At 44.0% G+C, this 72,089-nt stretch overlaps 1 protein-coding gene across 2 annotated transcripts; it reads left to right on the top strand.

The window, feature by feature from the left end:
- Positions 1 to 30,398: 30,398 nt before the first annotated feature.
- On the top strand, positions 30,399 to 50,073 carry CNR1 (cannabinoid receptor 1). Of its 2 annotated transcripts, none has more exons than XM_075087260.1 (2): positions 30,399 to 30,691; positions 43,486 to 50,073. In XM_075087260.1, the coding sequence occupies exon 2, from the start codon at positions 43,547 to 43,549 to the stop codon at positions 44,966 to 44,968; it is 1,422 nt and encodes a 473-aa protein (XP_074943361.1). In that variant the 5' UTR covers positions 30,399 to 30,691; positions 43,486 to 43,546; the 3' UTR covers positions 44,969 to 50,073. The 2 variants fall into 2 exon arrangements, with proteins under 2 accessions (XP_074943361.1, XP_074943360.1); XM_075087259.1 differs by lacking the exon at positions 30,399 to 30,691 and adding an exon at positions 30,862 to 31,615.
- The last annotated feature ends 22,016 nt before the right edge of the window (positions 50,074 to 72,089 follow it).

The raw sequence follows: 72,089 nt of genomic DNA, 5'->3' as shown, positions 1-72,089 counted from the left end.
CATTTACCCCCACACACACTCGTACTCGCTGCAGCTTGTGTCCGGCAGCATCTTCTTAGGGAGGACTGTGCAAGGGCTAAAGCCTGGCTAGCCGCACACAGCAATAAAGTGATGAGCCCTGGTGCTTGTACTCCACTCTAATGCACCCTTTCTCATTCCTACTGCTTTCCTGAAGTTCAACTGGTCCCAACTTTGAGCTCACGGAGTCCCAGTGACTCCACTGAGCCATGGAAATATGCTTAAAGCTACAAATGTGTCCAAGTCCTTTTTAGACCATGGACAGGGTCCAAAGCCTATCTTGCAGGACCAACTCCCTAACAATCAATGTTCACAATCCCATGGGAATCACCTCCCGCCTTTGGATCAAGCCAAGTGTAATCAAGACCCATTTAATTGAGTCTGTTCTTGTTTACAGGTTTTGCAGTTTCAACTACAAGCTCAAACGAATGCTTTCATCAACTTTTTAGGTCACATCTGCAAAACAGGTGTCGGCTTCAGTGATGTCTGGGAATGCTCAGCTTCTACGCAGCAGCAAGACGTTGCAGGTAGAAATATTGTATGAGAATAACTGTGGGACATTTGTCTCTTCAGGCCTATCTGATGCTCAGGGCAAGGATTCTTTCAGCGTGACTGAGTTTGTGGCATACTTCTCAATTACTTGAGCTATTAACCTGTCTCCTGGAGCCTGTACACCATAAAAAAGAGGTGGGGTGGGGAATGAAGAGGTTTGATCCATTGGATCATCACAGTTCAAAGGCACTTGGAATATTGCAATTGAATATTATAATTATAACCAAATATTATAATTTACAATTTGAATATTGCAACTCAAAGACATGTTCAGGGTGTGCATCTAACTCCTGAAAACCGTCAGATACTTGCAACTTCCAGCAAAGAACATTTTAGACTGCAAGAAGCCAGTCCAAGGGCTTACTCTCCATTTTGGATGACATATGGAACTTAAAAGATGCCTTAACTCATCTCCCCCACTGCAGCTTTCTTAGAGCAGGCACTTGGGCTGGCACGCAGGCAAGGTGGTGCTGTCCTGCCTCCTCTCTCTAAAGTCCTTTTTCTTTTATCTCAGTTTTCTCTCAGCAGGGTTCTTCTTCCATTATCTGCCTAGTGCAAATCCTGTCTCCTGCTCTGCTTTCTTTTTTTGTGTGTGCTGAAAAGTGGCCTCCCTGAATTTGTATTATATTGATTATGTAAATCAGTGCTTCTCCTCTAGATTGCTTTTTCTTTGTGAACTGGGAGTATAATTTGCAGTCTTCTACCTGATAATTGTGAGGATAATTTGAGCTGTCTCTTTGTGGAGTCATCAGTGACTGTTTTCATTTCCATATGTGAACAGTGCTCTTTTTTTTAACTTTTCCCCTAATCCTGCCTCCTTCTGAACTACAGGATTGATTCTGCTGTTCATAATAGCATCACCTGAAGTGTATTTTGGAATTTCTGTTGCTAGTGAGATTGAAATTTATCTACAATGTGACAGGTTTTTCAACATTTCCAGAAAAGACATAATCCCGTAACTATCAGCCTGACAATAAAATTGTCTATCTCTCTAATGGAAAAGTGAGGACTCAAATATGGCCATTTTTTTTCACTGTGGAAATGTTTCAAAATGAAGTAAAACAATACCATTTTGTTGTGGATATTACATGTCTTTCATTGACTTGAAATGCCAGCTATATATATCAAAATTAAAATAATGAGAGGTTTGTGGCATACCGTTCTTTTATTCAGCACCGAATGCAACCCACTTACAAAGTGCCATGTAGCACGTTTAACAGCAAATGAGATTTAATAAATCTATTCACAGGGTTTCTAAAGGATAAAGGAAAAAACTCTAATAGACTCTTACTGGCAAGTGTCTCAGAAAAGACGACCATTACTTTATGATGCCATTTTAAAAAAAGCACAGCAAGAAGTTTCTTGTGGATATGATATCGGTGTTGGCTAAGCACTGACAATATGCTGAAGGTCCTATAAGTTACAGGTAGAGAGGAACTCTGAGCCAGTATGTTTAGGTGTGAGGCCCCAAGTTAGCTCCCTTTAGTGTCAGTAGTCCTCTGGAGAGAGCATCCAGAGGCTGTGCAGAGCGTAAAGCCAGGATGTCTCCACAAGGGCAGAACTAATGAAAACACAGCCATGGCTCTCTCTTCACCTGTCCATTTCAGATCAGACATTTCAAGCCTGCCCCCGTGGAAAATCCATGTAAGATGTGGTTGTGATTGAGTTAGTTTCTTTGGGACTGAGTTCCACTAGGAATTGCACCATTAAAAAAGAGAAAATCTCTTAACATGTAGCAAAATCTAAAAAAACTTCCCTCAAATTTCTGACCAAAACATTTCCCCACAAAAAAAAATATGTTGACTAATGAGTTTTATTTTTATAAACTCACAATATTTCATTCTGCTATTTTAATTAAGAAAAAATATATCAAATGCTACATAAACTTTTCTAAATGCAAATTAGTTTGGCAAAAAGTATCAGTATGTTTCATTTAAAAAATGTCCAAAATGGGTGGCATCTTGACCCAATCAATATGCTTTTTTTTTATTTCTGTCTGCAGGAGAAATGTCATCATTATTAGTACATTTCCATGAAATATTTCCCTTTGGACAAACTGGCATTTTTCTAACAGGAGAATATTCTGTTAGAAAATTTCAGATCAATGCTACTATTAACGCGCCACTCAGTTGCACCTGCAAATAAACTCACGCATCTGGGCTCTGTTGAAATCAGCTGTAATTCTGTCAGGGACTTCAAAGAGTCCAGAATTACAAATGTGTAGGTACGTGTGTATGAATATACGTATCTGTATCATTTATGTGTATCATCTATCTTTTACATATCTATACCTAGATAATTATAGCTCTTGCTATATACACACCAGGAAAATGACTGGTCTAACAGATGGGAGTCCTGCAGGAAACCCGAAGAAGAGCCAGGGTTGGGGGAGAAGTGAAGCAAAGGCATATGTTTTGTTGTAGCTTGAATTACCAGAGAGCTAATCCCCAGGAAGGAGGTACATTTGACCTTCTGCAGCATGGGGAAGGTTAACCTTTAATATTTCTCAATCAACACATTCCAAGGGAAACTTTCTGTTTCCTTGCAGTATTAAAAAAGCATCAAGATATTTGCATTTTTAGCAAGATGGAGATTCTAGAGGATTTTTTTTCTCAGCACTAGTCATGCAATTTGTCAACAATCTACTAGCTGAACAGTCAGTCAGATAAGACTCTCTCTTGATTCTTGAAATGTGGCCAGTTTCTCCAATTTAAACAATGTGGCCCAAGACGTTTATTTTCATTCTTGGTTAGCTGGTTAATGTTTTGAATGTTATATTAAGCATCATTATCAACTGGTGAAAGGTGAAATGATTGAAATGAATAAGAAATGCTACATTTCAAAATGTATGGGGCAGTATCGCTCCCATGAGAACTCCCTGATAGATTTAGGGACAGAAAGTCAGTCCTTTATCAACCTACCTTGCTCTTAAATATTCTGATCTATAACTGAACACTAAAGGATAACACTGGAATATTCCATGCTAGTAATAATTTAGTGATAGAAACTCATATCCTCATAGGAAAAATTTCAGAAGTAGGCTGACAAACACTTGCACAATAGTACTAGCAAATACAGATACAAATACTGTAAGCTATACAATACAGATATTTGTTCTCTGTTAGCAGCGGGTAAGCACATGTGTGTCTGTGTCTGTATGTGTGAGTGCATGTCTGCACTCACACGCATGGAGCTATGAAGCAAGGGCATTCCCTTCTCTTTGACATCTACATAGAAATAGCTTTCCCCACCAATTCTGCTTTTGAAAAGTCAGTAATATCCTTTGTCTTAAGCCCTGTACAAAAATCCTCTGAGATTCATCTTCCATTCTGACCTTAATTCTGTTAGTCACGTCTATATACTGTAGCAATCTTTAGGCTGAAGTATGATATATCACAGACATTCAGAGAACGGAAGCTTTAACTTCAAATTTCTCTGCTTTTGTGTATTTATGTCAGAGATCTAGCATTGCTCTTTAAGTGGGGAAAGAGGGAGATTATGGGCTTGTTATCTGGCAAGAAGTTTCTATACTTCAGAAAATATAGGTCTTGATAAGCTGTCTCCCCTAGCAAGGAAATGAATATCCCTGTCGGTTTTCTTAGGATTGTAGGTTCTGTATATGCCAAGTATCTACCTATCTCTCAGCTTCACTGTAAGAAATGTACACATGTATGTGTAAATATGTGTGTGTGCATAAGTGTGTAATTGCAATATTTGTAATTACATATAATGATAATTCAAGAGAATGTCTCTGTACATGGAGCTGAAATGATGTTTGTGCTGGTTGCGACATTCTACAGATTCATATGGGAAGCCCTTAGATTTACTTCATCAACATATCACACTGAATCAGCAAATAAGGCTTCAAAATGTTGAGTTAATTACAAAAGCAGAATCACAAAGGTTAAAAAATGTTAATGTGCATCATTGGGGCAGCACAACCTATTGAGCACCAACTGATGAGAATTTATTGTGGGAGTTAAGACAGGCATGTAACAAGAGTGTAAGAGGAATTAAAGTGCACCAGAGTGCTCTTTTACATCCAGTACTCCTGATAATGTTCTCACATGCTCACAATAATAACTCTACATTTGATTTTAATTGTTTAGCTGGCTGGACGGCGATGTCTATCTATCAAGCACTTACACTATTTAAACTCATCACTGAGGTATCTGGGAACTCACGGCGGGCATCCACTGATATCTCAGCAGTATGAGTTACAGCTTCTGAATGTTTACTGTAATATTTTTACTTTTCTGATCCCCAAGACTGTGCTCTGGGGTCACAGGCACGTGGTGGGGTCTCTGTTTAATCTGTACGGGGGGATGAAAGAGCAAACCTTGCTAATGCACCCACATTCTCTCTGTCTGGCTAAAGAAACGAGCACAATGTTTCTGTTATAAGACTTTGCTGCTTGCATTAGAGATGGCAGTGAAGTAGCCTGAGGGGTATGCTTGTGCGTTGTGCTAACAACATATGTTAGATCTATGCCAACATCCTCCTCACTCACTCTCCCAGGTGCCTTAACTGCAGCTGAGACACAAAGGCTGGTGGTACCTGCTCCAAGGGGAAAAGAGCCGGGACCAAAGAGGTAAATGCTAGAGACAGCTTTCAGGAATGAGTTATGTGTCATGCATTTGTTTGGTTTCAGAGCTAGTGGTAAATCCAGACCCCTGGTAGGACCTAATTGCCTCCCATCTGAACACTAACTCAGAAGCTAAATGCTGTCGAGGAGAGATGGGGACTCATTTCCAAGAACACAGGCACAAACACATTTTTATTGGCCATAGAGAATGGTACTATGTGTGCCAATATAGCATGGATGTCTGACTCAGAACATAAAGTGCAGGTGCCAGCAGCAAGAAGATGCTGCTAAGAAATACCAGCTCTCTGGGACTGCAAAGTATCAGCTGTCTGAGGAGACCAGAACTGGGAACAGAAAGAGCCGCTGATGACTGAAGACATGTTTTCTTTGCCATCTCATCAGCTCCCCTTGTGCTCCTCACCCTGGAGTCGGAATACAGAGCCGTGGCAGCGGGAGTGAAGGAGCTGCCCCTCCTGAGACTCATCCAAAAACTCTGACCCCCTCTTCCTCAGGGAAACTTGCAACCTCAGAGACTCTTCATCCACATGGGAGAGGAGTGAGAGGACAGCGTTACAGAAATGCAGGTGTTCCTCTCCTCCTCACAGGATGTTCCTGGCAGCGGATAAGACCTCGTGGCTTGCCCTCATCCCTGGAGTCTGCTCTAGGAGGTAATCTTCAGAGAAAAGAAAATCAACAGCATTACTATACTTTGTACAGTGCCTTGCACAGTGTATCCCTGATCTGACTGGGCCTTTGGGCACACCAGACCTACAGGTAATAACAAACAGTGACTGTCTCTGAGGATAAGAGTGGGAAATGAAATTGTCTTTGGATAAAAATAGTTCCTTTTGATTGTGTATTTTCTGCTGGCTCTTTGCCTTCAGGCAACGTACGACAACTTGAGAAGCAGGTTTTTTTTATCCCCTAGGCAATGTTTTATTGCTCTCTGCCTTAAAGTCAGTCAATATTTGTAATTATCTGTCCATCCCACAGGTAACTGCAGGACTTCTGGAAAAAAAAAAAAAAAGAATGAAGATGGCAGCAGAGTTTCTGACAAGATTTGGAGAATTAAGATGACAAAAAGCAGGCTGTTGGGCTTAAACTTCCTGCACTGATCTGACAGACTTTCTTGCTTTATACATCCTTCTGGTCTTTTATACTTTAATGTTATGCTTACTCTGCAAAACCCATGTAGGTGCAAGTGTATGATTTCTGTGTGTATGCACTCGCATATGACTGTATTTGCTTATTTGCATATGTGTACGAATACATGCAGCACGTGTGGGCAGTGAGAAGCTAAAGGAACGTTTTCAAGGTTCACAAGACCAAAATTTGATTCTCCTTCAACCAGCTGGGTTTTTCTAAGTGCGTGCTGAGGCAGCAGGAGAAAGAATCCCCTTTTGGGCTGAAGGATGCTGCGAGACCAAAGCTGCAGGAGGATAAAAAATTCCAGCTCATCAGCTTGGTGCTGAAGAGTTAACTCAGCACACTGGGTTTTCTGTCAGCATGGTTATGCTGCTGACAAGCCTCGATAGTACGCATGTCCTCTCGTCCCTGGTACCCAATGCGAGCCTCAGAAACTTGCTTGAAGATGAGTGTCTCAACCTCTGCACACAGTATCCTAATGGCCCGCATCCCTTTCCAGCTATCAGTGACAGAGCTGACATGGAGAGGCAAGAGAGGGCACAGCTGGCATGCAAAACCCTGCCATCAGCATGCCCACATCTGCTGAATCTGTTGTGAGCAGTTCACCCAGCTGGGATTTTAATGCAGCTACATCCCCCCTTTTGGAAAGTGGTATTTTTCCCCCTTAATAATAGAGATGTGAAAAACAGAACCAACACCAAATTACATGTTTTAAGGGTAGCACATGTGTGTGAAATTTTAGGCCTGTTGACCTTGGCAGGGTCCCCATAAAAATTAGTACAAAATTAGTGGCATTTGTTGTTCTGAAAGGCCGTCAGCCACAAAGGCAAAGGCAGGCAGAGGGAGAAGCAGCCTGCTGATGCAGGGCCTGATCCTGGGGATCCTGCCTGCAATCCCGCAGCGCTCCACAGGTCTGGGTGCAGGGTGCCTGATGGGTAGTGGTGAAACAAGGGGGTGGATGTGTGGCACAGTCAGTCCTACGCTTCACAGTTCCTCAATTGCAGCTGCCATCAGTGGGAGTTTATTGCACCAGGCACCCTACACCCAAACCCGCAAAGTGCTGCGGGAGCTCATGCGTGCTGACAGCTCCTGTCACCTCCTGGGAAGTGCTCAGACCCCCATAAGACTGGGCCACACACACCACTCCCACCTGGCATCTCACCTTTTGACTACTGACCCCAACTACAAACCCTAACAGACTTTTTTATTCCATGGATGGACAGACAGCTCCTGACCTGGCAGATTCCCTGCCTTTCTTCCACGGCCTTTATATTTTAGTGAAGTGCCTTAAATAGCATTTGTGTAATCATGCTTTTCTGCTGACCCATATTCTTAGCACAGGTTCAAACCCTGCCAGCAGCTGCTCCAGGTTCAGCTTGTTAAATCCTCCCTGGGTAGCTGGGGAAGCAGAATTATTTATCAGGGAGGAGCACCAGGTGCTAGGAGCAGGGAAGGGACATGTAAGAGAGAGCCAAGTTCCTGGAGGTGCTAGGGTTGAGCCCCATGGTCGGTTGCTCTTCTGCTGTGACTCCTGCAAGCCAAAGCCCCTCGCAAGCATGAACACAGGCACTGATTTAAAGGTTGCATTCTCTATAGATAGGGCAAGTATTTAGGGCTGGAGATGATTTGTGAATCCTGATGCTAGATTTTGAGGTGCCTTGTCCTTGCAGTGGAATGCACAGCCAGAGACAAGTGCTGAGTTCCCTGCACCTCTGAATAAAAGCCAGAAGAGGCAGTGGGCTGAGTAAACAGCTCAGTGTAGGTTGCCCCATATGAAATGCTGACACTGGCTGTATAACATAACAGCACCACTTCCACCCCCTTGTAGGATGTGGATGCATACACACTGCGACAAAGAGCTGATTTCCAACTGATGCTCACAGAGATGAATGCATTAGGGGTTCCCTTCTTCCTACCTCCTCCCTTTTACACAGGATCCTCATGACAAGGACTTGGGATGGCAGAGGTCCCCAGCCAAAATCCCTTTTCTCTGAACGCCACTCCTTCTTCTTAAAACTAGTCATTCTTCAGAACCAGATATGAAATTTGTTAAATTTTACTTTCTCCTAGCATGGGGACATGTGGGTGCCAGTCCTTGCTCCAAGAGGCTGTTTTTTTAGGCAAGATTCAAGAGCAGGTTCGTCCCCAGGAAGGTGGGAAAACGTGGATTTGAACTTTTGCAGGCAGAAAAGGAAACTGAACCTGTATTTACTGCAGGTAGTGTGAGTGCCTTCACCACTGATGAATGCCCCTGATTCCTCTATCCTCTCTATCCCCGCTTTGTGCTAAGAATCCATTTTCCAGTCTGGACCACCCAGAAAATACATAGTTTGTGGATGTCACTGGGCTTAAGCATGTGATAAGGGCTGAGTTGCTAAGCCATGATAAGGTACTCAGATATTTAAAGATCCTAGAGAATATAGCTGTCAGAAACGTAGCTAAAGATTTGAGGCATCCGCAGGAGCAAGCACAGGTTTATAGGCTCTCATTCCTGTACTGGGTTACCTTTTCCAGACTTGAGTGCTGCCCTATTCATAGCACAGTAATAGGGTTCCACCACCAATCAGTTTTATTAAGCCTCATGAAGTCGCTGAATTAAATTTTGCCTCTAAAGCTACTATGGTACAATGAATACTTACATTGTAAGCTGGTAAGCCCACAGTGTATGGTCCTTCCAAGAGCAAAATATCTTCTTTTCAGCCTGATAACTCATCTGGAAATCTGCAAATGATGAGGGAAATCCCATATTTCCCCAAACAAGAGATGAGCAAGGATTTTTTTTTTTTGGTTCTTCAATGAAAAAAGATGCTTAATTACAGACCTCAGAAAGAACTTAGGCAGCGTTATAGTTGCAAATAAGACAAAGATGATCAATCTGTCAGAGATGCAGTAACAATGAGTAGACTAGAACAGACCCATTAGCAGCATGAACCCATTACATGAGCCTAAATATTTCGAAAAGAACTGAGAGTGGAAGCAGACCAATAGGCACCAAAAAATCCTGTGGAATGACTGTGTTGAGCTGGCCAACTGTTCCGTAGTTCCCAAATCCACCTTTTCATAAACTGGAGAGGAAATAATAGAGCACTGCAAACACCTCTATTAATTGACCTTGCCCTGATATTGCAAAGGTAAAATATGATAATTCATCCCTCAATTTAAGGAGTCCAGGGAAAGTCCATTCTGGTTTAGCTCTGTTGAAGAGATATCGCATAGGGATACATTTTAATAAGTTTGAACCAGACAATTATTCTGTCTTTAATGATGAAGATATGGATAATATTGCAAGCTTGTTGCTCTAAGTTGTTGGTGTTGGATGAAAGTTACTATGGGAGCAAAAACTGATGGTATGTTTCTCCCTGGTCAAATGCTTACAGGAAAATCCTTTGCTGGTTCGCTGGCCACAAGCAGAACTTGTACAGGGAAAATCAAAGTTCTGCTGAACTTTAGGAGTCCCAGCATTTAGTTGTAAACTTCAGATTTTGTAGGAGGAAATGTGAAAAAAAGAGAACACTTGCATTTTTGGAAAGAGACAAAGATCACTTAAACCCTGTCTGGGAAAGAGATTAAGTACTTGTTGGGAAGCCAGAACTGCAGCAGCATTGATCATTCTCTTTTTTCTTTTTTGTGCCACACATTCACTCCTCATCCAAATAAATATTTCCTTTCTCAGATACTTTATTCTCAGGAGTTACTGAACATTGTGACACTTTGAGAGAAGGTGTCTGCTCTGCTTTCCCAATTTTTTTCCCTTTCCCACTTTTTTAACAGTGGTGCTACAGAGCTCCAGAAGTCTCTTACCCTCCCCTTGGAGCACTCCCCAAGTTCAAGCGCTGCAGAGACCACCAGAAGGTGCCTGAGCCAAGCACTGAAGGCCTCTGCTGAGATGCTGTGGGCATTCACGACAGGGCTGAGGCCACAGCAGAGCCTGGAGGAGATGCTGCATTGCCCCCCAGGAGTGCTAAAACACTGCCAACGACCTTAACGCTCTCCAGAGCAGCCAAGGACCCAGAGGGCACAAGCACAATCCATAACCATATTGGTCCCTTCCCTCCCACGCCACCCCCAAGCCTCCCACACAAACACACCCTGCTGTGATCTGTGCTCATGCAAAGTAACGTTACACTCAGGCACTTTTTAAATACCTGAATCCCTGAGCCAGCCAACCAGCCGGACTTCTCCGTAATTTCCTAAGCTCTCCCAAGGATGGTTATAATCGTCAGTTCTGGCATCTGCCAAGAAGCCCCCTGAGACTGGATCACCAATAGGCTTTTGCCAGGGCTTACGTTCTGTACTGAATGTCCCACTGGAGCAGCTCGGCTACGTAAAAAAACACTAGTCTGCAATATTTTGGATTTCTCAGAGAAGCCTCCAACACACTGACTGGCACCTAGGAGCTGTTATGTGGCCCAGCAAGTAAAATACATGTAATTATAAAGTAACTGCAAGGGTGAATAATGTATCACACATCATCATTTGAACATATGGACTCACAGATTCTATGTAATGAGCAATAGTCTGTGTATTGCTGGGATCTCATACAGCTTGGGGAGTAGGTTATATATTCATACAGTATGATGTGCCAGTCCTTCAGCTTATATGTCCCCGCAAAAATAGAGGAGCTGCTGCAGCCCTGCAGCAATGCTGGTGAATGTGAGATGGTCAGAAATGGACAACTGAAGGAAACCACCGGCTTGAGGTCTACATGCATGAAGTCCCTGAGCCCATTCTAAAAATGGCAGTGCTAAACCCCAGCTCCATGGGGTGCCTAACCAAAAACTGGCATAGATTATGTTTTCTCTAGAGAAATAGGCCCAGGGCACAGGCACAAGGAGTTGCATGATCTTCTCCACACTGTCAAATGGTTACTATGGGCCCTGGAAAGGTTTTGATGTGGATTGAATAGCGCTCTTCCAGAGAGCAGCCAGGGTCAGGGACTGCCGCAGGCCAGAGCACTCTCACGGCTGGGCACCGTGAGGGGAAAGGGTTTCATTATTCCAGTTTATGCACCTGGCATTCAATACAGTCACTGGACCAAAGCTGTGAGTATCAGCTCAGCTCAGCCCTGGAGCTCCTCCAACCCTTGCTGTGCCTCCCTGCTGAGCCCCACTGCCCCAGGCCAGGCTGCTCCACCAGCACAACTGAAGGCATTGCCTCACCTTGCTAACATCCTGGTGGCCACAAATTTCTCCTGGAACAGGAGATTTCTGGGCTCAAACACACACACATGAGCTAAATCTGGCCTAATCCCAGGTCTGCCCCCCTGTCTTGTACAGAAAAGCAGGGGCAGTGAGCAGCAGTGCCTTTCTCGGCTGTTTTTCTAGAAGGGGAAGTCTTTCTCAGTGGGTTGCTCATGCTGAGGACAAGACACACACCTTTGCGTCACGCACAGAGTGACAGGTGTGACAGCTGTGACCCAACTGCCCTGATCTCCCATGGAGCATGGGTAAGTAGCCCTGGTTCCTACACCAGGGATTCAGGGCTAGGAAGACCAAGGTCTGATGCCATAGCACCTAGGAGCAGGTGGGCTTTCCGATGGATCCGGAGTTTGCTGCTACAAATGGGAACCTCAAATTTCCATTCTATGGGGAATTCCAATATTTTTCATTCATCGTTGGCATAAAAAGCCCCCAGATTTAAACTCCCCATACTGCAGGTTTTTGTGAGGAAATATAATTGCCATCAGCTGAAAGGTTTTGCTTCTATTTTGATTTGGAGAGAGAGCTTTTTCAATTTTGTAATTTAATTTTTCTATATGAATAGAGAATAATAATTATTTTAATTATAAACAATATCAGATATGGAAATGCAATAATTCATTAGTATTCTAATTGGTAAGTGTTACTGTAACTGGTATTTGCTTCGGTAATTGGCATTTTAATTGGCAATTGCAGTTCCAAATGGCCATTGGGGTAATTCTTACTAGTGACTGGTAATTACAATGGAAATTGTTAATTGGTATTCTAATTGGTTTGGTAATTCATATTTGGTTTTCTCACTGGTAACAGAGCAAAGTGGTCATTTGTAATAGATAATTGGCTTGGTAATTGATTTAGCAATTGGTATTGTAGCAAGTACAAAATAAGTGATCAAAACACACTTACTAGTAATATAAAATACATAACATTTTGAAATGAAAGCTAGTTTAAAGAAATGACAATCAAATGTTTCCAAACAAAACAAAATCTTACTAAATTGTCTAATTTTAAGAAAAACTACTGATTTTAAGGACTTATTTTAAAAATCAAAATTTGTGGACATCAACAAGATCCTTTCAATGTTTCAATTTCAGCAAATAGTAATTTTCCATTATATAAGTATTCTCCTGGAGAATTTTCGACTGATTTAGCTTTACCATCAACAGCCAAACCTGCTACAGAGCTGGTCTGTCACCCACCTGCTACCCCTGCAGGATAACATAGCAGGGTGACGCACCTCTGCAGGTACACAGGCAGTTTTGTAGCCTCTTACATCGCTCCTGTCATCCCCATGGCATCAGCATAGCTGCCTCTGAAGGAAGTCCTAAATGTTACTGAACCAAGGGTGTTTACAGGCGCAACGGTGAGGGCTCTCCTCTCCTCTTATTAAGATGACTTGGCATGTGCAGGAACACATGGCAGGGATCAGGTCCACGGCTAAGCTGCTTCTGCTGGAACCCAGCCCTTGCAGTACCCACTTGTACACCTCCTGGTCATGATCCCCAGCAGAGCATTTCCTCATTATCCTGCTTTGAAACATCCCCTCCTGAACTATCATCTGAACATCACCTCTCCTTGCAGATAGGGCAGAATTTTCCCTGATATTGCTCTGCAACAGGTGTTTTTAATGCTGTATGAAGTCAGATATGGCAAAAGAAGCTGGTCCAGCCCATCAAACAGATTGTTCCTCATTCCCCATATACACATACTGATCATTTCCAATGCTGGGGGTTCTTTGTTTGACATTCTGCAATACAGGGAATTCATAGTGCAATCCACAGGATGGGAAACCATGTGACTTAAAAAAAAAAAAGACTTTGGAGTGGTGAAATATGCTAATGACATACATATAAAGACAGCAAGACTAAGATCTGAAGGGAAGAGTAACTAAAATTGCTCACTACAGCCTTTGATGCAAAAAATACTTGGTTGCTTATATAACTGATGGTACAAATTTTCACAGAGAAATATCCAGAACTGCCAGCACTATTTCTGTCCTATTATGGCCTTTGGAAAACTATTGATTTTCTTTCAGATACATCAAGTCGAGCATCCAGTGTACATTCTTCCTGGCCAAAATGGTTTGCCTGAAGATGTCTGAATATCTGGCTCATTAGACTCTGTGCTTCCATGATCAGCATAGAAATCCAAGATAGAAAAGACCCCTTCAGTCATCCAGCTCAACCCTCAGCACTGCAGAATTGTTCCCTCTTCCTCCTACACGTTTTTGACGGTTTTATCCAGCCCAGTTATAAATGCCTCAGATAATGGACTCCTCCTGGAAAACTGCTCAGCACCAGTGACCACTGTTATTATGAGCTGGGACTGGGATTACATCCAGTTACAAGAAGGGAGATTTCAATGTGATATGTACAAAAGGAGAACAGAGAAAGCAGCCAAAAGAAAGCTACGAACTGAATAGAAAGAGCCTGTGTTTCAAAGTAAAAGACCCACCACTTAACAAAAGAATATAATTTTTGAGACTGCATCTGTTTCAGACAATCAGAAGGTAATCTGGGCCTTTAACTACAAAACAGATATTCCTCAGAGTTGGGTGGGATTTTTCCATCAGCCAAACCTTCTTTAGCAGGTAGCAGGAGTTTTGATGAGACTTCAGTTGCCAAGACAGACATTTTGAGTGCCTGGTCCTCAAACTGTAAAGTTCTGCTTGTAATTTCACCTTCCTGAATCCCAAGAGAGATTTCACAGAATCAGAATCACAGAATGGTAGGGGTTGGAAGGGACCTCTGGAGGTCATCTTGTCCAACATCCCTGCTTGAGCACGTACACCTAGAGCAGGGTGCACAGGACCGCATCTAGGTGGGTTTTGAACGTCTCCAGGGAAAGAGACTCCCTCAAAGTAAAGAATTTTTTCCTCATATTGAGGTGGAACTTCCTGTGTTCCAACTAGTGCCCATTGCCCCTTGTCCTGTCATTGGGCACCACTGAAAAGAGTCCAGTCCCATCCTCTTGACACCTGGCCTTCAGATATTTTTAAGTATTGATGAGATCCCCCCTCAGTCTTCTCTTCTCCAGGCTGAAAAACCCAAGTGTCTCAGCCTTTCCTCATAAAGGAGATGCTCCAGTCCCCTGATCATCTTCGTAGCTCTCTGCTGGACTTGCTTAAGCAGATTTCCTTCTGTTTCCTCTACTTAAATAAGGATGGGGAATTATTTTTAAGAGGCTCCTTATAAGCTGAAATATGAGGGTGCATTTCTAACATCATTTTGAGACCACCTTTATCCTTCTCAAATTATTTTCAAGCTCTGTAAGGGTTTCAGCAAAACAATTCAAAATTCTTGTCTCCACTACCCAGTAATTCAAGGCTGATTTGTAAATCCTTACATAATGTTCTTGGATTTTGTAGTGTGCAATTACATTTTTCAAATGCTTCTCCTTTCTCTTATTCTTTCCCCAAGTCTTGTTTAATCTAACCAACCAAATATCCATTTATTTCTGATCTGAAAATCAGTTAATGCAAATAAAGCCCGGCTGACCTCAGGGAATTGGCTGATATAGGCATTAAGCCACTCTCCATGATATTTGAAAAGTCATGGCAGTCAGGTGAAGTCCCTGGGGTCTGGAAGAAGGGAAACATTGTGCCCATCTTTATAAAGGGTAGAAAGGAGGACTCGGGGAACTACTATCCTGTCAGCGTCACCTGTGTGCCAGGGAAGATCATGAAACACATCCTCCTAGAAGCTACGCTAAGGCACATGGAGGACAGGGAGGTGATCTGAGGCAGCCAGCACAGCTTCACCAAGGGCAAGTCCTGCCTGACCAACCTAGTGGTCTTCTATGATGGAGTGACTGCACTAGTCGGTGAGGGAAGAGCTATTAATGTCACCTGTCTGGACTTCTGTAAGGCCTTTGGCATGCTCCCCCACAGCATCCTTCTCTCTAAACTGGACAGATATGGATTCGATGGGTGGACTGTTTGGTGGAGAAGGAGCTGGCTGGCTGGTTGCATCCAGAGGGTAGTAGTAATGGCTCAATGTCCAGATGGAAGACCAGTGATGAATGGTGTCCCTCAGGGGTCCCTACTGGGACTATTCAATATCTTCATCAATGACATAGGCAGTGGGATTGAGTGCACCCTCTGCAAGTTTGCAGATGACACCAAGCTGAGCGGTGCAGTTGACACACCAGAAGGACGGGATGTCATCCAGAGAGACCTAGACAAGCTGAAGAGGTGGCCTGTGAGAATACCATGAGGTTCAACAAGGCCAAGTGCAAGATCACCTGGGTCAGGGCAACCCCCAGTATCAATACAGGCTGGGGGATAAAGAGATTGAGAGCAGCCCTGCAGAGAAGGACTTGGGGGTACTGGTGAACGAAAAGCTGGACATGAGCCAACAATGTGCATTTGCAGCCCAGAAGGCCAACTTTATCCTGGGCTGCATCAAAAGAAGTGTGGCCAGCAGGTCAAGGGAGGTGATTCTGCCCCTCTACTCTGCTCTGGTGAGACGCCACCTGGAGTCTTGTGTCCAGCTCTGGAGCCCTCAGCACAGGAAAGATGTGGACCTGTTGGAGCGGGTCCAGAGGAGAGACACAAAAATGATCTGAGGGCTGGAGCACCTCTCCTGTGAGGACAGGCTGAGAGAGTTGGGGTTGTTCGGCCTGGAGAAGAGAAGACTCCAGGAAGACCTTATTGTAGCCTTGCAGTACTTAAAGGGGGACTATAGGAAAGATGGGGCAACCTCTTTAGCAAGGCCTGTTGTGACAGGACAAGGAGCAATGGTTTTAAACTAAAGGAGGGTAGGTTTAGACTGGATATAAGGAAAAATTTTTATGATGAGGGTGGTAAAACACTGGAACAGGTTGCCCAGAGAAGTGGTAGATGCCCCATCCCTAAAAACATTGAAGGTCAGGTTGGACAGGGCTCTGACCAACTTGATCTAGTTGAAGTTGTCCCTGCTGATTGCAGAGGGCTTGGACTAGATGATCTCTAAAGATCCCTTCCAACCTAAATGATTCTATGATTCTATGACATTTGGAAATAATTTGCAAACGCCCTTATAGCCTGCAATCACTACTCTTTCCTCTTCAAAACCACATTTACGCATGCCTCTGTCTGACTGATTGTGTGTTGGGTATACACTTTCAGATACATCAAGAAAACATGATATATTGTTGCTGGTCAGTATGTGTGTCACATATTATTATTCACATGTAAGAGTTTTGGCCCTGTCTACATGGGAGCCCACAACAGAGATTCCTTCAAAATTAATAATGAAGATACCTGAAGAAGTTCTTCCTACACAGCAAAGACACTAGCCGGGGTCAAAAACACAAAGTAGCCATACTGTGCACCGTTGTGCCTAACAAAAGCCCATGTGTGCTGAGTTCTGGCTCCATGTTTTGATATATTCCATTGCTTCTGGAGCTGGTGCAAGTATTAGTATGGGCAGCCTCATACTGCACTCCTTTGCAGGGGTAGGCTTGTCCTTCCTTAATCTACAGGCAGTGTTGAAGGATTTGCTACCTTATTTCTGCCACAAGAAAAAGCAAGAGAACTGTAAGTCTGATTAAAAAGCACAACATTAATGACCTAGGTTTCTACCTTCCCCCAGCTCTTCAGTTCTGAACTAACCTCTCCCCTGGCATCGTCAAATGTTCATCTTCTCTCCTTTTGCACATATTTTTGAAGCTAGTTTAAGTTTGAAGCTAATCTTAAAGCTGGTACCAGCCTCTGGCTGGGGACACTTTCCATGCCAGCAGCAGTGCTGCTCAAGTGATTGCTAACATTACTGATTTGTCACTTTTCCTTTTTTTTCCCCTTCCTTCTCCCCAAGAGAAACTGCAGGAAAAATACAGAACATTTTGTTTTGAATCCTGACTTACGTGTTTGATAGTTTCAGTACCAGTTAAAAAACCACAAGGTTACATCACCAACTTAACCTTCACTTCTCCTGCAAAGTGCAGTAACCTCACAATCCAGCAGAAGGTGGTTCAACAGCCACATTGGCCTAAGGGCCAGAAATCTTCAAGTTCACTGCCATTGCAGGCAGCAATGCAGCATGAGGATATCAGACAGGATTAAACACATTAGCTCAGGTACTGGAAGCTGATTTACTGCGGTGGCACAGAGCTACATGTGCTAATTTAAGTTGCCTCTCAACTAACAGCTGTGTCCTTGCAGTAATTGCTATGACTTTTATCTGTTGTTTTCTAGAGTCTCACTACAAGAGAGGCCAAAGTGGAACCAACTCTAGATTAAGACACATACATTTTGGTATGTATGTGCAGGTGTTTAGGTGTTAACTACAGCTGTCCAAGCCCCAAGGTAAGTCATCAGAGAGGTAGTCAGTGCAGTCAGTGGAATTTGCAGAGTAATTACCTTAGCTCCAATTTATAAACTGAGAGATTGACTGGGTTTCCAAAACTAGGTGCATCTGAAGTGCCTGGATATCTGAGTTGTCTACCCTGGGGCAGCAGGTATGATCAGCACCTGCAGAAGATCCATGAACTTCTGAAAGGGTGGCTGTAGGCAAAATGGGATGCTCCAAAGAGGGCTAGATTGCACCTGAGGAGTGTCATTATGTATGTTCAGTAGTAGGTAACCTGCCATGATGTTTTGACTGTATTGACTGGGTCTTCACGGACCTCCATGGGAATTCAGACACCTCACGTGCAGACACCTACAAGTAGTCATGGTTAGGTGTCTTAATACGAACGTGGCCGCCACTCCCAGTGTGTCATTATGGAGTACATCTTACTGATGAGCAAGTTTGCTGCTGTGATGACCCTGAAGGATGGATGTAGGCTTCAGCTGGTACTGAGGGTCCAGACAGTGTCTCAGTACACAAATAAGGGTACTCCACTCTTCTCCCTTCCTTTCCCCTCAGGGCCCCCAAGATCTTTATCAACCTCACCTCTGCAAATGCTCACCTAGTTCCAGGATGTACTACAGAAATAAATTATTCCCCTATTCCTGCCCTTAACGTGTCATGTCTCATCCTTCACCTCCCAATATCTAAAATCTCCCCTTCCTTCCTGATGAGGTCAGGAAAGTTTTGCTTCATGCCTTTCATGTGGAACAGTCTAGCCCTAAAGACAAGAGATGACAGACAAATGAGGGTACAACATCCACGGGGAAGCGGACAGAGGTGAAAAAGGATGTGAGTAACCAAAAAACAATGACATAGCAGCTCTAGTTAGACTCGCCTTTGTCAGTAAGGCTCAGGGAGGGGGGTTGGTTATTGGTGGCTTGGTTTCTTTCTTTCCTCCCTTCAATGCGAGACATCGGTGGCTAGACAGCTGGTGTGCTGTGACAGCTGCTTGCCATGCCGTTCATAATTGCCCCATTGATACCTTGAGCTGCCTCTGGCTGTTTGTTGTATCCACCTGTTGTCTTTGGTCTGAGCTCCTAAACCCTGTGTTACAGGGCCTGTTGCTTTCCAGTGTGCTCTCTCCAACCCTGCCACAGGCCCCCATGTATGACCACAAGGTGAGCAATAAGTAATGAAGCACCCAGTTATTTAAGTAACAGTGCTGCGGGAGTTGGTGAAAAGGTTTAAGCTAAGCAAAGTGGGATTTCTGGTGGAAAGATTTGGCAATTTGCTCCAAGCATATGGGGTGTCATGGGAGAAGACATGGATAAATTTGCACGGGTAGGAAATGAAGGAAGAATTAAGGCTAGTGTTATCACTGGACATGTTTTATTATGGCCATTTTGGCTCATTACGAATGGACTATTTCACCAGCTTTCACTGTACTAATGTCAATAGAAAGAAAGAGAAAAGAAAAAAAAAATATGATGGTTTTGTATTTTCTTATGTTCCTCTGTCCATATATTCTCAATATGGGGCTCTGGAACATTTGGAGCCTTTGGATCTGTAGAGACTTTCATCTGCTTCTAAACACTGCCAGCTCAATGGACAGATTGATTGCACTTGGGACAGGCAACCACATTATAAAATGTGTGTTTCATAAAAATAATACTTCCCTTTTTTTTTTCTCCTACTTCAGCCAAGTTTTCCAGAGCATACCTTCCAAAATTATGCAAGAAAAGTAGTGAATTTACAAAGCATCTGTTATCTGCAAAAGGCGCTGACTCTAGTAGTCTTGCTGCCTCCATTGCATTCTATCAGAGAGGGAGGCGGCAAAAGCTGGGGCTTTTTATACAATATGAAGCTTCACAGTGATTTACACACAGCTACAATGAACTGATGATTAAACTAATATTCAGAAAATACTGAAGACTCAATATAAAAGGTCTAGGTTGTCTCACACAGTAAAAATCTGAACTTTTCCATGGAGAGTTTGTTCATGCCAGCATGCCCACATTGTTTATCTGAACAAGTTCCTGAAGAATTTGACTTTGACTGTGGTTCTTTCTGGGTAACAAAGGCCTACAGAAATGAAATCTAAAGTAATAAGTAATGTAGAAGAACAGAAACTCTAGATTGGAAGGGATATCTGGTCTAGTCCTGTCAATTCAGAAGTCACAGAAGGTAGCTTGGGGCTTTCCTGAGCCAACTTCTGAGTATCTCCAAAGACAGAGACTCTACACGTTCTCTGGGCAGCCTGCTCCACAGCTTCATCACCTTCACTGTTAAAAAAAAAAACAACAAACAAACCCTAATATTTAATGTGAATTTCCCTTGCTGCAATTTTGCATTCTTTAAACATTTGTTATAAACGACTGAAAAGTCTTTACACCACCTCTTATGAAATAGAGGAGGATTATCCACCTGTTTGCCTGAAGAACCTGGGCACAGAAACATTTTTATAAGGAACAAGAATTCAGGTAAAATTTTAGGCTGATTTCCCAAGGAAAAGAGTTTCCCAAGATCACATATTCAATGTGTCTGTGTCTGTCTGTTCCCTACTAATACTTTCTGAACTTAATAGTTTGTTTCAACCAAATATGTGGAAGTATAGCAACCTCAGATATTAGATTTCTACAAGTTTAATGAAAACCAGTGTGTGGGTAGATGAGACAGACCATTGTCAGTACCCTCATTGACAAAAATGTGCAATTTGAACCCAATTTTTATTAGATACCAGAAGAGCCACATGGCACAAAGGCATTCTGAATGCCCCAGCTAAAAGAAAAGATGTGATCAAATGCCTAGCATTGTATTAGTCATCAGAGAATCCAACCATGGGATACAAATCCATAGGGAACTAGGCTTCATTAGTCCTGCTGCTCATGATATGCTTTGGTTTTTTTACCTTTACTCTTATGCTTCAGCTGAGCAGTCATAAATTTCTACAAGCAAAAAAGCTCCTTCATATAATCTCCCTTTATATATCATCCTTCTCTTACAGGAGAAAGAGAATGGCTAAGAATAGCTGGTCAGATGATTTACTATTACAATTTTCTGTGGGTATATGGGATTTCTGGATGTCACTTAGCTGCCCTTAACAATAGCCACGACACAATTGTTTCCATAGTAATACCCGTTCCAAAGGGGTGAAGGTGTGTGTGTTGGGGGGAGAGTACAAAGCAAGTGGGAGGCACAGGTTACACAGACTTGCATAAAGGACAAAAATCAGGCACAACAGAATTTGATTCTGCGATCCTTGCTATAGAAATTCCTCTTTTAAGGTCATCCTACTGCACTGAATCCAGCAGAAAACTGACTTGAGCAAGTATGCAGGCTAAGGCTCTTTCACATTTTAGACAGTGTAAATGCACGGGAAAGCTTTATGTCTTTTGTCACTCTTCTGTCTTGAATAACTTAACGACAACTGCACCACTGTTAACGAGAGAAGACATCCCTAGCTTGTGGTGACAGCACAGTACACCTTGCTGTACTATTTCATTTCTTACTCAATACAATAGACAAGTGTGGGCCAGCAGGCTAGCCTCCTAAATAACCTAATGGTCTAAAATAGATGGTCTCTCTGTGTTGCTCTTAAAAACAGTTATCCAGATAACAATTTCCTGACAAACAGGCTAAACGTGTCTTACACCTTTTCATCTAAAAATACCCTCTGAACAGAGAAATTCTGCTGCTGCTGCAGCATCTATCAGGGCTTTTCTGCTGCATTCTTGTATTCTTGGTCACCCTAGAGAAAACAAGCATTGCAGTAACAAAGGAAAGCCAACACTGAAGTAAATAAACCACTTCTGCTGCTTTCTTCTATGGTTTAATAGAAAATGCTCATCACATGGTCTCCCAGCTGCAGCAGGAGAAGTACCCAGGAAGGTTTTAATAAAAGTAGCTTCTATAAATAACTGAAGGGGAAGGGGGGAATTGAAGAATTTATCTGTGATTCCATTTGTCCAAGATGGCTCCTGGTGCTGGTGCTAAAAGCTCTGCTATTGACTCAGCGGTTATACGACCCTTTGAGCCAGAGCCAATATAGATGAGCAGAAGATAAGCTCAGGCCTCAGAAACAGGAAAAGGGCATTGGAACCTAGATAATAAAATAATCTAGTCCATCTTCTAGTCCTTAAATGATCCAGTTGTGTTTTTTTGTAATATTCTGCAATATGAGTTGTGAATCTAAATATTGTAGGGAAGTAGCTCTGAAAAGAGCACATTTTATTTCTGAATCTCTTCCCCAGGTTGGAGTTTGGAAGTCAGCTTTCCCTAGCCAACCATAAAGGTTGCTTCCAAGACAGTGTTCTCTCAGGGAGACATCATGTTGTTGATTTTCCTTGAGATAAAACACATCTTCGGGCCCTTAATTTGTTCAGTGTTTCCTTCATAAAGCGAATTGATTCTGGAAGCCAAAAAGCCCTTCCCAACTAGAAAATGATGTGATAATATCTAACTCTTCTCAACGGGGCTTCAAGATGGGGTCATGCCAAAACACAATCACAAGAGGGCTTCCTCTGAAGAACCCCTGTCCCACCAGCAGTTTGTCCTCCTCTCTTCCTTAAGTTAATGCCGCAAGGTGAGCTGCATGGGCTGATCCCAGGCTGGTCTGTGTCCAGAACCTCACCGCCATTAAGGTAGATTTATTTTCCAGTGGATCCAGGGATGGTGTGGGGCTGTAAAGTGATCAGCTGTTGGCATCCAGTTCCCCCTTGCCCTAGCAGAGAAAATGTTGAGTGGGCTTGAGCTTTGTGATTTGGGGTTTGTTGTTTAAACCTGCAGCAGTAAAGCACACACATGTGCAAACTGCTTTACAGTGCAGAAAATGCTAGGTGACCTCTCCGTCACACAGATACCACAAGATTTAAGGTGAATATTCTGAAATAACAAAACCTGAGGAGACAGTGCTTCTGTGACCAAAGTGTTTTATTAAATGAAAACAAGCACGCAAGTGTACATTTTATGCTGAGCACTATACAACAATATAATGAATAATTTGTGGGGCGGGAAGGAATAGCATTAGCAATCTTTGACCATATGAGCAAATGTAACCACAATAATTGTAATAATTGTGGAAAAGGCCTAGAAAAGTTGACAGAAGGAAAAGAAATAGCCAGACTGTGTCTTGAGGACCAGACTGTGATACAGCCTGAGGGCTGGCACAAAAGAATAGAGGGAAGTTTGCATTTCTCCTTTGGAGTCGCTGCGTGTTTCTCCTGAAATGCCAGGGGAAGCAGGTTGTCCAGGCTCGGCATGCTTCCTTGTGCCAGGCAAACTGATGGGAAGACCCAGCGTGGGGAGGGAGTGGGCCCTTAAGCATGCACACTCCAGGCTACCCAGGAGCACAGCTGCACCAGTGCACTGAGCGGAGTGTGCTACGACAGGGAAAAGGCCCACTGCAGTCCCCTGCACCCTGTGGGGATGGATGAGGACAGTAGATAATGAGCTATCAAGTCCCTTTTCCTCCTGCAGCGGTGTGCCTTTGCCTGGGATAGCACTTATGCGCTGCTACTTTCAGTGCATTTTATCATAGCTGGGTTTCATACTTATTATGATAGCAGTTGAGCTCTTTCCCTCACCCTCCAATAACGGCCTCATTTTATTAAGTGCCGTACAAACACATACACAGAAACAGTGCCTCCTCCGCACAGCTACATCTCTGAACGAACTTGAGCTAGAAAATGTGTGGTTCTCATCCAAACTCGTAATTATTTCTCTTTTCTGGAACTGCACATGTATGCCACACAGACTGATATATACTGTCCCTATTTAAAAAACGACATGGGTTGTTTTTATATCTAGCAGGAACAAGGAAAATGAGAACAAAAGTCAAGAGAGAAAACAAATCTGTATATTTCCATGAAAGAGCCAATCTATTTTAGAGTCATCTTAGGCTGTGTTTTCAGTTGGGTTTTGTTTGTTTATTTGTTGGTTTCTTTTGCCATACTGATGAATTATATCGATTTGCATCGCACGCAAGCTGCAGATACAATTCTATGCCTATATTTCCATTAAATGCAACATTCAAAGCACCCAACATCACTTGGAGTCTTTCCTGAGTTTGATGCCTCTGTACACTAGCAAAGGTAGAGCATCAGGAAAAAGCTTTGTCATCTTGTTTTTCTCAACTCCTTCCCTTCACCACACAGTTTTTTTGTTTATTTATTTATTTTAGGAACCCACTTTTTTTTTATACTTTGCTATGCATATTTATAATGAAAAGATGATCTGTGTCCTCATTACTGCTCTATTGCTCAATGATGAAAAAACATGTTAACAAAGGAAAATGCTTTTCAGTCAGCTCATAATGTTCCCTGCTGTTCAGCTGGGACTGTAAAGAGTATGGTTTAATGAAAGAAGGTGAGAAGGTGAAAAAAAAAACTAATGAGGGTGTTTCTCTGCATTGAAAGATCACTTAGGAGCAGCAGTGATTTCCTTTGTGTTAGAAAAATATATAAAAAAAAGGTTCAAAAGCAGCATCCCCAAGGTCAAAGAGGCCCATCCTCTCTAACACAGTATATTCACTGTCCTCCCCAACAACCTCTTTCTACCACCTGGACCAGCATTTTGTAATTTTCAGATGGTAGACAGAAAAGAAACTTATGTGCCTCAGCCACCTTCTAGCTCTGAAGGAACATGCAAAAATGCCGTAGCAGGTGCTTGAAGTTCTATGTGCCATTAACAGAGTGGCTCATGAACCCTTGCCTAGACCTGCAGCCACAGATTCAAACTCTGCAGAAAAAGAGACTCCAAAACTGTCATCTTTAACCTCATGAGATTACTGCCATTTGCTCCGGAGACTTGCGACGAAGAGTGAGTCAGTACCAAGCCACACTGAGCAGAGCACTTAGCGCCGAATGGTTCAAAGCACAGAGCCAATTAGAGTCGCTGAAGCCAGAAGGCGCTGCTCCGAACGGCAGCACCATGTCATGGCTTCACACTGAACACAGCAGCTTCTTTTCAGAGTGCCAGAGCCAAGACTTGTGCATGAGAGAATGAGAAAGGAAGGAGGAGGGGACAGTGGACTTCAGCCCAAAGGAACATTTCTGAGAGTCCTTACCCGGGCATCAGCAAACGTGTGACAGGCAACAGATGTCAGATAAGCGATTCCCTGCCTCTGAATCTGGGGAAGCCTTTGTTTTAAAACAGAGGTTTCTCCATAGCAAGTGCTCACCAATCTTCTGGCTCTTCTTCTTTTCTGTCATCTTTGTCATGAGCTGGTGGAAGGAACGTGATACAGCACAGTATCGTTGCCATCAGAGCAAAAGAAAAAACCTTGTGAGTACCCTGCAGTGCCACACACAACTGAATAGGCAAAACATTACAAAAAATCAATACAGCAGAAGATTAAGCTCAAATGCATTCTGCCTGGTACGGCTACTAACACCCCTCCGTAGTAAACTGAGAATTTTTTTTAAAAGTATGCATTCTTCATTGCGTTACGTGCCTCTCTTCTCTTCTTAATTCATTGACGTCATAACCTAAATTACATATAACAATGGCTTAATTAGTTCATTATTGCTCAACTCCAATTTAAAAGGACAAAGCAAGAAGCTGAAGAGAATAATATTTGGGGAACTGGGTAGCTTCAGGGGATAGTTAATGATGGGATAGAGAGACTTGAATGCCTGCATCACTGGTTTTAATTTGGTTCAGGGGCAGCAGTGACATAAAGTCATTACCATATGAGAGCTGTTCGTTTTCCAGCGTGAGATGAGTTGGTGGTCTCAGTCTGTTCCTAGCTGGTGGCCATTTGCGTTACAAAAGCCAGCAGCACATCTCCCACCCTCGGTGGCTGGCGGAGTGGAAAAGCCAAGGGCAGGTTTGGGGACAGGGCAGGGCTACTGTGCCGTCTGAGGAACAGGCTGAATTGTGCTGCGGCGACAGCCTGAAACAAGGACACCACCATGCCTTGCTAGTGACACCAACAGTGACTGCCCGCTGGCAGCTCAACTCTTTCACAGGAGACCAACATTTGACTAAATACGAAGCTGGATAATTAGCAAAGCCCCAGGGTAACCCACTCGCTTTCATGGGTTCTGTCATCTCCTGGTCTGGTGTTTTGTTTCTGTATTTTTATTTGCTGGATGGCAGTAAAGCTACTCCTGGACAATAACGTTTCTGATTGGGTTTTTATTGTTATTATTTGCAATGTGTTAGTGCCTGCAGGTCACAGCCGGGATTATGACTTTGTTGTGATAGGTGCTCACAAAGTACTAGTAAGAGACGGTTCTCGCTTTGATGACCATGTAGTTTAAACAGAAAAGCCTGAGAGTGGTGCTAAAGAATGGATATATTATTATCCTCATTTTACAGCTGGGGAGCACCAGCACAGAAAGACAAACAGCAGGACTTCCTGAGGTGCTGAGTTCCCAGAGCTTTTGCTGAACTTAGTGAAAGTTGTGGGTGTTCAACACCACTGAAAAAAAGAGGTCAACATCATATAACGAATGATGGGCAGAATGAGGACTTGCTGGGGCCCAACCCGACCTTGCTTGTTTGATAGCTTGCAGGGAAAACATAGAAAAGCTGAAAAATCATGTTCCCTTAAGAGCACTTGTCCTTATGTCTGCTGCAGCAGCACCTGAACATGTCAGGTTCTCAGGCTCTGTGGTTTAGGAAAACTAGTGCAGGAAATGGTCAAGGTTTAAGGTCTTGTTTTTCAACCTTTTCTTTTCCTTGTCCAAATGAATTTCTACCATGGCCTTCAAGATATGCAGGAGCAGAACTGTGTTTATGGTGAAGACCCTCTTCAACTTTTTCCAGAGATGTTATGACTGTGAAATGTGGAAGAGCTTGTATGCACCCATGGTGTCCAGTGCTATCCTAGCAGTCTCCCAAACTGGACAGATAAAGATGAGCCTTTGGGACAAGCAGTCTTCTAAATTAGGAATGGACATAAGACCAAATGTTGTTTCTTATTTGAAAATGATTTGATAAACTGCCACATAAACCCTGCAAAAAACCATTTGCCTGTGGGCAGGACGTGGGATGAGAGTGTTAGAAGCCAGTGTACTCCTGAGTGCCTCTTGGGAGATCAGTTATGTCTTGTTTGATAGCTGTGTCTACCTATGGATGAACAGAGAAAAGTGGGTGAAACTTCCAAGCCTACAATATGAGGCAGCAGCAGGAAATACTCTTGAAAAGAAGAGATGGGGAAATCTTGAAAGCAGCCATGGAACTCCAGAAAGCAAGCAACGCTAGTTCTGAGATGACTCAAGCACCGAACCTGATCGTGGTACGGATTCTTGCTACGTAAATAATCAAAACCTCACTCATTAGGCACCTCTGATCAACCTAAACAGATAAATAAAGTGCTTCATGGATGGAATATAACATTCATAAAGTGACGGACAAAGTTTAGTTTTCATAAAAATATGAAATGCAAGTATTTGAAAAAAAAAATATGACAAGGCAAAGAATTGGTGGGATTTGTGACATAGAAAGAACATAGGACCAGACGGATTACCTCATCTGTTATCCCCTTTCCTCTTCCTCCTGAAATAAGAACTGAAGGAAATTCCATTTGCAGTTGTACTGGGCGTGGCCAGCAGATACCTGACCGATGCGCTGCTTTGGAATAAGCTAACTGGGAACAACCAAAAGAAAAGTGGGAACTTCTACTTGCAGGGTCTATGTCTGCTCCCACCTGTTCCCTCAGACCTCATATTTGCTGTTGAATGGTTTTCTCTCCAGTGGCAGCGAGGCTTAAAGTGCAAGTAAAGGCAAGACTGCAAATAGCCCTTCACTATTTAGGTATTTTAAGTATTTTGTAATCATACACTTTATAAAGGTGGCCGTTGATGTGTTCTGGAATTCCATCATGTGGTTGAGAGCCCAACAAAATTCAGACATCCTAGTTTCCCTAGGTATTTGGGGTTTAAAATTTTGCTCCAAATCAGAACAGCTGAATTCTTTACCTCGAGAAAGTTGTGGAGAACATTAATTTCAGATCGATGGAAGTATGTGATTCAGCTTTTCAAATTCTGTATTATTTTGTAATATATAATATAAAATGAAATATTTTGAAACCAAAACTCATTTTGAAGGAAGAAATTGAAACATTTAGCTTGGAAATGTCAAAATGAGATGTTCCCACACTGTTGGAACATCCCTCCACCACTTACTCTTTTTTAAATGACATTTTCAGTGCAACCGACACAAGTTTGCAAAGTGTTTCGATTTTGACAGGGTTGCATTTTCCAGTGGAAAGCTGTTCTTTCAGAGGTTTTCCAACCAGCTCCGCTAGGAAGAGGTGTCACAGGATCGCAAGAACCTTCCCTTTGCCAAACTGCTAAATCAAAGGCAAGATCCTGGAGAAGTGGCTGGGATGTGCAGGGCGTGAGGGGTCACAGGACACCCCACTGTGAAGAAGGTTGAGAACCTGGTGCTTGAATTGCCTCTGTCTACCCGTACGTCTTGTCTCCTGTGGAACTGCTACGCCTGTGGGCTGAACTGGCAGTAGCAACTGTGGGGGATTTTAGGGGGAAAAAAAAAAAACCTTCAGTGTGTGGGCATGGCTACATGCTCAACACTGCAATTTCCCTCTCTACCATCCGAGTTTAGAAGTGACAGAAAGAAGGATTACCTCGGGATTGGAGTAACTCCCAGTTCAGGATGGGGATCTTTAGCAAGCCATGAATGTGGAGGTGGGATGAGCTGTAACACGTGCCCTTAAATTCTCTCCGTGGACTGATTTTAGTCCAGCGATGTCCACTGTACGTGACTTGCCTTTGCTGAGGGGATGTGTCCCTTGGCAGGAAGAGAAGCTTACCATGGTAGGTTCACATTAAAAACAAGTACCCAATTCTTGCAAAGAATTAAATGAAAAGTCTTAGTCCTCTGAAGAGAAGAAGTCAGTACTTTCTGAAATGCATGGCCAAAGAGAAATCTGTTCTGATTTACTGCAGTGTTAAATAAAGTTCTTTTTACACACCACCACTTCCGAATGACCAAACAGACAGACTGACTAATACCAGAAACTTGATCTGGGTGCAAAGTAGTTTTTTTTCTTTTCCACTTTTCTCACAGGAATGCTGTTTGAAATTATCTCCTTTCTTGTTAATTTAACGATTACCATTGGAAAGAGCCAGCAGTGGAAAAAATATAGGCAGTAATTATGATCTCGCAGACTCACTGGGGGACTAGATGAAAGGAAAACACTGGATTGTGAGAATGGGTCTGTGTTCCTCAGCAGACCCACCTCCCCATATGGAGCCCTGAGATTTTGGGTGCCTCAGGCCTTGGGCGCTCAGCTCCAGAAACCTTCAAGAGGAAGACAGTGAGTGAGGCAGCAGGCACATGTCAAGTTGGGCACCCCTAAAATATATAGCCACCCGAAATCTTTAACCCTCACTTGTGAAGAGTTGAGTGCTTTTTTTTTTCCTGAGAAATGAGGAATACAGCATATTCCTCCTCCACAGGTGCATGTGGTAGATGGACCAGTTAACGTCTTTAGACACTATGTCAAATGATAAATATTTATCATGTTTCTGTATTATTATGTGTGAAAGGCAAATACATATTTATGACACTGCAGAGGCAGAAGCACACGGAGCAAAGCCAGATGGATATTACAGTCTTTAGGAACCGGCTGTTAAATAAAGACCAGCTTTCCGGTTTTGCCCGTTGCCCATCCGCCTGTGGAGCCACTTCATCCCTCAGCGGTGAGGGATTCCCCAGCACGTCTGAGGGCTGCCATGACGGCTGTCCTGTAAGCCCCAAAATACCCAAGGCAGGACTGATGGATAGTGAGGAAAAGGGAAATAAACGATGGTAAAAGTCTGGCGTTTCACAGGAAATACTGGCACAGGGAAGGGGCTCGTCGGCCTTGAGGGACGGCCCGCGAGGGCAGCCACGGCCCAAGGGCCGCCAATCCCCGCAATCCCCCCGGCCCCGGAGCGAGTGAGGGGCCTCCCCCCCGTGCCACGGCGGCGGGACGCTGGGGCCGCCCGCCTCAGCCCCGGCGGGGCGGAGAGGGCGGGAAGCCGGGCCGTGCCCCGCGGCGGGGCAGCGCTGGCCCCCTCCGCCCCAGCCCCCGGCGCGGAGGCGCCGTCCGCCCCCGCGGGCCGGAGGAGGCGCTGCCTTCCACCTTGGCTGGAGGCCCCGCGCACCGCCTCCCCCGGCCGGCTGGGCTCCCCCCCCGCGATCGGCGGGGAGCCGCGGCGGAGCGCCGGCACGACGGGGCTCATCGCGATCAATCACCCGCTGCCCCACCGCGGGGCGAACGGCGGGCGGGGGCGCGGGGCACGGCTTGAGCAGGACGGGGATGACGGGAACCGCTTTCCGCCGCCGCCCCCCCCCCCTCCCCCCCGGTGTCCCCCGGTGTCCCCATGTCCCTCCCCCGGGGCGAAGTTTGGCCGCCGCCCGTCTCCCCCGGCGCTGCCAGGGCCGGGACAAAAGGCACACTGACACGTGATGGGAGCCGGGCTTCATAAATGGGACCGGAGAGGGGCGGAAGGCGGGGGGGTGGAAGTGGCGGCGGTGGTGGCGGCGGCGTGTGCCGGAGCCGCGCCGGGCGCCCGGCGGCTCCCGCGCTGCCTCTCCGCGCCGAGGCGGCAGCGGCGGCGGAGGAGGCGGCGGCGGAGGAGGGCCGGGGGCGGCGGCCTGGGGGGGCGGGCAGGCGGCACATGGAGCGGCGGCGGCGGCGGCGGCGGCGGGGCGGCGGAGCCCGGGGCGCCGCCTGAGCCGGGCGAGCGAGGACGGCGGTGGTCTGAGAGGAGGCGCCGAGGGGAGGGAAGGGAAGAAGGGGAGGCAGCCGGGGGGAAGAAGTCTCCCACCTCCTCCTTCCCCTCGCCGGCACCGCCTCCTCGGCGCTCCCCAGTGCCGGGGTGCCCGGGCGGGGCGGCGCTCCCGCTCCCTACCGGGGGTCGGCGCGGCCGGAGCAGGCGGGGGACGCGACCGGTGCCGTGCGGAGGGTAAGGACGGCGCGGGGCGGGGAGGGCCAGGGGTGCGGGAGGGTGCGGGGGCCCCCCCCCCCGGCCGGGGACCAGGTAGCCGTCGTCCCCCTCAAAGTTTGTTGGCGGCGTGGGTGGGGGCGGGGGAGGGGGGGCGGTCCGGGGGGTGATACCGCCTGCCCCGACGGCGGAGCGGCCGGAGGGAGGCGGCTGCCTGCGGGAGCATCCCTCCCCGGGGCCCGCCGCCGCCTCCCGGCCGGGGCCGCAGGGAGCGCAGGGGGTCTCGCCGCTGCGCCGGGCACGGCCCCGCGCCGAGGGGGCGGAAGAGTTGGAGGGTGCCCCGGGGCCACCCGGGAAAAGCAGGTGGCCCGAGCTGCGGGGTTTGCTTTCGCGACCCCGGCGGGAGGACGGAGGGGGCCGGCGGAGGTGCGGGGGGCCGATGGCGGTGTGGTTAACGCGCCTCTATTCTTCTGTGCGCGGAGCCTCCCGGGACCCCTCAGGACCCCATCCGACACCGGGGGTCTCCCCCCTCGTCCTCCTCACTCACCCACCGGCGGTTCACAGCGGGTGGCGTTCGGCTTGGCTTTCCCGTGCACTTTTCCTCCCAAAACTCTGCCGTTGAGGCTGCGACCGAAATAAAAGGCGGTTCGTGATTCTGTGCGCAATAATGTTCCCGTTAAAAGATGTCACTTAGGCATCCAGCATCTTCAGAATATCCCAGTAGGGTTTTTGGTTGGTTCATTTGTTTTTGTCTGGGTATTCGGAGGTCTGGGGGGAAAACGGCAGAAAAAAGAGTGAGCTTTTTAAACTTCATGCAGTGTTTGTCATGTGAAATCTTCAGCTGTTGAGAAATAATTCTGAGTAACCAGATGGGCTTATTTTAAATGGGCATCTTTTTGTCTCAAAGACGTCTGCAATTCTCCATTGAGAACACCCCTGGATGAGGTATGTACCAAGCCTTTGGTAGGAGAGAGCTCGTTACTGTCATTTCAGTTTGATTAAGTAAAATGGTGTCAGAAGATGAAGTCCATAGTTCCTTCTTTCTCTAAAATTATGATCAGTGTTATTTTCTGTGTGGCAGCAAATGATCGTATGAACAGTTTCAGCATACGTTTGCTTCTTTCAGAAGATAAAGGGGTATATCTAATGTAGAGCCAGCTAGCAAAATACTCCTTCTTGAGTATCTACAAGTTTTTTTTTAAAAAAACGTAGTGTGGCTTTTTTAACCTGTTAAAGGTGTGGTAATGTTTCTTTTTTTTTTCCTTAGATGTATCATCTTGTTTTCATTGTTATTGTTCACCTTTTCTTAAAGGAATATAGCATTCTCTGCTGGGGGTGGCATTGCTGTTCACATGTACGAAGATCATGCAAAGGATCAGAGTGATATTTAATATGATATTTAATAACAAAATGTGCAACATTGCAAAAATTACTTGGGTGTGCTTAATTCTTTTTGGATTACACCTCCTATCAACTGCCAGCGTGGGTTTTCCCTTCTCAGGAAAGGAAAAAAAGCCCTGTGACTGTAGTAGGAATATTTATTATGCAGGCAGAGTTTATTAAATCAGCTGTAAAAGAAATGAACGTAACATCTTTAAACAGTGTAGAAGATTAATGCGTAATTCCTGATTTGCTTGAGGTTAAAATTAGTTTTTTAGCAACCAGGAACAGCTTTGCTTTATTATCCATTGGTCTTCGAAATGAGAGGCAGAACCATCTGAATAAAATCATTTTAAAGGAGAATTGATAAAAGCAATAATTGTTTGACTGAGCCAGCAGGCATCTATTGCTGGGCTGGGGGGGAAAGTTGGCTAGGTAAAGGAATTGACTATTTGCTGTGAATTTACCTCATCAACCATTCACTAACACCTAAACCCACAGTAATCAAATCAAAATACCTACACATCTCAGGGTGAAGGTGGAAACAGGTTATAGTATCGTGAGGATGGGCCGGTGGGCACCTTTGATCCTGGCTGTTCTTTGGTGACTTATGTTAGCTCAGTTGCATAAAGGACCCCATTAAGGGCTTTCATGCTCTGCTGAAGGAATGGCAAGTCTTAGCCAATGCAAGTCTTTCTTTCCCTTTCTCCCTTCACAGGTTTGTGATTTGGCAGCAGAAGTTTAGAAATGAAAACAACTTTTTTTTTTAGTAATTTCTGACTTTCAGCCTTTAATGTGGCTGTCCCAAAACTCTTGCAGACTGTCACCCCGCCGGGAATTTTGGTGCTGAAAGTGTTACATGCTAGGGAGGGGGAGCTGGGACGGCTTTCATTTCTATTGAGTAGAGGTAGGTGAGAAGATCAAGAGGCAAGGGAGGACCCAAACCCATATATTCACTTAGTATTGCCCAATAATGACAAATCCATTACCGCTCCTGGTTCTGCACTGTCTTCCGCTCACCTGGCTTCCCTACTTCTGCACATTATAAGAGAAATTGCTGTAACTTCTCCGATGCAAACTTTGTGACCTCTCTCTAGCCATGAAGTCGGCTACCTAGGCATCCGCAGAATTCATTTCTCTGATTGCTCTTCATATCTTTGCAGATGTCTGTATTGGCTTTCTCTGAGTCTCCTCCTGAAACAGTGGATGGTTTTAGATATGTTTCCCCTGCGATTTCCCAAATAGTTTAGGCTATGTAAAATGATGAATGTTCTACAAAACCACTCATCAACCATTTAACTGATAATTTGGAGATTTTTCTCTTCTCTATCAGCAAATTCACACAGTCTGCTGCTGATTTAAAATATGTACTGCGGACGACCCTAACACTGGGATTTGGCCAAGTTCAAAGCAGCTGTGCAGATGGACACAGAAGACAGAAGGCAGAGGGAAATAGACCCTTTTAATCATAACAAGGCTGCTCTTGTTTTCCTATCTATAGTAGAAATGCATGCCAGCCCCTTGTACTTAAAAGCAAGCTTGAAAATGTGCCAGAACAGACAGCAACAGCATTTGTTATTAATGCAAAGTTAAAAATGTGACAACCTGTCTTCTCAGTACTGCTCTTTACATCTCCATTTCTAGACTGACGCCGTACTGCTGCAAAAAGTGCACATCCGATCACTGTCGCTGGGATAAGAATTCCCCCCCAGAACTCAGGCTGTTTGAAAGTGCGTGGCTTTGTTAATGATCGCTGAAACCAGCCACGACCTGTCCTTTTGAAATGGTTATAATGACTTATAAATCAATTTCTTGTTAGAAAGAACTTTTTTTTTTCTTTTTCCCGAAGGTGCCATTGTTGCCCATGAAAAATGATTGGGTTTGCAACATAAGGTTGGAGCACATTTTATTGTGCTGTTTGTGCCTCATGCAGGGGCATTATGGTGATACGTACACTAAGCCTGGTTCTGCCTCTCTTCATTAGGAACATCCTCTTTTGATCAAGGTACCAATATCCAGATTACAGATAAAATAGGTATTTCACTACCGTGTGTGTTAATATAATGTTACTCATTATACTTTGGCTGGACTGTTGGAGAAACTGGGTGTTTCATACATTTCAGATGTCTTGTTTGTGTAGATCGAGGCTAGATGGCATCAAATTGTACCTCATCCTGTGTTAATCTGTTTTATGGCAATTGTATATTCTTCTTAAGAAAGGCGTGTTTACTCCCTGCAAAGTACTGAGCAGAAGCAGTTCCCTAGGGAATACTGTCAGTTCCCTTTCAGCCCTCGCTGGAGTAATTTTCGTATTTCTGCATTTTAGGAAACCTTTCAAAGTTTGTGCTTAGGGGCTTGGGGGGCTCCCACCTTCCCGTTGTGGTGAATATGTGAAACGTGCTCTTAGAACTAATTCTTTTTAGCCAATTCTGCCTCTGTTTTAAACAGTACAGGAGTCTGTATGTAGGTACCTATATATATATATGTGTGTATATATATATATGCAGAATGCTTCTTACAGGATCTCAGTGATAGGTGTGCTCATTTTAGGTTCTTGCTTTTCCCCAGGAAGGCTGTGTATGGGGGAGTTCAAAAAGATACTCAGCACTCTTCTTGCCTGTATTTCTTGTACCTACACTTCTAGCTTGTCTGCTTGTCCTCTGACTCTGGGAATTTGAGTTTACACATGACAAACACTACTGCAGCGTTTGTGAGACTTTGCATAGTTGTTCCTCCTGTGTATGTGTTTGTGTATGTCTGTCTGTAAGTTTATGCACAGAAATATACACTCACGCACACAAAAAGTCATAACTCATCCCTCAGTATCTTAACTATTTTTCCAGATCTGCTGTAATATTGGTTGGAGTCTCTGCAATTTGTTGTTCTGGCTACTTGGATATCAGATTCTACTGTAATTCTTTCTCACTTCTCCTCTTCTCCTTTTTTAAAAAAAGAAAAGCATCTGCATATTTCGAAGACATGCACCATTGCCAAGCAATCTGGTGTAGTGGCTTAATATGCTGGCAAATAATTTCACAAGTTGTTTGTGTGTGTGAAGGCAGTGTATTTGAATATCATTATATTCTGAATGTAGCTATGAAGAGAGTTATCTGAGCTTATTTAAATTTTATGAAAGGCCAGACAGCTCCAGAAATGAAGGAATATTTTACATTTTTTAATTGGAGTGCACATTTTTGTCCTTCACTAATGCTGATGGCGTGGGACATCGCATTTACCAAAGCCTTTCTGTCCTAGCTTCTGAGCGCTGCCCATCCTTAGTGGCCTAATAACAATATTCGGGAGAAGTGGACTCCTGAGGGCTGAAGTAGAAGAGATGTTGCTTTGCAATGTGTTGCTGACCTTCTGTGCACTAACTTTCTGTCATCGCCTGTAAACCCCTCTTCCCTTTTCCCCTTTCAGTGCGTTTATCCACTGTACGGGTCACTCAGCGGCTCTGTTTCAGCTCTCCATCTTCCTTTTCACCTCTGAGGTCTGTGTCTGGTACTTCATTTTCCTTAAGCTGTTTGATCTTTATTAATGTCCCTGGCCAGATTTGCTCAACTGATCTCTCCTGAGCGTCCCCAGCTCCGTCCCATGTGTCAGTGTGTTCAGAGCTGTCCTTTTCTGTGACCTTACCGAGGATGGCTTCTCAGAGCCCTTTGCGTCTTCCTTCACCGTTTGAATACAGATCAGAAATGGGCTTTCAAAAGAGCAAGTCATTGCCTGCGGAACACTGGGTCTGTTCTTTCTTTATGGTGAGATCTGAAAATCCCACTAGCTATATCCTTCAGCTTATGGAGGTGTCTCTGAAGTTCGCATAGCTGGGAAGAGGAGGGAGGTTTTCTCTCGTGAGTTTTCTCCTTCACCTGCTCTGCTTTCCCCAAGCTGATCGCAAAGGCAATTCTTCTCCTTCCCTAAAATCTACATCCCCTGCCTCCCAAGGGGCTCCTTCCACTTGGGTCTTCCTCGCTTAGCTTCCCCTGTTTTGCTCCCATCTCACCTGGAGACACCCTATTCCCTGTATGAGGACAGTAGTTATCTTTCCTCTCACCTCCCTGTCCCCTCCACACCAACCACTTAACTTGCATTACCTTTGCTCTCAGCATCTCCTTGCTATCTCACCAAGTCTTTGATTAAAACTTGTTAGGGCCACAGTTTGTTGCGGGCGGAGGAGGCGGCAGACATGAGTTCTCTGCAGTTTATGAGAATTCTCCCTGGAGCCTGGCATTTTTGCTACATTTCGGTCTCTAATCCTTACTCTTTTAATAAAGTTCACTAATATTTTCTGCTGCAACAAATTCTTGATCTTTTTTGTTCTGCTATGGCCATTACATGGAAGCTGTTTTCTTGGAGTGCTTATCTCTTCCCCCCCACCCCGCCCAGTAAATGTGGTTTTCCTCCAATTTCATCCTGTAGACTTTACGTTCTTCTGGGGACCTTTAGCATTTAGCATCCGTTGAAGCCTCAGTCTTTTATGTCCTGCTCTGCTCTTTCAAATGCCTTCTCTCCCTTCAGCTACACGTTGTGTGTTAAACTGCTGTCTCTTCTAGGTACTTCCAGGAGACTGAGTGTTCAGCCCCCATCTCTTTTGCACCTGGCTGGGCTTCTCTGTCTCCATTTAACATTTATGTCAATTCTACTCAGCAGTAATAAGCACCTGCACCTTTTGGCATTAGAGAATGGCTAGAAAAGTGGCTGGAAATGAAGCAATTTCTGCTGGAATATTGAAATCCAAGATAAACCCTTTTGTGAAAAAGTCTGAGAGTTCAAAATTGACCAACTTAATGAGTTCTCTTCCATTTTCTTTAAAATGTAAGTACCATAACATTGTATCAAACTTTTCCTATTAACTGTTCATTCTGCTTTATTGGGAAATGGGTCGCTAAACTGGAGCTCATTTTAAGTAAGTACCAGCTCACTCTTTCTTCACTGTTGCCCTTCCATCTGAACCTTCCATACTTCAGCAAGCCTCTTCATCCTCTCCCAAAACTGTGTTTCTAAATGAAATTAAGGTGCAGAAAGTAAACTGTGAAAGATGTTGAAATCCCACGCGCATACCATCTTTTTGTTGTTTTAAGAAAGCCACATCTGCCTTCCCTCCTTTCTCCCAAAAGCTGGGCAGACCAGGTAGCTGCAGTTTCCCATTAACGTAGCCCTGATGGTTCCGTTGCTGGTTTGTGCCTTCAGTACTTTGTCTTGTCTCCAGCCTGGTAGGAAATATGTGTGTAGGGGGTTGTATTTCACAAGCTGATGGATTTCCAGTGAACTCAGGAGCTTTGGAGGTTTTTCACGGGCAGATGGGGCAGCTGTCCCTGCTCTTTCCCCAGCAGCTGGGTGGGGTGTGGGAGACGCATCCTTGGTTCCATTAATTCAGAGAAAGGACTTCAAGCTAAGCCCCTCACCTGCCAGGTATGCACCTTGGTGCTTTTGTTTCCTGATGTTTAACTCTTGATCTAATGTGGAACAACCCTTAGAGATGGGCAGCAGAACAGAGAGATTGCCAGCACGGTTGCCCAGCTCACAGGAGAGCAAAGTTCGTGTCCTGTGCCTGCACCAAACGGAGCAGGACTTCAACCTCGCTTTTGAACCTCTCTGATCTTAGACACACGAGTATGCCGGGGCTGTTTGAGAGATAAGACACAGCCTCTTTTTCCTTTGTGCCTGCAGGTCACCTGTGCTAAAACTGGTACATGCATCTCACCAACAAAACTTTGGAGGGAAGAAATAATGTTATGTTTTTAAAAACATTGCTGGTCACTGATTACTGCTCTGTTTTCTCCATTGTTTTGTTTTTGTGGTTCAGATTGTCAGCTGCTGGATGCTGGGTAGTGTCACGTAGGGGCAGTTTGCCCCCAGACTGGAACAATGCAGCCCCCATCCTACTAGTGTGCAAATGGTAATTAACATGAATAACCATGTATCTGTGGTTTCTTGCTAATTAAGGTTCAATGTGCCAAAGACATCATCATGTTATGTAAGAGCAAAATTTGGTTCAGTACTTGCATGTCCTAATTTACCCCATAGCTGATAGTGCCTTGCTGTAAGTAGAAGATAGCATCCCTCATTTGCTTCTCTCCTAGTGTCTGTGCTCCTTCCTGATCCCTCACACAGAGAAAATTCACTGAAGTGAGTGCAAGTTTTCCTGAATTAGGAGTGACAGTGTATTTGCCATTTTTAGCCCAGGAGTAGCACAGTGTTGGAGATAGAGTAGTAAAACAGTAAATAGGATAGGGGTAGCATTGCTTTCACATTCTCGTCAACATGTTTTATTTTCTTGCTCGGTGTTACTCTCAGAGCGCCATTTCTCAGCCTGCGCATTTCTTTCTCTGAGGCTTAGAAACCTTGTGTGGTCCTGGAAGCAGTATTGTTCATTGCCGTATGGGATAAGGTAATTATTAGCCATATAAATTTTCATTTTAAAGGACAGTTCTAATTCCTGGAGGCCAACAGTTACTATTGTAGATCTCATTTCTCTCACACTTTTTCAGCTGACTGCACACAAGTATGAATTACTGCTGTTTCTCCTGTGGTAATACTTTGTGGACCTAGGTTAGGGGGAGTCTCAGTGTACTGGTCACTATGCAAACTTACGGGAAGATAGAGCCCTCTGAAGGACTTAGAAGCCTTACGTGTAAGCAAGGAGAATTCATTTGCATATTTTTGTGCATTGAAAACGTGTGTTTCAATTATACCTACTTGTCCTTTAGCCTGTTCTTAATTAGCTGTGGGTATCGTAGAAGAAATGTACAGACAAGGAGATAAAAATATTTTTTAAAATAGAAGCTAGAAAGATTTGATTGTGGATTTTCCTTTCTTGTTTTGATTCCTTTTCTCGCCACATCAACATTTTTGCAGTTTTCGGTAGCATCATTGTATTGCTCATAATTACTTTCTGAGGAAGAACGCAAATATTCACTGTTTCTATGCAGGCTATTAAAATTGCTCTATCAGTCATCCTGGCTTGAAAATTATAAGAAGTTTAGCCCTTTTTAGACAACGATAAAAACTTTCCAGCCCTTCCTCTCCCCTAGAACAGCAGAAGATAGGTAATAGCATTTTAATGAAGTCACGTTCTTTTTCCCCGAGTGAACTGGTCCTGCGGTCCAAAGAGAAGTCCAGGGGAGGTATAATTCTCCCTGTTGTCCAAGATGAGTTACCGGCCTTTTATGCATTACGTGTTTTATATTTTACCTAAGGCGTCTTTATGTTCTGATAGCATCCAAGCTTCTTTTAAGGCTATATGTAACCACACAGTGGAGGGCAGTAGTAAGACTCACCCCTTAACTCTTCACTAATTCTTTCACTTTGAGGGCAAAGCCTTACGAAGTTGTGTCTTCAACTTTCAGCTGATGTTTAACACCTCATATGTTTGAACCCTGGTAAAGCAGACTGGAAAAAAAGGGCTAGAGGAAGTTAAATCCAGATCTCTGCAGATAGCTAAGTGGTGTGTTTGTAATAGTCACTCCATCTAGTGGCAGTCACTTTGCACAGCTGGTCTGGGAGTGCCCATCAACAGCCGCTGGCTGATGGGAGAGAAGTCTGAAATGGTCTTCAGCTATGGGTTTTCTGGTTTTGGACTTGAAGATAAAAGATGCTTGAAAATTTTATCTATTGTTTAATCCTTATCTGTAATCATAATTCATTACTTACTATGAATTGGTGCATGCAGTCATGGAAATACACTGAAAATTTTGAGTGCCGGCAGCAGCGTGGTCTCTTCCTCATCTTTAACCAATGTTTCAGTTCTTTTTAAAGCCGTTTTAAAATGAGCGAGGTCGTAGAGCTCATTTAAGGAAGGGACGAAGCTGAGAGCTTTGGAGACTCAAAGGCTCTGTTGGAAGAGCAGCTTTTGGCAGGGCAGGAAGGCTCTCCCTTGCTGTCACCCTGTCCATGAAGGGACCTTGCTGCAGCACAGCTGTCACCACGGCCCTGTCCAGAGAGAAGGGTTCTGTGCAGGGGACCCTTGTCTGCTCGGGAGGCTGTGAGGAGGCTTCCAGACTATTTCATGTAGAGATCTTAATGGGTCTTGGGCAATATGGGTTTGGGTTGTGTTGAAGCCAACTGCAAAGAGCAGTGTAGCTGCGTGGAGTTCAGTGTCCCGTTCTTGTGGCCAGTGCCTCCTCACCGCTCCAGGTTTGGACTGAAGAGCTCAGAGCCAAAATTAGTGTGGCACTGGCACATCCACCTAACCAAACAAAAAGACCAGGAACCAGACCACTGCTCCCACCATCAGTTGGGTTGGACATGACAGTCTATGTCAAACTGTGCAATACCTCAGATGTGACCTGGGCTCTCCTGATAACCTCAGTGCCAAAGGTCCAGTCTTGTTTCCACTAGGCAGCTGTGGAAAACCTCGCTGATTCCTTCAGCGCATTTCAGTATTGTAGCTTACAGCAGGTCAAGCTAGTATCTGAATTAAAATAAACTAAATTCCAGTAAAGTGTGATTCCAGATCAGGCGAATGGCTGTTTTACTGCAACTTTAATAAAAATCAACTGCTACTTGAATAGGTGCATGTACACATACTGCTAGAAATTTCCAATTATTATATTCCCAGCAGCAAACAAAAACAAAATTAATGTCAGCTGCATCCCCCAAAGCCTAAACTACACCACTAATGAACTCCCAAGTACTCTCAAAGAAAACTCTCCTTGCAGAGACAATAAGGTGGAAATTACTGTAATAATGTCAATGTAAAAATACAGAGGGAAAAAAAATCATTGAAATTCAGAGTAAGACTTGCCACTCCTGATCCCATTAACTATGTTGTTATCATAGCATATGCATGCATAGTGATATTGTCACATAACTCACTGACACCTTCAAAAGAGCACGCAGGAATTCGTGTTCTTTCATTTGTATTTCAAACAAAGGTACGGGTTGCACAGCAGCTTGCACCTTATTCTGAGGAAGTCTGTACTTAACATGACTCCAGCAGGGACCAGCTACCTCATAACAATTTGTTTGTCTGTCTAGCAGAAGTGCTCAGTTGCATACAATTTTTGAAGCTTTACTCAGACATAATCTTCTCGACATGGGGCTGTGGCTTTAATCATTAAAATGGTTGTCTTTTTTCTGTCAGAAATAAGCTGGGAAAACAGAGAACGCCACAGCCATCTTTACATGTTTATAGAACTACTCGATTTGTTTAATATTTCTTGGACAGTTTTCAAATGAATAACTCATTCTTCACTTCTAGTTTTAAACTGGTGTTATAATGCCAAGTTTAAAGTTGCCAGACTTCACCCAAAGCAGATTTGTCAGTTGTCAGCAGGGTCATCTTTGCACCATATAACATCTGCAAATTCTACGAGGAACAGCTGTAAGGTACCTTCTGGATGAAAAGTACGTTATGTATTAGATTATTGCTGTTCATTTTTCACGTGTGCTTCAGTGACATTTCCCTCCCTCACTACTCAAACCCTGAAAATTAAATTCCTTAATATTGTCTGTCTGTCTAATAATTATGTTGTTATTTGCTGAGCAACGATGTCTGCAAAAGCTGACACAGCAAGTGTCTGTGCTGTTTGTTAGACTCTCCTGGTAAGGGTTGTTTATACTCATCCTTGTTTGCAGCACTGGAGTTGCAGTGTCTTCTGGAAGCCTAGGTTCCTATATTTCCTTTAACACTCAATGCCCAGGCCTGCTGAATCAAATGGAAGACTTCAATGAACTATGCAAAAAGTCTTGAGTGTTCAAATGCCATGTATAAGTGCAGTACAAATATCTCATCAGCCAAATGATTTCTGCTTCTTTTGCAAATCCTCGTGATTTCTCCTGCTTTTAAGTACTGGTATTGTTGAGGAGATGAATCGTTTTCGTCTTTCTTTTAGTTTTCATGGGAAAACTGAGCTGTACTACCTACCGTGCAAGTTTCCTCTTTAGGAGTTGGTGATCAGTACTCTGGGTTTTGGCAGATAGCCTTTCTGGCCATTTATTGTCAGTTGTGTAAAGTGAAGAGGTTAAGTCAGTACAAGCCTATATATAGCATCTGGGATTTCTTGGGTGTCACAAACAATTTCCTCCATTCTAAAAGCATGAAAAAGCTTGGTTTTCCTCCTGTTGCTGATGTAATCATCAAGACGCCCCATAGCAGATGCAGAATAGCTGTAGCACAGCGAAGCAATGATTCTAACTCTTTATTGCATTCAGACCACTCTCAGGCACTCTGGTGGTGGAAGGGAGCCCTAAAGCAGATGTTCAATGCATATTCAAGGCATGTGATTTGGACAGAGCTATATAAAGGAGCACAGCATAAGAAGACCTGTAAGAACTGTCTTACGTGTTGATGCATGTGGGACGCTCAGATGCTGTAGAGGGTGGTCTCCCAAGGGTACCCTGACCAGGAGGTACACCCTGCAGTTAAGCACCATCCATGAACAAAGGCTGGGCATGATAGGACTCAGAGACCACTGGCTAACTGGGGACCTTCTGCTGGGCTTCTCGTTTCTGAGGAGACAGAATGTTTTTGAGGGTGTCCCCAACGGGACACATTTTATTTCCGTTTGTCGCAGGAGCAGTGGCTCCTGATCCCTTTTGCTTGGAGTTTTGGCCAGAGCTGCACTCTGACCAAACTTGGTGCCGTGCTTTTCTAGGTGAGCATGAACTGCACTGATTGAGGCTTCTGATCCACACAGAATGGATCGCTGATGCACTCACTGACTTAGCAGTGCTGGTCACCTTTCCTGAAACTATGGACAGGGCTGGGTAACAACCCACCTCTCCCATAGAGTCCAAACATCCCAGTTGCCTTCGTATGCCTAGCAGAAAGAAGGAATAGAGTAATGAAGCTATATCCAGATCCCTATATTTGTAGATGAAACACCTTGCTAGTAAATTTGCAATAACAAATTCAGGATGTTAGTAGACCTCAGGTTGCTGTAACAGAGTAATGTGAACATACAGGCATACTGGGTGAACTGTGAAACTTAGAGTGCATGGCTCTTTCCCTGTTCCCTCTATTGTCAGGTTTTCAAAACCCTCAGTGCCTTTTGAAAGAAAAGCAATGAAGGCGACGATTCAGTTTAGTGCTGCTCCTGTGGTGGCACTTGGTATTATCTAAATGAAGCAAGCCCAAGGAATATTGGTCTGCAAGGTACTTTGCAATCAGAAGCGAAATTCAGATCTAGACAAAAATGTCATTCTGGTGGAGCGGCTCAGAAGGTTTTGGTGAGAAATGAGAATTACTTTCCTGTGGAATACTCAATTCCCTGCGCCTCTAGTTTTGCGTCACTTCCTAGTGTAATTCAGTTTTAGTGAAATCCACGTGATTTCTTTCTAAGTGCTCAACTCACCCTGATTCCTGCAGGTGGCAGAGGCTAGACCTGCGCTGAATACAAGAGAAAGCTCATTTTTGTTTGACACAGTTCAAGTAGGTTGTTTGCGGAGTTTGTCTCTTGTTTATCTTAATGAAGTCTGATCTTTTTCCCTTCTAGGATTTCCTCCGATGCATTTTTCCCTCCCCCAAGTCTCTCTGAAACCAACAAGACTGGGGTTATGAAGTCAATCCTAGATGGCCTTGCAGATACAACTTTCCGAACAATCACAACTGATCTCCTTTACGTGGGTTCCAATGATATCCAGTACGAAGACATGAAAGGCGACATGGCATCCAAGCTGGGGTACTACCCCCAGAAGTTTCCTCTCTCTTCCTTCAGGGGTGATCCTTTCCAAGAAAAAATGACTGCGGGAGATGATCCCCTGTTGAGCATTATTCCCTCAGATCAGGTCAACATCACAGAGTTTTACAACAAGTCCCTGTCCACGTTTAAGGATAATGAGGAGAACATACAGTGTGGGGAGAACTTCATGGATATGGAGTGCTTTATGATCCTGAACCCCAGCCAGCAGCTGGCCATCGCTGTCCTGTCGCTCACCCTGGGCACCTTCACGGTCCTAGAGAACCTCCTCGTCTTGTGCGTCATCCTCCACTCCCGAAGCCTCCGGTGTAGACCCTCCTACCATTTCATTGGCAGCCTGGCTGTGGCCGACCTCCTGGGCAGCGTGATTTTTGTCTACAGTTTTGTGGATTTCCATGTTTTTCACCGGAAGGACAGCCCCAATGTCTTCTTGTTCAAACTGGGTGGAGTTACAGCTTCCTTCACCGCCTCCGTAGGTAGCCTTTTCCTCACGGCAATAGACCGGTACATATCTATACACAGGCCACTAGCTTACAAAAGGATTGTTACCCGACCAAAGGCTGTCGTAGCGTTTTGTGTGATGTGGACCATCGCTATTGTAATAGCCGTTCTTCCTCTGCTCGGCTGGAACTGCAAAAAGCTCAACTCTGTTTGTTCAGACATATTCCCTCTCATTGACGAGACATACCTGATGTTCTGGATTGGGGTCACCAGCATCCTCTTGCTGTTCATTGTCTATGCCTACATGTACATACTGTGGAAGGCTCACAGCCACGCTGTTCGCATGATTCAGCGGGGCACACAGAAAAGCATAATCATTCAGTCTACGGAGGATGGTAAGGTACAGATCACTAGGCCTGATCAAACTCGTATGGACATCAGGTTAGCCAAAACCTTGGTCCTTATCCTAGTCGTTTTAATCATATGCTGGGGCCCTCTCCTCGCCATCATGGTGTATGATGTCTTTGGGAAAATGAACAAGCTCATCAAGACTGTCTTTGCCTTCTGTAGCATGCTCTGTTTGCTGAATTCAACAGTGAATCCCATCATCTATGCTCTGAGGAGCAAGGACTTGCGACACGCCTTCCGCAGCATGTTCCCCACCTGCGAAGGAACCGCGCAGCCCCTCGATAACAGCATGGAGTCTGACTGCCAGCACAAACACGCCAACAACGCTGGGAACGTGCACAGGGCTGCCGAGAGCTGCATTAAGAGCACAGTTAAGATTGCCAAAGTTACCATGTCTGTCTCCACAGACACGACTGCTGAAGCGTTGTAAGTCAGAGACTTCTCAGTATTGTGAGAAAAGGAGTTAGTTTAAAACAAAAAAATTCAACAACAGAGAAAACCAAACCCGTGGCTTAACGTGTTTGTACCCTCCTGTAATATTTTTTTGGTTTGTCATTGTAAGCTAAGCGATGATTGTGTTAAGAGCATTACCATCAGCCAGTTCTTCAGGTTTTACAATTAGGGACTCAAGCTAAATTTTCAAAAGTTTTTTTCTCAAAAAGTGTTTACTGAATAATAGTAAGTTTCCTGAAAGAGCACACACAAAATACCAGGTTGGTAACGGCTCCTTTTGGGGGTGTGAAGAAAAATTGTGAAACCTAATTGAAAACTAATGCATCCTAAACCAATATCATCAAGTAAGAAAAAGAAGCCTTGTAATCATGCTGTTCATTTCAATGTGAGGTGTATTTCATGTCTGTAAGTAATAGGAGTTTTTGATTTTTTCCAAAAGCGGCAGTGCTGAGTTTTAGAGGTTTTGTAAAATGTGTCGTGTCCCGTGAATTGTATGCTGTTTTATTATGTGTTATTGATATTTGTCTGATTAAACAAAGTGGTAAGGTAGACTTCCGTGGAAGTAATGTGAAATGTGATATGTAAACCCCATTGAAAACACTTACTGTATTTGGAGAATTCATATGAGCTATTTTGGAAATTTTACACTTTTAGTGGTCTTCTGTGGACTTAGAGGAGAGGCTTTGTGTTCTTCTACTAAAATTATTTCCCCACTACCTTTTACTTTCACATGCACACAAGAGTAACAGCAACAAAGGAATAGAGGAGGAATGTAAGACAGGAATGCACTGGTTCAGACTTTTAAATACCGCTGCGTTTATACAGAAGGACGTTCATGGTTGTACAGACTGTTGCCCTGCTCTCGGGCGTTGCGTGAATATGAACACTGAAAGGCGAAGGTCCTGGATATTGGCTCCTTTAACGGGCAACTGGTTTTAAGCCACGTGCTGGTGCTGGACCACTGAAGACAGCATGTGTCAGACTCAATGTGTGATGTTATCACTGTGCAGTCGATGTATACTTGAAGTGTGTCGCATTCCTGTATCCCAGGTTTAAGCAGATTCAGAGCCTGAGATGCCAAACTCCCATCTTCACTAAAAGAGGAGGAAATACTGTCAGACTTAGATATTTTCTTATTGTGTGAGCGTGTATATAAATAAATATCTATGTGTTTGTATGTGTGTGCGTGCGTGTGTGTGTAAGTATACTAATCAGTGTGAGTCATGGTAGCATAACTAAGATAGGTCACTATGACCAAATGTAAACTGTATTTCTTGTTGCACGCTTTGCACACGAATTCTGTTTCTAAAATTGAGTTCTTCCAACTGATTACTGATGAAAGTACCATATTAAGAACACCTCGATCCACTCTGAGAGGTGTATCCATGGGCTAGAGAAAGCAACCTTTCAGTTGTACTTGAGAATAAGGGGAAACAAGAGGCAGAGCACGGCACGAGCCTGTACTGACAACAGCAGTGGCTGTTGATGGTGTTCCTGAAAACTGAGAAAGCCAGAAATAAATGATAATTTGTTTTAAGACTGTCAGGATTCAAATCTGAGTGCTTGAAATGGGGTGAGTCTCACTGTGAAATCAGGATACAGATGACAAGGTTTGACACCATCAGCTTCGAGGAAGGAGATGTTATTGAAGGAACATGGCACCTCTGTTCCCTGGTGGGATTGGTTCTGCAGCCTGGGACTTTCACAAGGAGCATGTTACTGGATAGTCTTTGAGGCATGGATACTCTGTAATTCCATTCTGAGTCAGAAGGTACTGGGTCCTCTTCTCTGCTGCCTTGCTTTTTTGGACCGTTTCCTTACCCTTCTTCTGGCTGATTTCTGCCAAAATAGCTGCAAAGGCAGCTTAGCCCATTAGCTGCCTGACGCTTGCCGCAAGAGGGGCGGCTCCCTCTGTGGCACTGGGTGAGCGGAGCCAAATCCATGCTGCCCTGACGCCCACCCTCGGGCTTAGGTAGGGAAAGAGCAGGGCAGCAACCCTGGGGTCTCTGGCCACTGTGGTGTCCCCGTGGTGTTTCTGGTACCTCCGTGCAGGCCAGAGCAGCTGGTAGCACAAACGGCCCAGCCGATTTCAGCCAGTGGCTCTGCGGGGCCATAAGTGGCTCCAGGCTCAGGCCTGGTGAGGGGCGGCACATTTTAAAGATCCCATCAGGTGAGGTGCTGAGCAGCAGCTGGAAGGCACAGGGGTACTCTTCTCCTCCACCTCCGTCCCCTGCAGCTTACCTGGGTGGTAGGACAGGACAGCAGGCGCTCGAGGGGGCTGCAGCAGTCAGCCGAAACCGGCAGATTGCAGAGGATTCCCAGAGGACATGCAAGTCCTCTGTCTGAAAGATCTTTCTTGTACCTAGATGTAGTCCATCCTAAAGCAGGAGGAGGCAGGGGGAAAGTCCATTTGAAATGTAAAGGTATTTTAAGAGCCATTTTTGAAACTTGTCTTCTTGTGAATTAAATGCAAACTTTGTGGACTTTCGTTGTGCATTCAAGTTCTAAATTTTACATGATAAATCATGGGACAATGGGGCTGTCTTGGCACTTAACTTGGTGCTTATTGATATAATAAAAAATTGCATCCTGTGAAATGTTACCGTCTATCATCAGTATCTTCATTTGCATAATGAGTTTTTCTAAAGCTCTGGGATCTGTGTCGGTTCACTTAGAACCGTTTATTAAAGAGGTGGCAACAATTTCCCTACACGTTAAGCACTAAGTAGAACTACTCTTTCATTAGAAAAATCTGCTGCCGTTCCACGATAAGCCGTACTTAAACTTCAGCTTTAGGTATTCCTGATTTGCAGTTGCCTACCTTCACCTAGTGATAGCACAGCCAAACGATACTGTGTTCCACAGCCACCCACACTCATCATCAACCAACCAACGATAGCTGCAGTTACGTATACGTACCAATTCCCAAGTGTCGCGTATCTACCGAGAAGACCGTCTGTGTCACATGCGTGCAGAGTTAGATTCTCAACAGTCTAATTGTATATTTGTATAATACAATCTCCTCGATGCTGTGCAATCACTATCCACATCTTCTTGCACTGGCCTTTTGATGAAAATTTTAGTGTGTCTATTGTGAGATAGACAGCGCATTTTACCTGCTGTTATTGGGCTGAATGTATGTAAATAAGTGAAAAATAAAAAAAGTCATCTGTACAAGCAGTGGCCTAAAAAGTCTGTAATTGTAGACTAGAACAATTGTTGAAGTTGCTGTGACATCTCAAATACTACCTTTGAATAAACTGTTTACATGGTCTCTTGGATGCTGTTTCATAGTGAAAGGAAAATTGTTCCTTGTGATAATATGAGGTAAAGAAATTGGATTACCTGAGCTTTTTATTTCCAGTGTTTCAAAGTGGAGAACATAACTCTCTATTGTCTGTAAATCTAACATTATTACTTCCTCTTAGAAGAATATTGTATCATTAGATGTTCATTTGAGCTGGTAACATCCTTGCAACTGCTGCAATATTTTTCATTAGCAACATGTATAATAGTTTGTACACAAGTAACGTTCAGATTGTCATGAAAAGTAGCTTTGACCATTTACCTACCAGTAGCAGAATAGTATTTCTGTAAGATTTCCAGTGTATTCCTACCATATCATATTTTATTTCTATAATGTAATTAAACTGTTATTTATTCAAGGAGAAAAAGTATTCCTCTACTTTTTTTGTTTTCCAAATTTTGAGATAGCTGAGGAAGCCACGTGATGATGCTGCCTCATCCCACAATCTGGTGCTCTACGTTTTGTTTATAAGTTTGTCTGTCAGATTCTGAAACAACTGGTTAAACAACTTGACAACAGGTTGTCAAGCTTTGTGGCTTTTAATTGTATGTTGATGTGTTTGAAGGAGGAGGTAGATTATATATTTTATATTTGTGTATTCAGTACTGTGGAGACAAGAAAGAAATGACATAGTTAAAACTGAATCTCCTGTTTCATTATGTAGGCAATTTCCCCTTTCCTCTGTATTAGCCAAAATGCAATAAATCTCTTTTGCCTTCCTCAGATGCATATGTTTGCACAGAGATGTCACATTAAGACAAACCCATATACTTCAGAAAAAAAACCACAAAAGAGCAGAAGAAAGGAATACAAACTAAAACAGTGCTGCCAACTGCAGCAATAAATCAGTTGGTGGTGGTTGCAAATGTAATCAAAGACTTGAAACAAAAATTTAGCTTAGTTTTGGCCAGTGCTAGTCGGGACAGAGTTGGGGCGGGGGAGCGATGGAGTGGTCCAACAGCAATGCATAAAAGCTGTGCAGGGAGAGCAAGCTCAGCCATGCTGCTGGCTACCGGGCACACTAAAGTGCCCCACTGCTGGTCATCCACAACAGAAAGGAAGGGTTAAAAAACCACTTATAATCTCCTTGTGGTCCCACATGCCCCATCCAAAGCCCACTAAATGCTGTAGAAAGGTCCCTGCTTGTTTCAAAACATTAGTTTTTCTTGTGACTTAATCTCAGATTCATGTTACTTGGGCAATTTTCCTTTCCCACATTTGTGGTTTGAAAACAGTGGAGGTCCTTAGGGGATGAAGTTAGCATGTCCTGGGGCCCTGGATCATGGTTGTGCCACAGTATTTGTATTTTTAAAACTTAGGTCACTGATGAATTGAGAAAGTCTTGGCAAAACAAAAGCAACTATAAATGAAAGATTAGCTCTTAATCTTTAGCTGCGTACTGCATTTAAATTAAGAAGTCTGAATATCTCTTGTGAAAGTTGTCACTTCCAAAGAAGCCAGGAGACAATTCCCACTGTATTTGCACATTCAGTAGAAAATAAGGGCTATACTGCCACAAACCGACAGTTCTTCTTGATGGTAACACCTAAGTCTATTCTAAACAACATAAGAGGAAATAATGACAACTTCCCAAGCAACTCCTTTCCCACACTATACCACCTCAGGAAGTGTGCAGGCAAATACACTGTCATCATTTCAGCCTTTCACATTAACATCCGTGATTATTTCCGCTCTTCTGACAGTTGTTTTAAGAAATCATATCATCATACACGCACATCATCGATAAAACATCTGCATTTTGTTGTTTTGGTTTTTTTTAAATATGTTTTGTCTTCAGTGAAGGCCCAGCTTTGGCTTGATTTAAAAATTAAATCATAACACCTAGGAACAGATTATAAAAGGAGAAAAAAATAATTTTGCTTGTGTTTAAAAAAGCATAGGGTGGGGTGTTTTATCTGACAGTTTAGAATACATGTCTTCCTCCATTCTGCCTTTGTCCAGTGGTCTTTTAGATTATATATATAAAGCATATCAACAGTTTTCTTTAAATAGCAGCACAACATATGAAGCACATGGTTGCCTATAACAGGGCTCCTTAATACAACTGGCCATCTAATACTAATATTTAAAATTCAGTTAACAGAAAAGAGTGATAATAAGCCCAAGGTAATTTTAATGACTAGGTATGACATGCCCTGGTATTGCTTTCCAATAAATCATATTTGGTATTCAGAGCAGCACTCAGTTTAATGTTAAACCATATTAAGGTATGGAATCCTGTCTCAATAAAGTCACTAAGAATTTTTTATTGACTTCAGCAGAAATGATATATTACCCTAGATTTTCCAACTATGAGTTTGCATTTGGAAAGTGTGATCTCGTATTCCACTGTATTTTCATTTTCACTGACATTAAACCAAAGTTGAGACAGAATAAATAACAGCCTCCATGTTCATTGGGGGTGGGGTCTTTTACCTCCAAGATAATCTGTTGTGAATTCTGGTGGGTCAATGCAGAATCATAAAGTCTGGCAGGAGTTCAATGGACTTATCATGGGAATGAAGCAATTTATTTATCCATATGTGTGCAGATGGGGTAGAGAACATCATGAACAAAAACTGCTCTCGCAGTAATGCTGACGGCGTCGCTTCCTGACCACTTGCACTGATGCCGTTTTGATGCTGCTGTCTCTCCCTCTCCCCATATATGTGTGTGAATGGTGAAAACAGACTGCACACATACTCAAAAATGTTTCCCCAAAATAAAGAAGTCTCTCTGGATCTAATAATAATAATAATAACGACAACAATAACGTGAAACAACTTCACAGCCACTGATTTCACAAAGGGAAACCTCTTCTGCCATTTACGGCCATAACTGGATGGATCAAGCCCTGCCATTGCTATTTTTCCCCATGGATCTTACTGAAAGTCCCTCCAGGGCTCAGCACCACAGGGATACCCACTTTCCACCAAGCTGACAACCGGGAGAAGGGAAGGGAGCTGGAAATGCCCCAGTTGTTCTTTGCGGCACTCTGTTCCCAGAGCCACTGAGTATGTAATGCTGCGAGGGCCTCTGGGGGCTCCCCTGCAGTGTCCCTGTCCTCCAGTTCAGGGTTTGGTGGTTGCTGTAACCTGGCCGAGAGCAGAAACCTCATCAAGAGGGGTGAAGAACTAGCACCTCTGGTTGAAACTCTGTAAAGAAAGGATTTAAGACATAGCAGGGTAATAATGCAGAGGTGGGGACCAGCTATGCGTCATTTCTTAGTTAAGGAACAAGGATTAGGGGTATCATTTTAATAGAGGAACATGGAGAATTATACAGGCTATGGATCCACCCAGTAAACACTCCTCCCAAACCTTCACAAGGGTAATAATAAAACCTGTAAGGCCTTTCATCAGCAGCCTGGGAAACAAAAAATACAATCATTGTCTCTCTAATGTAACCCAATTCAAAGTAATTTTTAAACTATACACCTACCAGCTACCAGTGCAGTCTGAGTAGGCAAAATTAATAACAGGCATGCTCAGTAAAACCAAGGTTTAAAGCTTTGGCTAGAATGTTAATGTCTAAATTGAGTAATACTATCAGTCATGAGAATTACAGTTATCTGCCTCCTTATCTTTTCCTATTTATTTGAGGGCTTTTATTTATTCTTATTACAGCACTAGCAAAACCTGACAGCTCTGGCCAAGGGAGGGATGGTCTGTCCGCATGCAGCTGGTGGTGTTGCTAAGTTGCCTGCAGCAGCTGGGCCAGGGCGCCCAGGCGCTGCAGAATCTGGTCAAGCAGGCAAAGGGAGAGGATTTACCACTTCACAGCAAGTCTAGTAGATGAGAAAAGAGCAAAGCTTTCTAGGGTGCAGCTCCTTCCCCAGGGATGTCCTACATCCCCTTACAGCTTGGGAGGTGCTGGATTGACAATGCTTGGCAGCTGGTGATGGGCTTCTTGGCAGGGACGCGGCCAAAATTTTTGCACCCAAGGGGAGGTGCCTATGATGAGGCACTTGCAAAGGGCACTGGCTTGTTACTGCCTGTGACTCATCAGCCATCAGTGTGAATTATCCATAGCTTGGAAGTCTGCCTTTTTACCTCAAATTGTTCTTTAAGAGAAGCTTCCGCTTTCAGCTTTGGTGTTCCTCACTCAGGATCCTGGAGCTGGCCAAAATGTGGCTATGTGCGGATGATAAAAAAACTACTAGACTACAATCCCTGTAGATAGATTACAGGAAGAGCAGTTGAACATCAAAATGTCATAAAAGATTCAAAAAAGACCACATTATCCACCTACAAATTGTGCACCTGGCCCAAATAGTTTTCTATGCAAGTGATATCCGCAGGTAAACCATTTAACATCATTTTCCCCTGGGAAAGCTGAGGATCTAGTTTAGCTTAGTTAAAGGACAGAGTTGTCTCGCTCATTGGCAATGCGTGCAGCAGTTGCATCTGGTGGTGGAAAGAACCACTCCTATAGTGGCCGACAGCTGACCTCCCAAACAGGTATCTAAGCTGACATGTTTTGGGATCTCTCATTCAAGACATTCAGCCTTGATTTGAAGTGAGGGTGTCCATCATTTCGTTTCTTTTTAATGCCATTCAAAACACTGCTGGGCCCTGCAGATATTTGATTTTATTGTTGAAGACATGATGAAGCTACTGGCTATCATAAGAAAGGACAGAGGGGGCTTCAAACTCAGTGCCGCTCTATTCTTACACTTTTGCTCTTTGCCCTTTCTTGCTGATTACACAAGGTTTTTTAAATAGTTATTTGTGATCTAATCTTAGCTGCTGTGTGTCACCTGGCCCCTGCCAAGGCTTAAATCCTTCTGCTGACTATGAAAGTGTAGACTGACTCTCAAAAAGGAACAGGGCGCTTGCCTTCTGGAGAGCAGAGTGTGGAGGTGGGAATGAATAAGGAAGTGAAAAATGGCAAAGCATCAGACCATGGATCATTTCCAGACTGCGTGACCTGGGTTTCAGAGCTGGGAACTGGTGCAGGATTCGCCATGGTCACACAGGCAACTCAACAGCTCCAGCAAGCCAGGTTCCTGCTGTGCCAAGCATGTAATGGGACTTTCAGGGTCTTGTTGTTCATTATCAGAACAGTCTAAAATTTAGAACAGTCTAAAATTTAGAACAGTCTAAAATGTAGTGTTCGGCACTTCCAAACAGGAGCACTGAGGGAAACTTGAGTTTCAGAGCCCATCAAAGCACCAAAACTGCAGGGGGTGCATCTGTGTCATTCAAAGGCAAAGTCTTCATCAGAGCTAAGAAAACTCTCCCCATTCTTAGTGCCAGTGACTTTGCTGGCATGAATACGCATTTTTTCTCAACAACAAAAGTAACCATTGGTTGGAAAATCCCCTTTGTCTTTCCTTCTCTTGAAAGATACCTTTGTTCCTGTTGAGTTTTTGGGAATGCCCACGCTCAGATGGATGGGCAGAACATGCAAGTCACCCCTCTGCCTACCAGCCATGTGGCTGACTTGCTGCAGGCACACCTCATGCTGGGCATGCCATGGTGAACACCTCACTGGTGTAGAAAGTCCCAGGGCAGGCAGGGTGATCTTGGTGTTGCAACAGCCCTCGTATGGCAGTGTGAGCACCCCTTCATGCAGGTGCCCATTGCCTCTGGGGCAAACTCCTCTCACTGCCTGCTCCACGTTGTCCCTCTCTGTATGGCTGCATCTGTTTCTGCATTGCTACTACTGGGAAACAAAGAGGTAAGTTACTGGGAATTGAAGCAGTTAGCTTCTCATCACTGTAGAGAGGCATGGAGATGCTTTGCAGAAGGAGCTGCTGACCAACTGGTGGGCAATCGTGGAAGCAAACTACACCTCAGGTGCATCTGCAGCACTCAGGCACAACCACCACTACAACTTCTTCAGCAGCATGAGCAGTCGGTGCCTTTTTGCTCCTCAAATTTTAATTGAATCCCTACCAATGACAACAAGAGCACTTGGGAAATGTTCACTATTAGAAAAAACAAGTCAAACTTTGATTTTACGGACCTGTATTGTTAAAAAAAGAGAAACTTTCTATTTCTGTATCAAAAAAATCAATCTTCTCTAGAGGCTGGGTTGGTAAATAAATCAGGAGGAGAATCTGCTGTAAATTAGAAAAGCTCTACCACGTTCGCAAGCAGAGTGATAGAGGCCAGTCATACATCAGTCAGCCACACTGCTGAGCTGTGGATGTGTTTACTCCACAAAAGTAATTGCAACCATATACTTTCACAGGAGGGCAAAGTACCCCACATTTTCCTTGGGACGCAAAGATGCACATGGGAAGCTAGTAGTCATCATCATCCCTGGCAGTCCAGAGTGTACCTCTCCTTACACTAATATACGTGTGTACCTTGTGTACCCTTCAGCCACCCTAACCTAAACTGGGGACCAAATGAGCCAGACATTACCAGTAATGTGTAAGCTCTCTGGCCAAAGAGGAGTTGACTCATAATATTCTCCTTTGCAAGTCACTGAGTTAATGACCTGTTTTTACATATATTGCTGTTACACCTGGCAACTCATGATAATAGAGGCTTGAGGTATTAGCAACAGCACAAAAAAATAAACAGCATTTATCAAACCATTCCTATGAGGGGAAAAACCAGCATTGCATATGTCAAAGGCTGCATTATTAGAGTGGTGTTTAGTCTGCAGCTAAAAGGCCACACAAGCCTTTACTTCTAACTGCTAACTCAGGTCTCTGCAAGAGACTTGACTGGAATCTAAAGGGTAAGTCTTGTGGAACAGTCTGCAGAGGAGAGAGCAGTCCCCTTAATGCTGTGTTTTCAGGACATTATTCTTTCCATTTGTATAGAGGCAATTGCTCCAGCTAACCTGCCTGTCCTGTACCCTAGGCAACCTGACAAATTAAAACTAACTACCTAATCCATCAAACAAATGGTTTGCCCTGGCTCCATCAAAAGTAAATAAATAGCTATCCCCCCTCCCTGAAAAATAAAGTGTTTCAACATCAAAGAAAGCTTCTTCCCTGCCTCATCTTTCCCTTCTCCAAATGCCCAGAGGGAGAACCTTACAGCATGGCACAGGGTCTGCAGAAGACCAAGATCTATCCCTTGGCACAGATATTTGCTAATATATTCATGAGCTCAGGAGTCCAGGAGGGACTTGGGTGTGACACAGCAAACCACATCTCGACCCCTCTGGTGGGGGTCCGAGATAAAAACCAAACCTTGAGGCTGATGGCTTGTCAGCCAGGGGCAGGTCTTGCAGAGCACTCAGCTTTGCCTCTTCCTTCCCTCCTGCCTTCAGCAGCCTGCAAACGCAGTCTTTTCCAGTGCACCTCACAGTATCTAACCTTGCTTTGAAAGCTGAATGCATTTACTGCCTTTGATTTCCTGGCTGGGGATGTGTGCTTGGAGCCTGCTAATGAAGCTCAAAGAGCAGAGTCAAAGCACTTTCTCAGTGCTGGCTGGCACAGGCAGAAGGAAACTGCCTGGCACCAGTTGCCATCCCTGCACGTGTGTTAGAAGACAACGCCATGAAACGCCGCACAGCAGGGACAGGCACAGGGCTGGGGCCATGCACCCCTGCACAGGCAACTCTGCCTGATGCCTTCCTTGTCCTGTACCGCCACCAGCCATAAGCAGATCCAAATCCCACCATATGCCAACTTCAGGCACCTTAAGCCTCATTAATTAAGCATGCATTGGCAGCATTTAATACTTAAAAGCACTTAAAATCGTTAGTGACTGCCATTAGCACCTCTGTTCTGGAGCATAAAGGTTTATATTTATATTTAGGTTGGATATTAGGAAAAGGTTCTTCACCCAGAGGGTGGTGGAGCACTGGAACAGGCTCCCTAGGGAGGCAGTCACGGCACCAAGCCTGACAATATTCAAGAAGCACTTGGTCAACGCCCTCAGACACATGGTGTGAATTCTGGGGCTGTCCTGTGCAGGGATATGAGTTGGACTCGATGATCCTTGTGGGTCCCTTCCAGCTCAGGACATTCTATGATTCTATGTGCATCTAAATAGGAGCTCTGGGGCAGCACCCTGGTCCAGGTCTGAATAGATGGGCAAGGGCTGGCTGACTCAGTCATCTACCTTTTGTCTTAGACTCCAGCCACATCTAACCTCTTACAGCAGCAGCACCGGATTCCGCAGCAGGCATGACGATGGGTAACACTAGCTGGCCAGGATTTAATTGAACACAGATGGAACTGAGACAGCCTTGAGCCTGACGCAAAGTGCTTCCAGTCCTCACTTCTCCTTGGGGTCCACAAGCCGCAAAAACAACAGTGCTTCCCAGTACGGTCATAAAGCTTCCTTAAAGCTATTTGTTGTTTGTTTTTTGAAGTGAAGCTTTCATTATCTAGAAGAGACATTCAGAGACACTCACAGCTACTTACTGCTAATAAAAATAAACATTATCCCTGGACAGGCTAGGTACATCAGTGCACTTGTTCAATAGCTGCTTCTTCCTTGACCAAGTACCAGGGGAGAGATGGGAAACGTCCACTCAAGAGCCTCTTCTCTGGAAGCACCATTATTTGCAGAGAAACTGCCATTTCTTGGGGGAACAAAGGACAACACAAAAAACCAAAAGAGATTCTCTGAGGTGGATCCCCAATGGACCATGCCCAGGAAACCCATCTACCACTCCACAGTGCGGTTGCTTATCCATCACCCCACTCTTTGTACATTGTTACTGAAGGTTTGTTTCAGAAGGAAAGCAGCAGAGGCCAGGAGAGTCCCCTGATGTGTACCTGACTCCTGGAGAGACAAACTTTCAAGTGCAGTGGGTTTTTCAGCCAGCTCAGCCAAGGGTACACACAGCAGCATGGCCCTTCTTGCCAATCTCACAGTGAGCTGGGAGGGCAGGAGGGAGGATATGCATCTGGATAGAGACTGTGTTACTGTCCTGAGCCTCCTTGTCCTGAGAAGGACAAGACTTTGTCTTCAGGCTGTGCTGAACTGATTGAGAAAGCTGATCACCTCCCAGGACTGGACCCAAGTGTTGTGTTTATGTGCGACCATGTCTTGATGGCACCTGGACTATATCCTAAATGGACAGAGGAGAAGGCTTCCTCCTGCAGGTCACCACGAGACACATGAATGCCATTTCTTGTGAAGGAAAATGGGAAAAGGTGCTGAAAAAGCCATAGAAATTATTTAATGGCTTCAGAAGCCATTTTTCTGTGAGAGACCTAGCTTGTAACATTTGGGGTTTTTATCAAAGAGAAGACTGAAAGATGACTCTCTTATAGCATGTGAAGTATTTCCATGGGAGGAAATACCAGCTACTAAAAGGCTTTTTAACCAGCAGAAAAATGCCTAACAACAGCCAGTGGCTGGAATCTAAAGCCAGACAAATTAAAATGGGAAATAAGGCATATATTTTTAAAAGTGGAGGTAATTAACCACTGGAACAAATCCTCAAGGGAGGCTGTGGATTCTTATCTCTGGAGAGTTTCAAATCATGGCTGGATGCCTTTCTAGAAGATGTACTTTAGCCAAAGAAGCTATTAGGTTCAATACATGGGTAATTGTGTGAAATGTAATGGCCTGTGATATACAGGAAATAAGAACAGATGATCTAATGTTTCTTTCTGGCCTTAAACCTAAGAAGCTATTCATCTAGATGGGAGCCCTGTGCCTATAGCTGAGAATTTGATCCAAGGCCCCCACTGCAACATTTATAAACCTGTGAAAAATGAGTGTATAAGTGCACCAAAGAGAATAGAATCAAACGATGGACGGGGAGCTAAGGATGAAGAAACACACCCATAAAATAATTTATTTCTATTTTTTTATCAATTATGCTGGAATGCAATGAGTACCTATAGAAGCCAGGATTGTGAGGCAGTAATTTACACTGGAGAAATTCAAATGAAACGGGAAGATACGAGACTATGTTTGGAGACTGTCAGGTTTCTGCGATAAAATTGCGTTAGTAATTAATAATCTCCCAGAAAAGAGAGAGAGAGAGAGAGATCATCTGCTACCACGTGTCTATTAGCAGATAAATCCAAAGTGAAAGATATCCCCTCTGGGACTACTTGATGGATTATATTAAATTTAATGGTAATGGAAGGAATACTGTAATTGGAAGATGCTGGAGGGAAAAGATATGGTGGGAGCAAGAGGAGGAGGTGCATTGCTGATACAGAAGACCCCATGGTATAGGAATAGGCTCGGTTCCTGCCAAACTGCACCAAGAGAGCAGAAGATGCTCCATTCCCCATAGGCAAGGACCAGAAAATGTACAGGATGATCCTAGCTAATATGGAAGCCAATCTATATTATCCCCAAGGGACGTACGTTTGGCAACTGCAGTGTGGAAAATAAATATTACAAATGCCAGAATTTTTTTAATCTATGAGTACATTTCAGAGGAATAAAATGACAAGTTCAATTAGGTTCCTCGAAGCAGAGGAGAGAAACTGATTAATCAGGCATGGAAGCTCCTAAGTAACCAAAACAACTGTGTGGGCTTTCTCCTCTTGACTCATGTTACAGGAGGAGGGTGTATCTATTTGAAAATGGAATATATTTCCACATGCTCTATAAAGGAATGTCCAAACATATCTAGATAGAAAATGGTCCCTGTTATCTAGGTCTCTCCAGAGCCTCTTGTGTGTTGTGTGAAGCTCTGGAGTATGTACAGGAATCTTAGGTTGTTTTCTTTGAAGATAAAGTGGCATTTTAAAGAATAGGCGGACTCGGTGCTAATATCCCAAAGGAGCAATATAAACTTCACTAGTAAACTTGTATTGAGCAGAAAGATAACTACACCAAATGGCAACCTAGATTAAAATAAAACAGCAAAATGTTTGTAGTGTCTGAAGTCCAAAGGCTTCTTGAAAAATAGCTGTGCCTGTCAGAAATGCACAATGTGGAGAACCGTATCTGCGCAAATTGCCAGCAGAATACCAAGAGTTACCATCCTTGGCCAGTGAAAATTATTATTGCATCTGAGCTGGCTCTTTCCCAGAGCATTGGATACCGTCTCTACCAGCCTCGGAAAGCTGCCTTCTGCAGATGGGCTTTTTCAGAGGTTTTGTACACCTCACCACTCAGGGGAAGAGACAAACAAAAGCCAACGCATGTGACACAGAACCAAACCATGCAAATAATATCATGCAAGAAGATGCATCCTGATCATAAAGCTATGGGATGTCTGGAGAGAAATTCAGTTTTCCAGTAGTGCTCCATTTGCTCACTTTGGCAAAAGGCTGAGGGAGGGGGAAGGGAGCCCCCACTAGTCTCAAAACCCTCATGTTTTGAAAGGGATTTTGGGGTCGCTTTTTCTGTCATTTTTGGTGACAGCTGATTGAATTTGATCACGACAGTGAGTAGGAGGACGACCAAGGTAGGGCTGTACTCCTTGGTCATGAGCACAGCAGAGCAGAAAGCCACTGACACGGCTGCCACGCTCATCTTGTTTTGGGTTTTTCTCCACTGCCCAGCACCCAGCCCTCCTCTGCGCCACGCTCCCTAGTACTCCTGCACCCAGGTGCCCCTGCCCGCCGCTGGAGCAGGTGGGTGCGTGGCCTCCTAGCGTCACAACACATTCGTGGGTGTTAGTGTCACGAGCAACTCAAGCAGCATCACTAATCTGTGTAGCATTGCCTCTCCTCGACAGCACCAGCCACTCCAACCCGGGGATTGCTAGTTTATTTTTATGGAATATTTTGTTCATGTGGACTCATAGCTGCTTCCCACAGGAAAATGTCTTGGAGTAGGAAATGTTCCAAATAACATATGAGCTGCTACGTACATCCACCGCAGAGGAGTGAGAGCTAATAGATGAAGCACAAAGCTCGGCACCAAACCCTCACAGCGCTTAACCCTGACTCTGCCAGTGACGCTGCAAAAACAGGGATGAGCTATTTAGCTAATGCCTCTCCCCCCCACCACCTCCAGCGGTTATTATAAGGATGAATTATTTAATGTGTGTACACAGCTTTGATGTTGTATGCACCATTTCATATGTACATAAGTGCTAAAGATTATTGGGTGGTTCTGTCATCACTAGAACATTAAACATGCATTTCTGGGCTTAATTAGGTGTGTAAAAAAGGCTGTACACAGCCACACTGGAAAATGTGTGTCCTGATGTATAAATAATTGTGAGGCCATGGCAAAACGGATCTCAGCAAGAGAAAGCCCATCTGGATTTAACCTTGGCCAAAGCTGGCTAAAGTGCCTCTAATGGCCTCTTAAGGCATCCAGAGAGGATTCCCACCTCAATCCTTTCCTGGTCTGCTCGGCATGTGTTTGAGCAGAACAGGATGGTTATTTTGTTAAAAAAAAAATTAAACGAAAACCTGGAGAGAAGTCATGAAAGCTTTGCTATAAGCTCAGATCTTGGGCACAGGCTTATCAGAAGTTTTGCAGAGGCTTCTGTGTACTCTGGGAGGGAAGTTGGTGGGCCATGAGTTGCCTGGCCCGTGTATGTGTCCAGCTACCCCGAAGCATGTTTCATCGTTTGCCTGTCCTCTGCACTGCTCTGCTTTAGGTGTGATGTGTTGCATCCAAATACCTGCTAGCCACTAGCCTTTAGTTGCCCTGGAGAAATGCTCCACTTGCAGAGCCAACATATTGACACTGGCGAAACCCTTTATGAAAGTCAGTGAGACACAGCAAGCTGTGATTTGCATTTGTGGAATTTACTCCTGTTTGGGGGCCAGCTAATCTCCACTAGTGCAAATAGCAGCTTTGCCTGTATGCGCTTGGGGACAATGCTGACAAAGCCCCATCAGCGGCTGTCACCAGTGGTTATAATATGGCAAAATCCCCAAACCAAACAAGACCTTAATTTCTCATTGAGTTTTGAGTTTCCTGAAATCTAAACTTGAAAGAGGTTTCATCCCTTTTTCAAGGGGTAAAATCCTCTGGCGAGAAAAGGCAAATAAACGTTCACAGTGCACAGGCTTTCTGCAGATAAACATCTGAGTATCTCACCAATGGGATCAGCATGATGTAACTGCAACAGCATCTCAGCTTCATCTGTGTTGCTGGACCTTGGGAAAAGTAAGTTCAGCTTCTTCTGATGATCCTGTGTCATCACAGGAATGTTTTCAGAGTACATTATTCATACGTTAATAGTTTTGCACGTTATTAAACTGCATCTAATTATACTTGGTTTGCTAGGAGCAGAAAATCATATTCACAATTGTGTTTTCATTTTAAAAATTATTCAATATAAAGATTTCATTAAGATGTTAATTGCTACCGGAATTATATGCACATAAATAATAAACAAGAATACCTACCCATTATTAGAAACTAATTTCTACATACACCAACCCATTTACTCTAATTTGGTTTAGATTCAAAGTGGGAAGTAGTGTGCCTGGCTAGAATTAACAGAAGACCCTCTGTTATGAAAACGTGGCTTTACTTCCTTCTATGCAGAGTGCTGCTTGCCAAGCCACACTAAAAGAATAGGTGATGCCCTTTTAGCATCGATAAAAACAATGGCTCATATAAAAAATCTAATGATGGGAAACATTGTGCAGGTTTAAATCACTGAAGACATCAGCACAAAAAAGCACAGACTATAAGACAAATGTGTGAGGACAGCAGACACTTTTCTGTCTGTGGACCCTGTATTTTAACCAAGCAAGGGTAAACTCCAAACCCTCAAAGAGCCCTTGATGAGGGGACCACGTCCCTTGCCAGAATCCCTCTGAATTTGCTGGTTTTTCTTTGCAGATAATTCACTGGGAGATGGGAATTCATCCCTCTGGCCCATGGGTGACCACCAGCCCCCAGATAGCAAGGGTAGTAAGGACACAACTGTGGCCAAAATCCTGACAGACGTCCCTCCTCCGCTGAGGTGGCAGCAGCTGGGAATGACACTGGTGAGCTCAGTCACATCACAGGAAACATCTGTGCTTGTGCCTGCTCGTCTCAAGGTGTAATGACAAGATGGGGTTTATTTTTGGCCTCTAGGAAGAGGATTTCTTGCATATTGGACACTGAGACCAAACATGCCCTACGTAAGGTCTGCTGATGTGCCCTGTTGGACAACAGCCATCTTCGGTGACATGGAGAGAAGAGTGAAAAGGAAAATACAAAAGGTCTGGCAGTATCAACAAATTCTCCTTTCTTTGCCTTCCCTCTAGCATCACAGGCTGACTCTGTGTGCGAGAGCTTTCACTCAAGAGAAAGTGGAAAGGAACAAGAGGAATGTAAATGCAGTGTGAATCAGAAAACACACTCAGAATAATAAAAAGTCTCTACTTCAGGAGAAGCCACAATAGAAGCTTGAAAGCTTGAGCAATAGGACCTAGGAAATAGAAAAAGGAAATTAAATTTTTAAGACCCTGTATGTTTAGATGGTGTTATCTTCAAGACAACAAACAGCAAGGGGCCAGGAAATTCAAAATTAAATCCAACACTCTCCTTATTTCCTGATTTTCTCTTGCATAAAAAGCACAGCCAGGATCAAGTTAACATTGTATTTCCTGCCATGTGGCTCTATTGGCATCATTTTTGTTGCTATGTATATGTGGACTGACCCAATCTGAAATTAAAGAAAAAAAAAAAACCACCAAAACATTAATTGCCTTGACATGCCAAGAAAGGTAAGCTCTAGTTCACAAGAAATGTGACAAGCCCAAGTGCTGATCTTGCAAGCTTTTTTTGTAAATCCAAGGTGAAAGTCTCATGGATAGAGTTCATGTCTGATGGCAGTCTGTTGTTATTACATGACATTTATTGATTAGTGTCAGCTATCTGACAAGTGTTTATCATACCAGAATTTAAATCATGAAGCTCTTCGGTGCTACTCCAAAACAGCTGCCATCTTCTACAGGGCATTAAATCCTGTGAGTTGACTATGAAAGGCAGGACAAAAACTCCATTAACTCACCCCACAGTCCTTTGCACCCACCAGCTCACCAGGGCCGCTGGATACCTGAAGCTCTCGGCACACCCTGTTGCAAGAAGGGATCATCTGAGGCACAAGATGACAATCTGAGCAACAGGATGTTTTCAAACCTGTGGGTAGTTCCTGTGAAGGGAGGTTCATCTGGGGAAACACACCCAGTGGGGCAGTGGGACATGTGGGTGGTGAAATGGGGCACAGCCAGCTCGCCTCCAGCCAGAAGGCATTAGTCCCCCTGTGGGTGCCCGTGTCCAAAGCCCTAGGAGCACAACTACCCATCAGAAATAGAAAGCTGAAGCAGAAGGCATACCTAGCACAAACACATAAAACGGAGTTCATTGCATGTAGGTGAGACTTACCTCCAGCCCTTATTAGCAGGGTGTGCAGGGCAGCATGGTATCTCACTGCAATCCCAAGACAGGTGCTGTTTCTCTGGCAGACAGGAGAGCCTGCAGACACTGCCAGTGATGCCCCTGGTCCGGCCGCAGGAACTCCCGGGGTGAGGAGGTGATACCTGTGACCCCAAACAGTGGTGCAAGGAAACCAATGGCTTCCCCAGGCTCACCCTCAGCCTGGGATGACGTGCCTGAGGAAGGATGATGTCTAGTCTGTTGCCATGGCCTGCGAAGCTCAGCTGTAAGAGCAGCCTGTGGGGGGACAACTGGGTGTGAGTTAGTGCCAATGCATCTTATTCCCCAGGCAAAAGGGATTTTAAAGCCACCTGTGTGGATTACAGCCCCTCAACTGGCCAGACACTGGTGGGCATGGCCTTGGCACAGGCAACAAAATGAGTCCAGCCGTAGGCTGGCACTGGCCCTACCCTACTCCTCTCTCTGCAGCTGGGGTCCTCCCAGACACCGAGGCTCAGCACAAGCTTCCAGTAGCTTCACTGTTATCAGGAACTAGTTTGGACTCAAATCTTATTAATAACAAGGTTTTGCCCCCATGAGATCTGGGGGCTCAGCGGCCTCAGGCTCAAGGGCTTGCATTCCTCCGGTGCTTCTCCCTGCATTAATGCTGACTCTGATACAAGTCCCTTCTTTTGTTTTTTGAGTGAAGTCCATCGCTAGCCCGAGGGCAAACAGCAGCTAGGAGGTGTTGCAGACCCCACGGAGCAGCAGATGCTGGCCGGTTCCCTCTGGCTGTGTCCTGCGCCCTCCGCCACTGCCCACGCTCTGCCAGCAGCCAGCAGCATGCAAGGTCCCAAAACACAGCCCAGGAGCTCAGCCACGGTTTTCAAAGCAAAGAGTAAGACTTTGGTTACTACTTTGAGATGATTGTTATGGAGCAGTTTTATTCATCATGACCTGACTTTTCACTGATATCTATGAGAGTTGACCCAAACTTCTGAGCTGATTCTGTGCTTTCAAAAACTACCATTCTATGATTCTGCTTTTTGACAACCCTGGAATCCTCAGAACTGAGGCAGAGAGGTGGCAGGATGTGGTACTTTCCCCTATACCAATTTTAATTTTAAAAACTGCTTCCTTTTACCCAGAGTCAATAGATTTTGAAAGGAACAAGGGAGGGAGGGAGGGAGGGACAGAGGAATGCAGGAGGAAAGTGGGAATGGGGGAAGGGGGGAAGAAAGGAAAAGAAAGGAGGAGGGGAAAAGGGAAGGAGGAGAAAGAGAGAGAAAGAAAGAGACAAAGGAAGAGAAAAAAGAAGGAACAAGAGATGGCAAAGGGAGGGAGGAAGGGAGGGAGGAAGGGAGGGGGGAAGGGAGGAAGGGGCGAAGGAAGGGGCGAAGGAAGGAAGGAAGGAAGGAAGGAAGGAAGGAAGGAAGGAAGGAAGGAAGGAAGGAAGGAAGGAAGGAAGGAAGGAAGGAAGGAAGGGAGGGAGGGGTGAAGGAAGGAAGGAAGGGAGGGGTGAAGGAAGGAAGGAAGGAAGGAAGGAAGGAAGGAAGGAAGGAAGGAAGGAAGGAAGGAAGGAAGGAAGGAAGGAAGGAAGGAAGGAAGGAAGGAAGGAAGGAAGGAAGGAAGGGAGGGAGGGAGGGAGGGAGGGAAAGAAATCTGCTCTGTAGCCAGCAAGGTTAAGCGAATTATACTTGCATTTACAAGTGAAAAGAAGGATTCTACACTGTGTTCTCGTCCTTCCATTTTGCTTCCTTTTTAATGTGTTTTCATTCACATTGGAAAAGTCTAGCAATATGATTTGCATTTCATGCATCACTGTGAATCAGTCTGCCAGAGACAGATAGATAAAATTCTTCTCTGCTAAGGTCTCATGTGTCGCTGCTTGATGAACCAATCTTGCCAAACACAAGCTGAAATTTTAAGACATCGCTGAAGGGTATGGTAAGTCCTTTCCAGGATTTGCAAGGAACTTTTATCACAAGTGTTTAAAGTTAGGAATAAAGCCCACCAAAGTTTGGTGGTGTGGACCTGCTGTAAGTGATGCCTGAATACAGCCCTGCCGTGACATGCTTTATGGAGACCTGTGAAAATGAGACACTAAATTTGCCATTTTAACTCTCAAAACTTTAGAGGTTTCTGGGCTTTCATATCCCACACTGTCCCCTCTCCAGTTAAAAAAAGCTTGAACAAAAAGAGAAGGAAAAACAAATAAAGATTGGGGGGAACCACAGTCATGGACCATTATTCATTTTATTTGCCCTCAAGGGAGAAAGATAGAGAGATGGACTTCCATCTTTGCAGAAGAAGTCGGATTTTTCATCTTTTTAAATGTTGAAACATAAATTTCACACTTTTTAGAATGGAATACAACATGAAGAATCTATCCAATTTGGACCAGCACTAACCCCAGGCAGAGAGCTTCCCCAGATACAGGAGGCAAGGGAATGAGAGAGGTATCCGGCAAAGAGAAGAGGCAATGACAAAGCACCCAAAAGCACTTTTGAGTGCAATTTAATGGACTTTCCTATTTATAAACTAACCTCCTGTTCTGCTCAGATGTGCAGCAACCAAAGACCCCATCCTAGATCCATTTTCCCAGCTGAAGGAAATGCAGACCTATGTCTCCCAAGAAAGCACCTCAGCTACCAGGCTAGGGGTTAGCATGCAGGATTCCTCCCTGCATCCCACACCCCACCCTCTCTACTCAAGTTGTACCAGTGTGTAGAAACATGAGATATTCCCGGGGTACGGCATAAGGGGAATCAGGGACCTGCCCTTTTGCAGCCTCACTACTAAGAGGCCATGAGTGTTCAGTGTAAAATGCAGACACAGGCATTCCCTTCAAACTGAACAGGATTCAGGGTGTGTCCCTGCTGGGACCTTTGTACATCCAGGACAATGAATCTTGAATCCTTCTCTGAATAATTTCCTGGTGAAGACAATGGGTGGAGGACATGAAGATAGATGAAGCAGTAAATGAAGTTGGGACAAGCATATGGAACAATCAGGAACTTGCAGGAACAACTCTTATCCCTGTGTGATTTATCAGGTCCAAATAAATTGGTTCAGGAACAAGGAATGCAGTTTGTATCTACTGAACGAGGAACTGTGTTTTATAAAGATGTGACTGCAAAGGGTTTAGGATGTAGGGATAGCAAGCAGCTGAACACAGACATCAGTGTCATAGGGCATATGTGGTTCTTGGCTGAACAGAAAATGCTGAAAAATTAGAAGCTGTCAAAAAGAGTCAGAAAAAGTACCCAAACATGAGACAGAAGAGCTTTTGAGAAGACCTTTAAGAAGCTTAGTCATAAAAGAAGACTGAAAAGTGATTGATTAGTGTGTGTTGGTAAAGAAAAATTTTTCCATGAAGAAAGAATATGAAGAACTAAAAGATTGCTGATTTTAACAGAACCAAAAAACAGTGGCTGAAAGATGAAGCCAGATGTGTTCATATTTTGAATGAGGAGCAATTCTTGTTTAGCACAGAAGGCAATAAACCTCTGGAACGAGTTGCCAAGGGAAATGCTGAACTTCCAGTCTTTCAGTGCCCCCAAAGCAAGGCTGGGTGTTTTTCTCGCGCATACTGTTTAAACACAGACCTCAGTTGAGTTACCAGCCTCAGCACAAGTGTAACAGACAGACAGGGCAGAGCTTCTTACAGACAAGAGCAGACCAGATGATCCGGTGGGTCCTTCTGGATGTGTGGTCTGTGAACATAAGGAACTTAACGTCTTTAAAACTTTCTTAGAAAATCACAGATGTCTTCCTCTGCGATTAGCAAGTGCAGCATGTGGGCAGCCTGGATAAAATCAGTGCTTGAACAATAAAAACAAGAGATTCAATTATACATGCCTTGCCTCTGTGCTATTCAAAAGGAGCTGGCATTTTGACATCCACTGGCTGAGAACCTGCTGTGAATACCACTTGGACCAGGAAAACTGATGACATTTTGAAAGAACTACATAATTCACCTGATGATCTTTTTATGAGACAAGGAATTTACCTTTATCCATTTATCTACAAAGATAAAAGTCTGCAGGGTTAAAAGTGAAAAAAACAGGTAAAAAACCTGACTGCCTTTTCAGGACCCTTTACAATGAAGTAAATAAACACAGTCCTCTACCAGTTTATAAGGTTATTCTCTCAGCATCTTGCCCATTAAATTCCTCAGTGGCTTTCTCTTTTGTGTTTTTCAGTTGTTTGGATGAAGTCCTAGCCCACATCAGTCTATGGTCAAACTTTATGGAGGAGAAGGGAGAAGTCTTTCAGCCTGTTTTGCCTTTAAAAGGCCTTCTGGCTAATCTGCTTGGGTATGTTCCCCAGATTTGCTTAACTAGCCCTACCAGTCCTGACAGCCTTGGCTGGTCCTGTGCTCCCCAGCTCTTCTGCCTGTTCTGTATGTGTTGCAGGAACAAGCCCGCACCCCGCTCTGTCTTCAAGTGCACACCACAGCCAGGGGCTGGACCAGTGCTGTACGGCCCACACACACACTGACATTTCTTACAACTCCAACTTGCAATTCCTTTAAAGTTTTCTGTGATTTCTTAAACTCCGTACTAACAATTCAGATGTTCTGCCAGGTAGCACCACACTCATTAACAACATACACCATTGACAGGGTCCAGCTATTTCAGCTAATGCAGTAACATATTCACCCTTCAAGTTAACTGCAAACACAGGCAGCAGGAGACATAGTTTGCTGGTGGGTCTTATATATGTTTGCTGGCAGCAGAGGTACAAAGAAGCACAGAAAAACTGCCCCTGATCCAGGCTTGTGATGGAAGAGTATTCAAGTGGACACAGGTACCTCCAAACAAATCCTCTGTTCCGACCTCTTCTGTCTTGTCCCTTCAGAAACTGTGTCTGCCGTAGTCCCATGTCTTCCTCGCTCATTCCTCCAGTCTCTTCTTGCCAGTGACTTCCAGTTTCTACTCTTTAGGTTTCTCATCCCAGTTTCTGTTTTCTTATCCATTCAGTCCTAGCCTTCCCCTCCAGCTTTGTTCTTATCTCTCCAGTCCCCCAGCCCTCCTGTCCCAGCATTCAGACCCAGGTTGTTTCCCCAGTTTCAGTGTCTTCATCCTGCCTTTCTTCTCTCCGTATTAATGTTCAGCATATTTGGCTCCCTGTTTGATCTCTGTCTCCCAGGGTCTCACAACCCCAGTCTCCTTCCCCATGTTCCTTACAATTCCTGTCTGGCTTTCTATCCAGCCAGTTCTTCCCCTCAGCGAAGATCCTGTTCACAGGCATCTCTCCTTTCACAGTATCTGCTCCTTCTCCCACTCCCATCAGGTTTCTAAGCACAGGTTTCTTTGTCCCACTAATCTCAGGATGCTGCATGTTTTTTTTCTCAGCCTTCCTTCCATGACCACTTCTTGAGCACTCCCAGTCTTTGCTCCCTTCCCAGTTTCCCCTCCCTCTCAGCCTGCTTGCACCAGCCCCTCTCAAAATACTCACCCAGCCTGTCTTAATCTTCTTGCTCTTCCCTACTTCCGAATGCACCATCTCCAATTTACAATGCCATTCCTTTCCTGTTCAGTCTTAGCGCTACCACACTAAGGAAGAGCTGCTGATGGGCGAGTAGGCTGGGAGGGGGGAAACTGGGATGGAAGCAGAAACTAGGAATGCAAGAGAAATGGTCAGGATGGGATTAGCAGCCTATTTTTCCATTGAGTGGGTCCGCAGAAAAAATAAAACTTTTGACTGCGCTTTCTGCATACCCAGAAAGATGGCAGCCTGAGGATCACATGTTCATCATGGAAAATTTCTGCCTTAAAGACTAAAATTTGGCAGTTAGAAGTAGCAGAAAATTGGATCATTGCAAAGATCAAGGGATCTTAATTAACATATTGCCATTATTCTAGGTGTAATACAACATATTGTTATCCCAAAACAGTAACTGCTTCATCTGCAAGACAACTTCATACTATTATTTAATTCTTATGTTGTGATAACGTGATACTTTCAGTAAGGATGAGGACATTGTGTTATAAGACTTCATAGGCACACATACTACAAAACTGCCTCTTTGGGAAAGGGCTTACAGTCCAAAATGAAGATTTAATCAGCTCAAGTCTTCCCATTTTGCCCAGTAACTTTCTCATTATAAGAACATGAGGATAGAGTGCAAAACACAGGTAGGTTAAGTAATTTTAAATAACCAATTATCCATATCCAGCCATGCTGGATTTGGGGTTTAATTGCTTCAGACATGCAAGCTTTTTCTCCAGTTATCTTTTCACAGCCCACAAACACAATTTCCTGTTAAAGTACCATTGTCCTGAAAATTCACCATAATGAATTTTCCAGTCTGAGCACTCTGACCCAGTTCTAAGTCAAAAGTTTTTCTATACAACTAAGTAAAAAACTTAGTAAATCATAAGCGAACCACATTGGCCTAATATAACGAGATTCTCATAATGAAGTAGGAGCTGAATACTCGGCTCCTGAAAAATCCATCTCTACACTTTACAGATGAACAACTGGAAAATGCAGAGCTCTATTTCCAAAACCCATATAAAATGCTCTACATTTGACTTAACATTTAGCTGTAGCTTTCTGATTCATAAAATCATAAATCAAATTATTTGCTTATTTTCTCCCTGTAATAGCTGCACAATGCGGAAATTTTGCCACCAATCATGGAGCACTGAATCAGTTTTCAACTAGCATTTCTTTATTTTATTTTATAGAGCATCAGGTTAAAAAATGACCCATATTTCTGTGGCAATCTGTCTCCTGTATGCATAGCAGCAAAGAAAGAAAAAACATGAGTACTTATTATTTTGTTAAGTGTGTTTGACTAAATGAAGTTATAAAAAAATAATGAAAATCTCTGCAATTCACCATAAAAATTTCATTTCCAAAAAGAGCCAGTAAAGCTGTCAAAGAAAAAAAAAATTCATTTCTGTGGTATATACTATTAGACCATATATAAATGAAACTGCACATACATCAAGACTTAAATAACTATATAAATGCATCCTAAATTTCCTGAGGCAGATGGTGGATCATATACAGACAAGATATGCATTCCAAGAAGATTCTTCTTTAAGAATAAGACGAAAGGGAAGATGAAAGAATAGTGGGGAAATGTTTAAAATACTATTAAATTAAAACAAAACCCACAAGATTATGCTGCAATATTAGACAATGCAAAGCAAATGAAAGCAAGGGATGACACAGTCGTTTTGGCCCTGATTCAGGAAATTGCTTAAACACATGCATGAGGACATCTTACTTAGGAAAGAATGTAAGTACAAGCTTAAATTCAAGCATGATGAGATTTTCACCTTCCTGGATCCAGCAGCTGGGAGGAGATACTGGAAGTCCGCAAAGGCAGCAAAGGCAGGTGAACTGCGCTTGATGGCCCTCCCAGGCGTGGCGTAGGAGGGCGTCTGAATGAGGGCACAGCTACGAGCCCCCCGAGCGCTGGGATTTCTGTACAGGTCACACGTTATAGAGCGGACTAGGGAGGCTGCCGAATCTGTATTGGCCAAAACCTCTTGTAGGCAGCACAAATGCCCATGACCACAAAGACATTTTTATGTGACCTTTGTCACTTCTCCTTCTAGTTCTTGTGTGCTTTTCCCCTTAGAAAAGCAGCAGATTCTAATTTCAAGAGCTTAAATAAATACCACTGCCTTAAGCAGGAGCTGGGCACATGCCTACGGTCTGAGAATAAAAACACTTTCGTGCCTGGGGGTGATCAGTGAAGTTAATGTTTCCACTGCAGTCAGCAAGCAGGAGATAGAAATACTGTACTTAAATCTGTGGAAAAGGAGAAACTCTTGTTGGTTTTCCTAATTTACCCACTACCAGAAAGTAACAATGAAAATATTCTTTACATTTCTCAGGCACTGCAGATAAAAGGAGTTACATGAAGTACGGTTATATATCTTAGATGGTGAATGCTTCTTGCCAGAAGTGTTCAAGCAGGTTGTAACATGTTCTTTACCTCTTTAAAAATACTTAAACAACTTATTTCTGGATGTCCTTTATCTATCATGGCTGCCCACCTTGTTTACCAAACTAGTAAGTATATCATTCAGATGATGGGATCAAACGTCAGGGAAGGTTGCTGTGGGTTGTGCTCAGATAATTACTCTGCACTTCCTATGTGTTTTATATCACATCTAGTACAAAGAGCAATTCATTCAGGTTTATATTTAGGGTGAGAGAATGATAACATAGTGGTTGTGTCATGGCTGCTTGGACAGAGTAATCTTAACTTCAGGAATTTCCTTACTTCTTGGGAGTTTCTGATTGCGGCTTCAACAACAGAACAGCCTGTTTACCCGATCTATTGAGCAGCAAGGCACTCTTCCATATTTTATGCTACAGCTTTTGTGTCAAATTTTCTAGCAACTTTTTTTTTTTTCTATTTTGTAGGTAGCTTTAAGGAGTTATAAAAGGGCAAAAAAAGCAGAAGATAACATTTTACAAAGTATTAGCCAACAAAGAACAAAACCTCCTTGACCTACCCTAAGGACCCCATGCTCACCAGTATGGATTAGTCCAGCTGTTTCTGAATTTCATTTTCTGAACTACCCTGCTTATGTATCTATTACTTTTTGCCAGATTTGCCAGCAGACTGTGGAAATTTAAAA

The sequence above is a fragment of the Phalacrocorax aristotelis genome, chromosome 3, assembly GCF_949628215.1.
Source record: "Phalacrocorax aristotelis chromosome 3, bGulAri2.1, whole genome shotgun sequence".
Taxonomy (NCBI): domain Eukaryota; kingdom Metazoa; phylum Chordata; class Aves; order Suliformes; family Phalacrocoracidae; genus Phalacrocorax; species Phalacrocorax aristotelis.
Note: the sequence above shows the minus strand (reverse complement) of the source record. Positions and strands in the feature narration are given on the sequence as shown.